The sequence below is a fragment of the Callorhinchus milii genome, unplaced genomic scaffold (assembly GCF_018977255.1).
Source record: "Callorhinchus milii isolate IMCB2004 unplaced genomic scaffold, IMCB_Cmil_1.0 Scaffold23, whole genome shotgun sequence".
In the NCBI taxonomy this organism is placed as follows: Eukaryota; Metazoa; Chordata; class Chondrichthyes; order Chimaeriformes; family Callorhinchidae; genus Callorhinchus; species Callorhinchus milii.
The window spans coordinates 5,477,589-5,549,677 of record NW_024704764.1 but is presented as its reverse complement, the minus strand read 5'-3'; the positions used below and the strand labels follow the sequence as shown (position 1 = coordinate 5,549,677).

The following is a 72,089-nucleotide window of genomic DNA, read 5'->3' as shown; positions in this document are numbered from 1 at the left end:
GAATACCTGCTGATGAACGGTTCTGAAATGGATTGTTCTAAAGCCTGTTCTTAGTCACAGATGGTAGTAATCTTGCCTCTGAGTCAGAAGGTTGTGCTCACAGACTTTGAGACCTTGAGCTCACAGTCTAGGCTGACACTCCAATGCAGTGCTTGTTGGAACACTGTATTGTCGGATGTTCTATCATTCGGGTATGAGATTAACCCAAAGTCCTGGCAGCCCGTTCGGGTGAACGTTAAAGATCCCACGGCACTATTCGTAAACAGAAGGTTTTTTATCTCTCTCTCTCGCTCTCTCTCTCTTTCCAGGTGTCCTGGCCAACAATCTCCCAAATAAAATTGGTCACTCACTCTATGGCTGTTTGTAGGATGCTGCTGTGTGCAAATTGGCTGCCATGTTTGCCTACAAAATACACACTGACTACGCTTTCCATCCCATCCAGTAAATCGTATGAAGCAGTTTGAGATCCCTCAACCCTATTTGAAATTGCAAGGTTTACTGTTCAACCGAATGTATGCAGTACATCCAACCATAGCTGCGGAAATCCTGTGTTGCCCATATGGTCCCTCCCCAGGTTACCATCCAATCCAAAATGTGAACAAAGTGCAGGAAAGCAGATGCTATAATGGCTAAAATTAATGTCAGTATTCAATGTCGTGATTCACGCTTCGCAGGAGAAGATGACATTCTTTGAAAGCATTGTTTTTCTTATCACTTAAAAGAAAGAACAGAGGTAAAGGCCCCACCTAAAACAACAATGTGAGATCGGTCAACAAAATTGGGTCAATTGCACAGGATAATATCAACAACACAGGATTAGTTGAGGTACAGATCAGCCATGATCTAATTAAATGGCGGAACAGGCTCAAATGGCCTCCTCCTGTTCCTATGTTCCTACCAACAATAACTTTATAGTATTTATATAGTGCCCTTCACACCGGATCTTGTCTCAGAGTACTTAAATACCATAGGTTTCAGGATACCAGGCATGGCTCAATGTTAATTGATGGTCACACACATCCGGCGAGTGGAAAGGAAAATTTTGACCTGAAACATTTTGTTTCTCTCTCCCTTTCCTGAACAGCTACAAACTAACGTAATCTGTGGAGCCCATTGAGGTATGTTTGAATTAAACCAGCTAAGGGCACCATGGCTTGCCATCGAGAGCACTGTCTGACGAGTTTCCATCTGCTTGCCCAGCTAAAACCACTCCGTTGCTTAGGGCTTTTTGGCTTGTTGTATAAACAGGAGCAGAGTGTGATAAATCCCTGCTCCCAATGCTATCCATCCAAGTCCTTCTTATGAGCATGGAAGGCTGACAGGTTAAATCAAGGTTCCGTCGGCCTATTCAGGTTGATGTTCAATATCCAGCGGCAATATTCAAAAAGAGAAAGGCGTTTCGCTCGGTCTCTGAGTCAAAATACCCCAAATAAAATGAGTCCTTCACTTTTGAGGCTGTTTGAGGGACATTGCTGTGTTTCCAGGGCCTTAGGACTTCCTCCCGACGTGCAAGCCGCTATACAAATGTAATCTTGTTGTTGTTGTGTTCAAATGGGCTGCCGTGTTTCACCTATGAAATATAGAGTCAATTCACTTTACAGTATATTCCGTGAAGCGCTTTGAGACGACTCGAAGACCTGTTAAGGCGCTATATCAAATGCAAGGATTATTATTGTTTTATTATAAATTGGATGCTGTATTTGCATACAAAATACGATTCACTGCATTTTTTGAAAAGGGTGAGGAGATGTCCTCCTGATATGAACGACACGCTATCAAATGCAAGGTTTATTATAATTCCCGATTTCTTCCTTCGTACACCAACAGATCCTTATTTCTCCAGCAAATCTCCAGTCCCACCGTTTTAGTTATACGATAATTCAGGGCCATGCAATCGGTTAAGTAAAATCGGTCTGACCACAATATTGCACCTGTTTGCTTCATTTAAAGGAATGTTTAACATTGACAAAAAAAACCAGCTGAAAATTAATGGCCATCATTATCAGCAGGAGATTAATTCTAATTCATTTTGGCCGACTTGTACCTGTACAGCAGGATTCAATATGATTATGAAACCACTTTAACCATTAATAACCATTAATCATTCCCTCAACCTCAGCCATTAACCTCAGAGAGACCTTATAATAGTGATTTGAATTGGGAGAGTGTTGGGGAGAGCGGGGGAGGAGGGAAATAAGACTTCAAAGCGAAGTTTCACTTTGAACTTTCTCTGATATAGAAATAGAAACATTGATTCGTTTTACGTGTAGCTACACAGATGACTGGTAGGTCGTGCAAGATGCTGAGGGATGGAAAAATAGATCCGGTCGTGGTTGAATTATCACTGAAACCAACATGATTCTGTACGAGGAAAGCAACATGAGTGTTGGCTGGTTTTAGGATGGTTAACCCTTTTCCAGGTTAACACTGGGCTGTTTCTATCCTGAGTATCTGTCAGCCTGTCAAGTCTGCTCATTGTTAGGCACGCAATGAAGCGCACCAGTTACTGACCTAGTCATATCTAATGACTGTCCGTGTGTAATCGTAGGAGAAAAGGTGCCAGCCTGGCTCAGTTGATAGCACTACCGCCTCGGAGTCAGAAGCTTATGGGTTCAAGCCCCACGTCGGGAATTGAACTCACATAATCTTGGCTGACACTCCAATACGACAGTCCTCGGGATGTGTATCATTGTTGGAGGTGCTATGACCTGATGAGACGTTAAACCAAATTCTCATCTGTCTGTTCAGCAAAACATCAAAGATCCCATGGCCTTCTCTTCGAGTTTGAAGGAACTCCCTTCTCTTTCCAATTAGTACAATGTGATCTCTGCCCCCAACTCTCTAGACCGCCTTCCTGCAGTCTCTTCGCCTCGACCCTCCCTTGTCTCCTTCAACACCCATCTCAAGACCCTCCTCTTTGACCATGCTTTCGATCACCCCCCTTCCCTCTCCTGTTGCCCCCGTCCCCGATCCCGACCCCCCAGCTCGGCTACGAAACACTGACCATCAGGGGCATCAGTTTATTGTCTCATACGGCACCTCCGACAATGCAGCAACTCCCCCAGCGCTGCGTTGTTTTGAAGCATCAGCCTAGTCTGCGAGTTTGAAGTCCTAATGCAAGTTAACAGGCAATACAAAATTACATTTGTACAACGCCTTTCATGTCAGGAGGACATCCCAAGGCTCTGAATAGTCAGGGATTAGGGATTAGGACCTAAGTGGGGGGTTGGTTGGGATCAGGGAGGGTAGAGACGTTAGGAGGGTGGCCGAAGGCACGGTTGAAGAGGAGAGTCTTGAGGCAAGGGTATATACAGATTAGTATCGGAACCCAGTGAGATACTTTCATTGATATGGAAGAACTTTAGTTGCTTTAGTTTCTGAGGAAAGCAACTCTGGGAGCAGATAATGATATAAAGCCACGTTGAGCCAGTAGTTTCAGTCTCTCATGCCGCCTGCTTCACTAGTGTAATGAGATCAATACATTTACATCAGAGCAATTAATTGCAAGTACCAATTGAGGAATCTATTAATCACAGATGGATTTCTTTGCATGCAGATATCTATTAGAGCAGCCATTTCTGCTGAGGATTTTAGTGTTTGATTTACAGAGGTCTTTTAAAACCACTGCTTACGTTTCCAAACCATTCGGTCATACCATCTTACTGTCTAAATATGCCTACTTTACCAACCTTAATCCTATAATAGAAACATAGAAAGAGGAGGAGGCTATTCAGCCCCTCGAGCCTGTTCTGCCATTCTGTAAGATCATTGCCGATATGTACCTCAAGTCCAATTACCTGCCCTTTCCCCATATCCCTTAATACCTTGACCAGTAGGATCATTGATAATATTCTCAGGTTGGGGGGATATCCCTGTATTATTTTTCACAGGCTTGGGCAGGCAGATTTCCAAGATGCATCAAAAATATTATCACAATCATAACCCTTTCATTTGATAGAGCCCCCTATCATGTCATTGCAATGTCTCAAAGCGCTTCACTGTAAAGTGTAGTGACTGTCATATGTAGTTGAACGCGGCAGCCAATTTGCACACGGCCCTATGTTAAATCCTAAGTGTGCTTGGAAGCACTTTGATAAGGTACTGCATCAAAATACAAGGATTGTTCTTTATACGTATTATGAATAGAAATAGTTCCACAACACAGGATCATTTCCCACTGAGAACGAATAACGTGTTGAAGTGAGATATTAATGTGAATGCAAAACAGTCTGTTAAAGTCTTCAATTGAAGAGCGGCGAAAAAGAGCATTAAGGCTTGACCACGGTATGGACTGACTCGATCCAACTTTTGCTGGAAAGTCATATAATCACAAATCTATGAGGTAAGATAATTACTGGGCGCTGAGCCCTGTTTTGACATATGGCATTTTAGTGAGTCCAATTAACACATAAATATCAACTGATAAAGTCATAACATAACCTTAGAAATGGAAAGGAAAAATATTTATTTAATTATGCTTCAAGGGCTCCCCTGGGAGATTAGTGTGATTACATCAATCAGAAAGATTGCTCAATAACATCAGGGCAATTTTAAGAATACCTACATTTGACATGAAAGAACAAAATTACATGTGTATAGCGCCTTTCACATCGAGAGGACATCCCAAGGTGCTGGACAGTCAGAGTTACGGACCCGAGCTGGGGGTCGGGGTGGGGGAGGACAGGGGGGAAGCAGGAAGATCGAAAGCACAGTTGAAGAAGAGGATCTTGAGATGGATCTTGAAGAAGGCAGGGGAGGGGGCGAGGTGGTGGGACTGTGGGATGGAATTCGAAAGGGTGGGGGCAGAAGACTCGCCTGCCAGTGGTGGGGCGGACAAGGCAGGGGACATGAAGCAGGCCGGAGCCTGTTGAGCGGAGGAAGCGGGCAGGATAGTAGGGGATTAGGAGGTCGGAAAGGTCAGAGGGAGCAAGACCATGGAGGGCTTTGAAGGTGAGGACCAGGATCTTGAACTGTATCCTCTGTGTGATGGGAAGCCAGTGTAGGCGGGTGAGGATGGGGTTGTGGAACCTGGTGCGGGAGAGGACGCGGGCTGCGGAGTTCTGGATGATTTACAACCTGTGGAGGGAGGAGTTGGGGAGGCCGACAAGCAAGGAGTTTGCATAATCAAGCCTCGATGTTATGAACTTTTGATATAGCACCTTATCACCTTGTTGAAACGTCTGAAAGCGCTTTCATAGGATTTTACTATGAAGTGCTGTGCCACGACTGTTTGTGGGACACTGCTGTGCGCAGTTGACGGCCGCATTTCACCCACAAAACATTCACTTTACAGTATATTCTGTGAAGCGCTTTGCGGTGTCTAGACGATGTTATAAGGCGCTATATTATATAAATATAATATATATCTACTCGACTGGCACCGGCCTCCTGTTCGTCCCTCGCACTCTCCGCCCCACCGTGCTTTCAGTCACTGCGCCCCGAAACTCTGGAACACTCTCCCTCAATCCCTCCGCCTTGACCCTCTCTCCCCTCTTTCAAGTCCCGCCTGAAAAATTTCCTATTCAACCATGCGTATGGCCCACCTTCCCCCTCTCCCCGGTTCGGAGTCAGGCTCCGCCACCGTTAAACGTTCTGTGACACCACCCTGCGTGGAGGGCGCTATATAAGTGCAAGTTGTTGCTGTTATATCAAAAGTGGATTGACTGTGTATTTTGTGGGCGGATCACGGCAGCCAATTAAGCACCGTTTGTTGAAGGATCCTGGCTCAATGAGGAGGCTTTGAAGTAACATGTTTCATTGAGGCAGAATCAGCTCAAGGCTAACAATTGCAATGTCACAGATGTTTTAAGCGTCCTGGCATTGTCAGGTTCAATAACTGTTGCTGGTCACCCAACTCTTGCTAAGTTATTCCCACGAGTTTCACATATCTTAAACGCTAGTCTCCTCCGTCCAACAAGTTGTGAAATTTTTGTTCAAGCCAGTGATAATCGTGGCATAGAACTCTAGTGTTTGTACCGCAGTTGGATTGCACTTTTAAAAGCGTAAAATAGTGGCAAGATGAAATAATTCTTTCAACAATTGCGTGACAGCACCTGATAAGTTCCCCCTGGATAAATCCACAAAATGTACTGAGTAGCAATTAGCCACAGCAATAAATGCTCTCAATGGAAGACACAGAGAGAGAGGAGCTGTGCTTTGACACATCCTCCCAATGAGATAGGCGCTATATAAATGTAAATTCTATTGTACTGTGCTGCGCTTTCAACAGCAAGCTACGTGGTTTTAGCTGGTTAGACTCCAGCAGTTACCCCAGAATGCACACTCTGGGGTTCCCCCAAGCCTTGGCTCTTGCCAACCTGTGAGTCACACTCTCTGGAAATGTGCCGTCACGGAGCTCACAGGGATGTTAAAATCAAGTTCAGGTGCGTGGCCAGGTGGACGTCAAAGATCTTGTGACATTGTTGAAAAAAGAGAAAAGAGTTTCTTTCTCCCTGTGTCCTGGTCAACAAATCCCTTCCAAACACAAGAAAAACTGTAATTCGCTCCATAGCTATTTGTGGGGCTTTTCTGTGTGCAAACTGGTTGCCACATTCGCCCACAAAGCACACACGTTCACGACACTTTGCAGTAAAATCCTACAAAGCACTTTGAGATGTCTTGACGATGCGATAAGGCTAATATCGAATACAAAGGTTCTTATTATCATTATATATGGGGTTCTGCACGTGTCAGACACCTGGCTCACCCCCCCACCCAAAATAAAACAGAGCAGTCTAACCCTTAATGGTGCCTAAAAGAAAAATCAAAGTTTAACATCAACTTCAACCCTTTCCTGACTTCTAAATTGAAATTGCTCTTGAAACTTGGTGATCAAAGCAAATTTTCCCATTCATTGCAGCCTAATTTAATTCTTGTCCAGAGTCACTTTGTATTACATTTCCAATACAGATAATTTAATTTCCATCATATTTTTGCTTCAATGGATGCAAATCCACATGAGTGGTTCAACGACCTCTGTAATGTAGGGTAGATCAGCAGTTAACTCCAGGTTGATGGAGTCATTGCAAGAACCATCACTCATCCTGCCTTACAGCAGGCTTGTTGTTCATCTAGGCAGTGCAAAATCCATTATGTCAAGCTTTTTTTCACAACATACATTGTGTTACAGCCAGTGGAGAAGCTGCTTTTCAAAATTTGACGCCAAACGTATGATAATAATAATAATTCTTAAATTTGGTACAGGGGCCTTTCACGACGAGATGACATGTCAAAATGCTTCACATGATTTACTGTTAATGTGATTTGACTGAATTTCGTGGTCGAACAAGCAGCCTATTTGCAAACAACCATGAGCCAATGAGCGATTTTATTTAGAGGATTGTCAGCCAAGACACCTGGAGAAACTCTTTTCAAGCATGTGTCATTGGGATGTATCATGAGATCATTAACATCCACTTGAACAGGTATAGAGGACCTCGGTTTAACATCTCATCCGAAGGACGGCACCTTCAACTGTGCATCACACATTGCAATGTTGGCCTAGGTCAGATGAGTTCAAAGTTCTGACTCGGAGGCAGGACTGTCAGAGGTGCTGTCCTTCGGATGACATATTAAACCAAGGTCCCATCTGTTTGTTCAGGTGGACGTTAAAGATCCCCTGGCACGATTCGAAAAGCAAAGGAACTTTTTCCCAATGTCCTGCCCAAGAATTACCCAAATAAAATTGATCGCTCACTTCCTGGCTGTTTGTGGGACGTCGCTGTGTGCAAATCGACTGTCACATCCACCTAGAAAATCATTTTATGTTTCACAGTATATTTTTTGTGATATTTTTCCAATGTGAAAGGAACAATATCAAAGCGTAAGCATTATTATTTTATTAATACTAATAATATTATATAATAATAATTAATAATAATTAATATTAATAATCAACTAATCCAAAGGCCAGCACATCTGTCAAGACTGAGCAGGGGCCATCGGTGAGACTATGAGTGAACATGGGTAAGTGATTTTGCACGACTGAAAAAATCCAGTGGAGATAATTCTGCATAATTCTTCAGGTTTTTTTATTAAAACAGATTTAGTTTCTCATACTTGGCTGTTACGTTTTGATCAGTGGATAAGATCTCCCACCGTGTCCTTAATTGCCATTGTGAGAGATAATTCTTTCTTGAGCTCTCTTTCCTGACAGAACTATTCCAGGTGTCTATTTAAATATTTTAATCTGCAGCTATTGCCAGCAGTAGAAATCTTCCAAAGAGCATTGCAGGAAGAATTTCCACAGGCAACAACCTATTAGCACAGTCCCAGAGGAATATTCAGATGGTGTGTAGAGAAACTACAGCTGTCTGGATGTGAAGTTGCAGCTCAGCCCTCATTTAATAAACAGCTCGACACTGTGGTGGGAGGGCGTTGGGGTGGGTGTTATGCAAGGACTAAATCGGATGGGCCGAAGACCCTTCTTCATCCAAACCAATCTTGTGATCCTGTGATTTATAGCAAGTCATGATCTTTGGGTGTGTATGGTATATGTCGCCCTCCAGTGAGAAAAACGTTCATTGCACTTTACGCTCTAATTCAGTCTGCGACCACATTATAAGAATAATCCTTGCATTTAATATAGTGCCTTATCACGTCTTTGTCTCAAAGCGCTTCACAGGACTCACTGTAGAGTACTGTGGACTGCATTTTGTTGGCGAAACGCAGCAGCCAAATGCGCACATCAGTGCCACAAACACACACACCTGTGGATTGAGTGACCAAATTAATATTATTTTTTTTGAAGGAATTATTAGGGAAAGTTAAGTGACAAACTGGAGAAATAAAATTAGTCACTCACATTGTGGTCATTTGTGGGACCTCGCTGTATGCAAAATTAGTTGCTGCATTCACCTACCAAAATTCAGTCACTATACTTTACAGGGAATTTTTTTGAGATATCCTGAAGTGGAAGGTGCAACATCAAATGGAAGAATTATTATTATTTTTAAGATAGTGAACTGACGAGTGACCGTGCTTGTAATTATTAGGGACAGGAAATATCTGAAGGATTAGATCTATCCTCAACACAATTACTGAATCATATAATATTCCTCGCATTCGATATAGCAGCTTATCATAATCGTCAAAACATTTCAAAGTGCTTCACAGAGTCTTTCTGTAAAGCGTAGTGACTGTAATTGCCAGCAAACGCAGCAGACAATTTGCGCACAGCAATGCCCCATAAACTTCAATGAATTGAATAAGCAATTTGTTTAATCTGGGGGATTGATTGCTGGCCAGTACACTGGAAGACACTCCCTTCTCTTTTCGAATAGAGCCCATGGGATCTTTAACATCCACAAGGAGACGGGACCTCAGTTTAATATCTTATCCAAAGGACGGCAACACCAACAATGCAGCACCGCCCAGCACCGCACTGCAGGCTTTATGCCCCAGGGAGGATTTTATCTCCCTCCAATAGACTCGTAAGGACTTGAACCCTGCACACACTCACAGAGGCAGCAAACTTCCTCCTCCTCTGACCTCACAATGACACTCCTGTGAAGTGCATCACAGACAAATCAGGCCACCCTGGGGTTGAGACTGAAACGTAAAGTTAAGGTACAAGCCAGCGAGCAGCGTGAACCCTTGGTGAGAGTAAACACCGGTGGATTTAAGGAATATTGGAAACAACACATGTCCTTGTCACATCAAGGTAGGTATAAAACGGCAAAGTATTGTTCAGCACAGTAAACCATTGCTGGTCACCATAAAGAGGCTGTTTTCACTGGTTGGGGAGTGCGAATATAGATAGCGACCAGGGAAATCCAAGAGAATTTAGGAGGAACTGCTTCCCGCAGAGGGTAGTGAGACTGTGGAGCTTGTTGCCTGAAGCGGTGGTTGGATCAGATGGTGCAGATGTATTCAAGAAGAAGCTGGATCTTCATATGAGGGAGAGAGGAATAGAAGAGTGTGGGAAGGAGTGAGGAATGGGTGAAGACTCATGTGGAGTATAAATATCTCCAAGCGCTTCACAGGGTTTTACTATACAGTGTAGCGACTGCCTCATTTGTAGGCAAATGTAGTGGCCAATTTGCACACAGCAACATCTCACAAAGAACCATGAAATAAACACGCTTTTTTTTGTTACCTGGGGAAGGGATTGTTGGCCAGGTCACCAGGAGAAACTTCATTGTATTTCATTGAGCCTCAGGATCTTTGACATCCATCTGAAAAGAAAGGATCAAAGATGTCAAAGGAAAACATCAAAGGACGGCAGCTGTGATCATGCAGCGCGACCCCCACCAGCACTGCTGTGGAGATTCAACCTAGACTAAGTTCAAAGCCTCGACATGGGTCTCAAATCCATAACTTTGTAACCCAGAGGCGGGCTTGCTACAAACAGAGCCAGGGAGATATTAAAGCTTTTATCTATCAGTGTATGAGTGTGCTTTAAGGTTCCTCTGTGATGTTCTGAGTTTTAGTGATTGAACTGAAATTTCTTTGCATAGTCGAACCATTCAACAGCCAATTGCAAGTTTACATTTAACTAGATACCTGAGTTAATCCCTCATCTCACATAGGAGGCCTTTGATCGACGCTTTCTTTGTAGCGAGATCGTCATTTGCGATTCCAATTGCTGGTTGCTTTGAACTTCTGCGTTTTCCATCCTGCAGGAGAAGCCAAGTCTTACTTTAAATTCCTCCTGTGTAGCTTTCAAGAAGATGTCATCCTACGCTAAGGTGTTACCATGATTTCCGAGATATGTTCCTCCTTTGGTGAGTCATTCAAGTGTAATAACTTAGTTAATAGTGGCTGATTGCTTGTATTTACCGGGGATGGTGTCAGGTCAATCAATCTAAGTAATGAATGAATAATCATTACTAGAATCCATCCACCAACTCGCTGCCCGCTACTCATACATAGTACATCACACACATCATCCTTCTATCCTCTATCTCCAAGTTTGTATGGGAAAAATTGTTCCAGTGCACTCAATCACTGATGCATTAAGAATAATCATTGCATTTTATATAGTGCCTGCTTATTGCATTGAAATATCTAAAAGATTTTACAGGCAATTGCTGCAAAGTGTATTCATAAGCAGGCACTGTAGCCAATTTGCACACCGCAAAATAATAATAATCCTTGCATTTGGTGGAGCCTTATCATGTTATTGAGACGTCTCAAAGTGTTTCACAGGATATGCTGTAAAGTGGTATGACTGTGTATTTTGCGGGTGAAACGCAGCAGCTAGTTGCACAGAATAGCGTCCCACAAACAGCCATGGAGCAAGTAACCAATCTTATTCGGGAGAGAAAAACTCCCTTCTCTTTTTGAATAGTGGGATCTTTAATGTCCACCTGATCAGGCAGACGAGACCTCAGTTTAACATCTCATCCGTAGGATGGCATCTCCAGCAATGCAGTATTCCCCAGCACTGCATTGGAGAATCAACTTAGACTATGATATCCAACTTGAAGTGAATGATAGATGTTAATCCTGATTGGCAGAATTTATCTGGGGGGTGGGGTGGCTGTTGGCTAGGACACTGGGAGAAACTCCCTTCTCTTTTCGATTAGTGTCAAGAGATCTTTAATGTTCATCTGGCAGTGGGAAGGTGGTGGGGGTGGGTACGCTGTTCTGTCAGAAACCACCTGTACTTTCCTCTTTGAAGAGAGTCGCGAGGCTGGGGGAAGGGGAGAGAGAGGAAGAGAGAGAGAGTAACACATTCTATCAAAGAGGAAAATGGAAATGCAGATAGAAATGAACTGCAAAGAAATGAGCACAAGAATGAATTGAGAAAACCGAAATCGCCTTTGGTATTTGTGTCTCTTATTCAGATAAGATGGGAAACAACACGTCGATGATCACTAAAGCACCGGATACCAGGAGATCAGCTACAGACAAGCCCTTTTTCTATTACAACAGACACCCTGGAGTAAGTGGGGCATTGGGTGGAAAAAAGGTCATTCAAGGATGCAGCTCAGTGGCTGAAATCCTGTGGAGTCATGGAGTATTGTAACGTAGCAGTTAACGCATTTACCTTGCAAGCGAGAGGACCAAGTATCGATTCCCGGGACGGGAAAAACTTAGGCAAGTTTCTTTACTCTGCACCACACGCCTCTGTTTATTCCAGCACCCTGGCATGTCTCCCGATGTGAAAGGCACTATTCAAATGTCATTTGTTGTTGTTGTTGTTGTTATTGTTGATGAAATGGTCTTTTTCTCGTTCCTGACCTTGGTAAAAGAGTCAATTTCAAATACCACATGGGGTTGAGTCAGGCAAAGCAAGGGAATCACCTAACTCAGAGAGATTTGTAGCCAACACACACAAACGTGCGCGCGTGTGGACAAACGCACACACACCTACAACAACAACCCCAACCTGCATTTATATTGCGCTCCTCATTTGCGCGAACCCAGAATTAATTGTTTTGAGTTAGGTGTCCTAGTTTATGCTGCGCTGTAATTTTTATACCCCTTTAAATTTAATTTAATTTGCGCTTCAAAAAGCTTCGGAGATGGTGGTGGAGGATGTGGACAATCTTTTTGCGGTGTTTATTGTGCGTTTCCGTCCACACAATATTCAGTCAATTCACTTTACAATATATTTCTGTGAAGCGCTTTGAGACGTCTCAAAGACGTGATAAGGCACTATATCAACTGCAAGGATTATTATTATTAATATCTTTGCTCTCAGGACCCTGACAATCGGTCTCTCTCTGAAAACGGCCATCGTTCAGGCAGCTCAGCTTCCGAGGTGACCCTGGGAGATCAATGGTTCAATTACCAGATGCTTGAATACTACGTGCCCGTCACCCCGAAGTCCAAACTCAGTCTCAATGCACATCACAAACGCTCGAGGACCAGGAAGCGGCATAGACGGGCGCGGGTTAAACCTCTGGAAGAGGAGACAGTGGCCCCTGTACAGCCACCAATGACCGGGCAGAAGAAGAACAAGACAGGTGTGTCCTGGTCAGCGCCATCAATTCTTGTGTCAACGGAGGAGAAGATGGGAGCTGGAGAATCGCTGCTCGACGAGCGACGTCCGGCTACTTCGAGTCCCTGTCCGGGAAGTGTAGAAGCCGAGGAGTCCTCATTTGCCAGATCTTCTCCCCCGCAAGATGTCAGTGTCCCTGGACCTTCTGCCGGAACCCGAACGCAGGAGCCAACACGCCCCAAGGTGTCGTTCTCCGCCCCGGCTATAGTCATGTCATCACCTCCTGCAGTGGTTGCTCTTGAACTGAGCCCCATGGAGGCCCCTGGAGTTTCCGATATCCCCTCGCCCAGCCTGTCGGTGAGAACCATCTCCAGAAAGATCATGGAGTCTTCGAGACTCGCCATTAAGCTCATAACCGAGAGGGCAGTTGTAGCTCCCGAACCAAACCCGAGTCCCACTGTGAGAGACAGCTCGCCCCAAGAGATCGGCAATGTGGGGTCTTCACCCACGGCAACAGATGGAGGTAACACAGGACGACTTCTGAGAACGGCGACCCAGTTTATAGCAGCTGTGAAGTCACTGCGTTGGGACTGGAAGTGATCGCTCTGAGGAGGGAACAAGAACTATTTCGCGGAAGGAGGCGAGAGCCAAGCTCTCCTTGTTATTTCGGGTCGAGGTTGCCCTCCGTTACGTACCATCTGTGTGGGGACCGCAGTCAGTGTGGGGGGATCACAGATGCTTGTGGTAAAACAATATATTCTGAGAGCGTGCAGAGGCTCAGTTTTGGCTCCTGACATCAAGAGCTCACGTTTGTAATTCAATTTTACTTCTTTCTCCACAACGAAACCAGGATAACTTAACCTCTTTCCTTTAAAGACAAGCTCCAATTTAATGGCAACGCAGTGAGATTGAAGCCTTATTAGACCTTGCTTCCTGTTTCTCTTGCGCTCACGCTCTGTAGTCTACAAAATCCCCAAAGATGGTTCCAATGCATCAAAATCAAAGAATCTGTCACCAATGATTTCAATATTCCCCAAAGCAGCTGTTTCTGTACCTTGATCAACACTGCTAGACCAGGCTCGATTCCTTTTAATCCTTAAGTTCTGACGCTGCCAACAATGAAGAGTGTCTTTTTCTTCCCCTATCTCCCTACCAGACCCTACCACCCCGCCCCTTCCCCCCCGCTCCCCCACTTCTCTCTCCCACCCACCTCCCATCTTACTCAGGAATCTCTGCTCACTCAATAACTAGCAACATACAACAACAATGAAAGAAAGCAAACATAAAGCCAATTGGCAAAATAATCCTGAGAATTCCCTCACTTCATGAGGGTGAAAGGAGATCATGGAAACATAGGATCAGGAGTAGGCCATTCAGCCCCTCCAGCCTGTTCCGCCATTCTATAAGATCTCGGCTGATCTGTACCTCAACTTCAATTACTCGCCCTGGCCGCATATCCCTTGCAATAATTTTTTTTCACACAATCTCCTGAAAACTTGACCTTGTCTTGACTTATCACTACCACTTAAGTTATCGTACTGTTAATATCACGTCCGCATTTATTTATGTATTTATTTACATGCTTAACTTGCCACACAGGATAACTCATCACACGGCTCTTTTCCCTTGGAATGATGAGTTGTAAGGAGTTTACTGTATATATAAGCTGAGGAAGCATTAAACCATGATCATATTGATATACAGATATATTCGAGCGGTTGTTTAAATCTACCTTGAACCTCAAACCAACTGCCGAGGCTTGAGTAGATTTTTCCGAGGTTTTTGCAAGGAAGGGTTTTGGGTCAGTCACTGATGTTATTTCACGCTGATCTTACAAACACGGGTTTGCAGTGTCAGGGATTGGAGTAATGAAAGATAGCTCTTTCTGTCAGCGTTCCAAACCAGCCATCATGACATGAACAACAGCAGGTAAAACACATTCGTTGGCCTTGCAAAGCATTTGTTAACGGCTATTAAGCTTAAGAAGGTGCTTCACCGGCAATTTGATAAGATGGGTCTATATTCCAAAAATAAGCAAGTATATTTAAGGACCACTGAAGTCCTTTTTTCATCCAGAAGATAAAAGCCTAGTTGGGTTTCTGTTTCCTTTCTTTTCTTTCAGAGTGTGTTGTTCTTAATAGTTCAAGCAAAATGGGACAAAAGGGCGAAAAATTTGACACAACCTTCCCCCCCCCCCCCCCCCCCCCCCCCGGCAAGTTAATTGCAATCAAAAGGATCTAATATGGCTGTGTCTTACAGTGTTCTGTCCATGTTGAAGGCAGACAACAACAACAACCAACAACAAATTACATTTGTATAGCACTTTTCACGTCGGGAGGACGTCCCAAGGCTCTGTCAGGGAAAACTTTAGCACAGCTCCAAACTGCACCGTTCCTTCACTCTCAAGAACGCAAGCGTAGAGAACTCCCCTCAGGCCTCGGCCATTGTGATTTAGAACTGAGAAGTTTAAATAACCTTTCCTGTCCCGGTTCGCTTTACCGCTAGAACTGAAGGAGTGCAACACGGAATGTGTAATAACCAGTGCAATGCAACTTGGAACTATCGGACTTCACAGCACAGAAGAAGCCACTCGGATGGTTGTGTCCATGCTGTGCTCTTTGAAAGAACAATCCGTTCAATGTCATTTACCTGCCCCCCCTCCCCATACCTCTGCAATTGACACCTTTCTAAATATCTAGTTCCCTCTTGAAATTGCTCCAAGACACACAGCTAAGAAATAACCTGTGAAGCACTGCAAGACAGTCTCAACAAAGTAATAAGGCGCTTTATTGAATGCAAAGATTATTATTAAGGATTTTGCCTCAACCACCGCTCCCGGTAGAGCATTCCACATCCTCACAACTTCTCGGTGTAAAGAAATTCCTCCTCCCTTGCTCACCATTGTAATTTGATGTCCTGTAGACACAAACCATTCCTGCTGTTAAGTGATGTATGTGGGCATCAAAAGCACGTCGTGGGAACCCCATCTACAAAAGGCAAAACACTGCAGGTGCTGGATATCTGAAATAAAAATAGAAGTGGCTGGGAACACTCAGCAGGTCAGGCAACATCTACAACAACAACAACAACTTGGATTTATAGAGCGCCCTCCACACCGGACGGCGTCTCAGAGCGCTTCTTCATCAGAACTCACGAAAGGTCACGAAACGTTAACTCACTCACTTTCCTCTTTCTGTAGGTGCTGCCTGACCTGCTGAGTGTTCCCAGCCACTTCTGTTTTTATTTCACAGGAACACCATCACAGGTGTTCAGAGGAGCGAACGATCACATTGCTACATCTCAGGGGCTGGGAAAAGAGAATGTGATTTATTTCACAGAGATTGATTGACTTTCACCCAAAATATACAATACAATTACATTTCGTAATGACTTTACATTCCCTTTCACGTCGGGAGGAAGTCCCAAATTCTGTATATTCATTGTGAAAATAAGTCAAAACCAACACTGAAAACCACTGCTTGTATCGTGTGTCTATTCAACTTTCATCAACTTTGGTGAAGTCTGATTTAGAATGATTTATGAACCGGAAACTATTAAAAACAAAGTCAATAAACAAAACCTAGATGCAATGCGCCCACCGTGCCAGCAGAGGGCACATTCTGAGTGTTTTTGCTGTTCAATCTCGAACCCTGGCAGAGCAACCCAGTTTAGCAATAATAATAATCCTCGCATTTAATACAGCGCCTTATCACGTCTTCGAGACGTTTCAAAGCGCTTCACAGAATATACTGTAAAGTGAATTGACTGTATACTGTGGGCGAAACGTGGCAGCCAATTGTACACAGCAGTGCACTACAAACTGTCGTGGATTGAAATACCAAATTATTATTTACCCCAGAAAGCGATCTGCCAATTGATTAACAACTAGATTCCTACTTACTGCTAGGTAAGTTCTGTGATGTTCTGTGAGTGCAGACTGAGGAGGAGAAAGGTGACCAAAAGATCTTAGGATGTTTTTGAAGGTGGGGAGGGAGAGAAGCAAACGCAGCAGACAATTTGCAGACAGCAAATGTCCCCACAAACTGCAATGAAGTGAACGACCAATTTTACGACACCAACAACAAGCTACATTTATATAGCGCCCCTCATGCCAGGTGCTTGAATTCTATTGGGGGGGTTATTGGCCTGGACATTGGGAGAAACTCCCTTTTCTCTTTGAATGGGGCCACAGAATCTTTTAACGTCCGCCTGAACAGGGAGACAGGACCTGTGTTTAACGTCTCATCTGAAGGCAGTATCCCTGACAATGCAGGCCCCCAGCCCAGAAAAGCACAGAAGCATCAGCCTAGATTCCCTTTAAGCACAGCGCTATCCAACCGAAATTGAACACGTGGTCACAGGTGTGGTCACAGCATTTGGTTTGATCAACTCATTGTGAACTGTACGTGGGTACATAAGCATTACTGTGACGTACTCTTCTAATTGCTTATAGCCATTGTTAATCTGAATTAATAAACCTTGATTAATTGTGCATTTGCGTCAGTCTTTACTTCACCGTAGGGTCACAAATTTAAATTATCCCTCACATCACTCAATAATAAAAAAGGGGCTCACATACAGCTCACACAGAACACAACCTACTGACTATTGTAACATCTCTATCCTATTATCTGAAAAAAATCATGATTTCTTTAAGACTTATGAGACATTGTAATGATATCATGACTTTCTGGTCGCCCTCTATATTCCTATATATTGTTTTGCACGTTTCTATGTATTTATGTATGCTCTTTTAGTGATGCAAATTAGCAGAGGCAAGGGTTTTCTGTGAATATTTTATTATTTTGCCACTTTACGGTACTGTAGATTCCATGAAGTGCTTTGAGATAGCTCGACAATGTGATAAGGCACTCTTGATATAGTGCATTATCATGTCTTTGAGATATTTCACAGAATATACTGTCAAGTGAATTGACTGTATATTTTGTGGGCGAAAAGCGGCAGCCGATTGCGCACAGCAGAGTCCCGCAAACAGTCATGGATTGAAGGATTATTTATTATTATTATTATTACTATTATTAGCCCTGGATTGCTTTGCAAAACAGGATTCAATGTTCCCAGTTTGACTGCACCATTAGAACTACCTATTCTGTCCAGGCAGAGTGGCACAAGTTTCTTGTGATGGAGGAGAGTGTTTTTTTTACAGTCTAGAGCCAATTTTAGTTTGAGAGAATAGTATAATAGGCAGAGGGCGCTGGACTTTTTGGAGAGTTTGCTTGGCTTCTAAGTACAATCCCCAGAACCAACCCATCTGCCAAAAGCTGAGTGGGCGGGAATAGCTACCCTTCACCAAACAAGAGTCTGGCAACAACACACTGATCTTTATCAGTGGAGCTGCTGGTTTCAAGGAACTTCAGAGCATGTGTCAGTGTCAGCCAGAGCAGAGGCAGAGCAGAGCCAGAACCAGAGCAGAGGCAGAGGCAGAGCAGAGCCAGAGCAGAGGCAGAGCCAGAGGCAGAGCAGAGGCAGAGGCAGAGGCAGAGGCAGAGCCAGAGGCAGAGCAGAGGCAGAGCCAGAGGCAGAGCAGAGGCAGAGCCAGAGCCAGAGCCAGAGCAGAGGCAGAGGCAGAGCCAGAGGCAGAGCCAGAGCAGAGGCAGAGCCAGAGCCAGAGCCAGAGCAGAGGCAGAGGCAGAGCCAGAGGCAGAGGCAGAGCCAGAGGCAGAGCCAGAGACAGGCTCACTGCTGATCAGCAGATCCAATGAGTAATAGTGACACCAGACAGGTATTATCTCCCTCCTCCCCACCTCTGCTCTGCTCTGCTCTGCTGCCAAGTGCAGGATTACCTTAAAGAAGGGCACCTATTGTAAGCAGCACATTTTAACCATTTAGCCAACAAGGAGGGAACTGAACACAGCATATATATATATATATATATATATAATCTTACTCTCTCCCTCCCTCCCTCCCTCCCTCCAAAAAAGCATTGGACTACTATTTGGAGGAGTGTTTCTTGAATTATATATATATATATATATATATGCAATTGTGTTCTGTGTTTCGCAGATGAAGTGACAGTCCAGACTGGGATGTGTTTGCAGAGGGAGGGAGGGGGGGAGGGGGGGAGCGAGGGTGGGGGGAGGAGATCGCAGTTGAGATAGGCTTTTGTATGTCTTATTTTTTCTTCCTCTCTTGAATTATCGTTTTCGAATTGCAAACGAAAGAAGAAAGAAAAATGGCGACAAGAGGAGCAGGAGGGGGTGGAGGCTATCTGGTGAGCCAGGGGAGCCCTGTGCACCCCAACGCTGGGGTCAACCCCATGACTGGACAGAGCCTTAGGATGTCTCCAAGTCTCCAACAAGGACCAGGATTCCGCCCCATGGCTCCAGGAGTTGGGTTCCCTGTGAGTGAACCTCCACCCAATGCCCTCTCTCTCTCTCTCTCTCTCTCTCTCACAGCATTTCTCATGTTTCATATATATATATATATAATATAATATAAATAACAACATGAGAAATTGTTTATATATTATATATTTATATATTATGTTTTATACGTATTTTATATATAGTATGTAATGTATCTGTCGATCTGCAAATTGTATCCCTGAAAGAATATTTCTTCCCATTTAAGAAAAATAGCAACAAAAGTAACTTTACTCCATTATTTCCTCGAAAAAAAATCAATGAAGTTCCGACCATCTGCAGTGCTCGAAATAACAACATTGTTACCCGTTTGTGTGTGGGTTTCCGTTCGAGTTTGTTGGGGATTAAATGATTGAATTATTTTCTCTCTCTCGTGTGTGTGTTATATAGATATGTTTTCTGTCTCTTTATCTCTTTCTATATAATGATTCTTGGTTTATTGATCGCTTTCGATGTGTTTTCTTTCTCTTTCCCCCCAATCTTACACTAAGAAAACTAAAATCTGTTGTTAGATATATGTTTTTATTATTTTTCAGAGCCGCAGCAGCACTGCTGTGACCTGTTGGCACTTTTGGGGAAGTTTCCACTGAACTTTAAACTTATTCTTTGGGCGAGAATTGCGATAAAAGTTGTATGGTTTTTAAAGTGGTGGTTTTGGAGGCAAAAAAATGTTCTTTCAATCTTTTTTTTGTGTGTGGGGGGAGTGTGTGTGTGTGGGGGGGGGGCGGGGGGGTGGGGGGGTTGTGTGTGTGGGGTGTGTGTGTGGGGGGGAGTGTGGGGGGGGAGTGTGTGTGTGTGGGGGGGGGGGGGAGTGTGTGGGTGTGGGGGGGGGTGGGGGGGTTGTGTGTGTGGGGTGTGTGTGGGGGGGGAGTGTGGGGGGAGTGGGGGTGAGTGTGGGGGGGGGGGAGTGTGTGGGTGTGGGGGGGGGGGTGGGGGGGTTGTGTGTGTGGGGTGTGTGTGTGGGGGGGGAGTGTGGGGGGGAGTGTGGGGGGGAGTGTGGGGGAGTGGGGGTGAGTGTGGGGGGGGGGAGTGTGTGTGTGTGGGTGTGTGTGTAGGGGTGTGTGTGGGGGGTGGGGGTGTGGGGGGGGTGGTGTGTGTGGGGGTGTGTGTGTGTAGGGGTGTGTGTGTGGGTGTGGGGGGTGTGGGGGGGTTGTGTGTGTGGGGGTGGGGGTGTGGGGGGAGTGGGGGTGTGTGTGTGGGTGTGTGTGTAGGGGTGTGTGTGTGGGAGGGGTGTGTGTGGGAGGGGTGGGTGGGGGGTGTGTGTGTGTGTGGGGGGGGTGTGTGGGGGGGTGGGGTGTGTGTGTGGGGGGGGTGTGGGTGTGTGTGTGGGGGTGTGGGTGTGTGTGTGTGGGGAGTGTGTGTGGGGGGGGGGTGGGGGTGTGTGTGTGGGGGGTGTGTGTGTGTGTGTGGGGGGTGTGTGTGTGTGTGGGTGGGGTGGGTGGGGGGTGTGTGTGTGTGTGGGGGGTGTGGGTGTGTGTGTGGGGGGTGTGGGTGTGTGTGTGGGGGGTGTGGGTGTGTGTGGGAGGGGTGGGTGGGGGGGGGTGTGTGTGTGTGGGGGGGGGGGGGCGGGGGTGTGGGGGAATGTATGAACTCTTACAATGTTCCCCCTTTAGATTTATATAAAAGTGGGGAGAAACGTTGTGTTTTATTGTGTTTTTAAATTCTCTGTTTTTGTATAAAACGAGTTTCCACTGACACCCACACACACACACACATGTACACCCACACACACACACACATGTACACCCACACACACACATGTACACCCACACACACACACACATGTACACCCACACACACACATGTACACCCACACACACACACACATGTACACCCACACACACACATGTACACCCACACACACACACACATGTACACCCACACACACACATGTACACCCACACCCACATGTACACCCACACACACACATGTACACCCACACACACACACACACACACACATGTACACCCACACACACACATGTACACCCACACACACACACATGTACACCCACACACACACATGTACACCCACACACACACATGTACACCCACACACACATGTACACCCACACACACATGTACACCCACACATGTACACACACACACATGTACACCCACACACACACATGTACACCCACACACACACATGTACACCCACACACACACATGTACACCCACACACACACATGTACACCCACACACACACATGTACACCCACACACACACATGTACACCCACACACACACACCCACACACATGTACACCCACACACACACATGTACACCCACACACACACATGTACACACACCCACACACATGTACACACACCCACACACATGTACACCCACACACACACATGTACACACACCCACACACATGTACACACACAATAAAATAAAAATCCCGTTGACATCAGCAAAGCCCCAGTGAGCGGCTCAGTGTAACCTCTCTCCGTTTTTATTTAAAAACAAAAAGGAATCATATTTTAGCGCCTTTTATTATTTGTCTTTGACTCTCAGTCGCTTTCTCAGAGAATATGGCCTCTCAGCCCTTCCTCATCCTCTTTAGATGTGCGTTTTCCACTCCCACACCGCGTTCCTCTCTACTTCCGCATTTACTGTCGCATGAAGGCCCTCTGCGTCTGTCTGTCTGTCTGTCTGTGTCTCTCTCTCTCTGTCTGTCTGTGTCTCTCTCTCTCTGTCTGTCTGTGTCTCTCTCTCTCTGACTGTCTGTCTCTCTCTCTGTCTGTCTGTGTCTCTCTCTCTCTCTCTCTCTCTGTCTGTCTGTGTGTGTCTCTCTCTCTCTGACTGTCTCTCTGTCTCTCTCTCTCTGTATCTCTCTCCCTGTGTCTCTCTCTCTGTCTGTCTCTGTCTGTCTCTCTCTCTCTGTCTCTTTCTCTCTTTCTACAGTATTGCACCGAAACAAGAGCACAATAACTCTCTCTCTCTCTCTCTTTCTGTCTCTATCTCTCTGTCTTTTTCTCTCTCTCGCTCTGCAGTATTCTCCGAGCCAAGAGCACAGTGACTATCCCTCTCTCTCTCTGGGGTTGCAATTGATTCTTACAATCCACAATGCTCCCCTTTACAAACAGTGTCTTGTCTTCCCGTGTGTGTGTGTAACTAACCAGAGGCCATGAGCACCATCACATGTCCCCGTCCCCCCCACCACCGCCCACTCATGTTCGGAAGTGGGTCAAAGCTGCATAACAGACAGGAGTTTGTTGTATGCAGGAGATGTGACTTGTAGGAATTATAACCATAATAATACTCGTGTTTGACCTGGCGCATTTTCACGTCGTTGAGATGTCTCAAAGCGCCTTACAGGGTGAGGCACTGTAAAGTGGAGTGACTATTATTGTTTGTGGGTGGAACGTGGCAGCCAGTTTGCACACAGCAACGTCCCACAACAGAGCCAAAGAGCGAGTGGCCCAATTTTATCTGGGGCCGACAAAGTAGCTGCTGCGTTTCGCCGACAAAACACACAGTCAAAACCCCTTTAAGGTGCGTGATTCTGTGAAACGCTTTTGAGAGGTCTGGACAACGTGAGAAGGTACGATATCAAATGCAAATATTATTATAAACTTTCTCAATCACTAGAAATACAACATATAAACTCAGAAATAGATCAAAGCAAATAATTGATTGAAATTCCATGTGATATTTTCTTTTTTTCTTCTCTTTAAAGTAAAAGGAGTTTTTATCAGATGCAAATTATATTGTAAATTGTATTGTGTTGCTCCCCCGTCTCCTCTTCCCCCTCCCTCCCCCCAACCCACCCTGTTGATCCTCAGCGGCCGCCAGGGATGCTGGCAGGAGCTCGAATGGGAATGCCGGGCATGCAGATGGGAATGCCCTCCGCCCCACAGTACATGGGGAATGCTGCTGGGAGGCTGGGAATGTCACAGCAAATGATGGACCCGTTCCGCAAGCGTCTTCACCAGCAGCCGATGCTGAATCGAGGGAGAGGGTAAGGCCGGCGCCTTAAGCCCATAACAGCACTCATCAAGAGATTCATAAATAGCCTCTGTTTACCCAGCAGTAAGTAGGAACCCGGTCGTTAAGTCGATTGGTGGATCACTTTTCGGGGGTTAATAAACCGTCCCCCCCAAAAAACATGATCACTGTCTGTGGGGCACAATTGGCTGTCGGGTTGTGCCCCCCCACCCCACCAACGACAGTTTGATAAGTACGGCCAATGGTAGATTCACAACAACTGCAGCAAATTGGATTCATACAGCGCCTCTTGCATCAGGAGGACGTCCCAAGTCGCTGGAATGAATTTACAGAAAGTCTATTTCGCCGAGCGAACTGTGAACCGGTAGAACAGGCTTCCCTGGGGGAGTCGGTTGAAGCAGGAAGCGCGCGTTAGTTCCTTCTAACACGGATTAGATAACTTTCTTTTTAGGAAATAACATTATGGGATACGGTACACAGGTAGTCTGTGACATATGTGCGCGCGATCGCTGGGAAGGTGGAAGGCGAATGAGATGGATCTTGGTCTTTTTTTTCGTCTGGCGTTTCTTACGTTGTAGGGAACCAAAATGCAGGGTTGGAACAGTTGGTGTGTCTGAGACCGAGAACAAGGTGTGCTTTTCAGAGGCAGCGTTGCTTTACTCTGAATGTAAGGTACAGTTGTACCTGACCTGGAAATGCTTGTTGGGCAGTGTAGAGGGAAGGTCACTCTACCTCTGACCTGGGCTGTATCTGACTTGGGGACAATCGAGGCTGACTAATTGCGCTCTGGGATGCAACCCTGAGGGACACTGTATAAATGCAAGTTGTTGTTGCTGTTGCTTCAACTTGCGTTCTTGGCTTTAACAAGAGAAACGATTCAATATATAATTTTTTTCAAGAGGGTTCACAGCAGATAAACTTTGTATGAATCGAACGCAATCAATTACCAAATGTCACAAAATATATGGACTTTTTAAAAATATGCATTTTTTTAATATAATATTTTAATTTTTTTATATGTTACATTTCTTTCATCTTCAATTTCTTGCTGTTACCTAAACATGCTCCTTTCACTTATCTATCTGCAGTGTGAAGAGAAGGAAGATGGCTGACAAAATTCTACCACAAAGGGCAAGTTTGTATTTTGGTATCACTTCTTGAAATGTAATTCAATAAGAATTTTCTGTACCAATCATTGTCAACCTCTGATTGCCAATAGACGATGCACTCTTGAGAAGGATGGTGTGTGTGTGTTTGTGTATGTGTTGTTTTTCTGTGTGTGTTGTGTTTGTGTGTTGTTTGTATTGTGTGTGTGTTGTGTTTGTGTGTGTTGTGTTGTTTGTATTGTGTGTGTTGTATTTCTGTGTGTTGTGTTTGTGTGCCATGTGTAACATTTTCTATCTGACCACTCGGTGGGTCCACTATGGGTGTTTTTCCACCTAAGTTGCATTGTCATAAACTTGATCACTAATTCAAGGCATGGGAGGGGAGGTGGAGAGCAGAAATCTGCAGACATAGTGGCCACTTCTCATTGCCGTATGTACCCTCACCTCATATGGAGTCCTGTAGCTCAGGGTTAGAGCACTCACCCCTCGCAAGCGGGAGACCTGGGTTCGATTGCCGGTAGGTTGGGCATTGGACGTTATCTAGGAGTAAAAAGGAACCCGGTTGTTAATCAATTGGCGGATTGCTTTTCCGGGACTAAGAATTCCTTCAAAAAAAAGTAATAATTTGGTCACTCAATCCACGACTGTTTGTGGGACATGCTGTGCTCAATTGACTGCTGCGTTTGGCCCAAAAAATATTCACTTTACCGTATATTCTGTGAAGTGCTTTGAGACATCTCAAATACTTGTTAAGGCGCTGTATCAAATGCTATTATTATTATGATTGTTATTATTATTATTATTATTATTATTATATGTGTTCTCAGGAGACATGTAGTGCGAGAAATCCGAGCCAGTGTTGATGGTAGCCCAGTCTGTCTGGGTCGTCAACGAGACTTGTAAGTGTAGAGATGTCCTCAACCCTGAAATGGGAGCCCCGATGACCAAGGAAAAGCTAGAGCCCCAATGGGTAGAGCGGTTGCAAGCCAGCCTGAACAAAGTGCTGATTCTTTGAAATGCAGATTAGATAGTTTTCTTTTAAGGAATAACATTACGGGATATAGCAAATAATTAGCTCAGGACATATTTGCAAGCGACCGCCAGGAAGATAGAAGGTGAACTAGATGGACCTTGGTCTTTTTTGGTCCAGCATTTCTTATGTTCTTATGTCATTACTTGGCTGCGTTTGGTCTGTGCAGATCCGAGAACTCGTTCCTGAATCTCAGGCTTACATGGACCTCTTGGCCTTTGAGCGCAAACTGGACCAGACGATCATGAGGAAACGTCTAGAGATTCAAGAATCCATGAAGAAGCCTTTAACGGTAAGCAAGACTTTTACCAAGTTTTTTCCAGTGCGTGATTTTCTCTGTCCCTGATCTGTAGAATTCAGAATCAAGGAGGCAACATTGAACTTGTATAAGATCTTGGGAACTGAAGTCAACAGGTCAGGCAGCATCTATGGAGAGAGGAAAGTGAGTTAACGTTTCAGGTCTAAGATTTCGGGAGGTTAACGACTTGAAATGTTAACTCACTTTATAATAATACTTTGCATTTGATATCACTCGAGCAGAGAGCCTAGAGTGAGCTACGTCCGGAGTGAGGCGAGGCCAGAGTGAGAAGGAATTGGGTGAGAGTGGGAATTATGTGCAGAGGGGGAAGTAGGTGCAGCTTATATATATAAGGGGAAGTAAGAGGAGATAGATAATGGCCTGGCAGGTGATGTGCGTGGAATGTGGTATGTGGTAGTTGATGGAGGGCAACCTGAGCCCAAGTGGCAACATTGAACTTGTATAAGACCTTGGGAACTGAAATCAGCAGGTCATTTGCAGCAAATGTCTGCAACTGAGCAAGCTCCAACTTAGAATAGTTGAGCTGGAATCTCAGGTGCAGACACTGCGCTCCATCAGGGACAGTGAGAGGTTCCTGGATAGCATGGTGGAGGAGACCCTCACTCCGCTAGGACTCAGTTATAGCAGCCCATTGCTGTATAGGAGCCATGAGAGAGGGGTACTGGAGCTATCGGGAGGTCAGAGTTCAAGAAAAGGACCACTCCCAGAGGAGCCCAACACACAGCCACCCTTCATTCATGCTAAAAGTGATTGGGTGACAGTGCGACGGGGCAAGAAGAAGGCTTGTTCAAGGCAGAGCACCCCCAACAGAGTACCAGTCTCTAATCGGTACTCAACATTAGCTATCGAGAGCGTGGAAGCCTCTCGTGAAGACAGCAGTGGACATTCTGTCCAACAGGACAAGGGCATGGTTCACAAGGGCAATACAGTTGTGATAGGGGATTCAACAGTAACAGGATCTTCTGTAATCAGAATCGTGAGGCTAGGATGGTTTGCTGCCTTCCTGCTGCAAGAGTAGTGGACGTCACAGAGCGCAAGATTCTTCGGGGGGAAGGAGAATGTCCAGAAGTCGTGGTCTATGTGGGGGACCCACGATATTAGTAAGAAGAGGGCTGAGATGCTCCAGGGCAAGTATCAAAAGCTGGGGAGCAAACTCAAGTCCAGATCATCCAAGGTGGTGATGTCTGGGTTACTCCCGGTACCTCGGGCAACAAGGCACCATAATGAAAGGATCAGGCGCATGAACGATTGGTTGGAGAAATGGTCTGGAAAAGAAGGTTTCCGTTTTCTGGACAATTGGGACCACTACTGGGGGAGGTGGGATCTTTATCTTGAGGATGGGCGGCACTTAAGCAAGGCAGGGGTGAGCTTCCTTGCCAAGAGATTATCAAATGCTGTAGGGACGGATTTAAACTAGTGTCGAGGGGGGTGGGTATCCAAGGATAAACAATGGATTAAAGATTAGAGGAAAAAGACAAGTGGGAAGTGTAGAGCAGGTACAAGTGGACAATTTCCTCAAATGCATGTACCTAAATGCACGTAGCTTAGGGAATAAGGTTGATGAGCTGCAGGTTCAACTGGCCGTAGGGGGTTACGATGTGGTGGCAGTAACCGAGACATGGCTCAAGCCAGGACAGGAATGGGAGTTAAATATTCCAGGATATAATGTGTTCAGGAAGGATAGAGAAGGAAGAAAAGGAGGAGTGGTGGCAATATTAGTTAAGGATACAATTATAGCTGTAGAAAGGGACGAGGCTCTAGAGGGCCCGACAACAGAATCCATCTGGTTAGAGATAAGAGATAAGAAAGGAGTAGTTATACTGATAGGGGTTTACTACAGACCACCAGACAGCGGGAAGGAGATAGAGGAGCAGATCTGCAACCAGATCGCGGATAGATGTAAGGCGAACAGAGTTGTGATAATGGGGGATTTCAATTATCCCAATATAGACTGGCAAAATAGCAGCGCTAAGGGCAAGGCAGGAGAAAGATTCATAGACTGTACAGGAAAATTTTCTTGAGCAGTATGTCTCCAGTCCTACGAGGAAGGAAGCATTGCTGGGTCTAGTTCTGGGGAATGAAATAGATCAGGTTGAACAGATTTCGGTAGGGGAGCATCTAGGTAACAGTGACCATAATATTATTAGATTTAGATTACTCATGAACAGGGACAAAGTACAGTCAAGGGTGAAAATGCTTGACTGGAAAAGGGCTAATTTTGATGGGCTAAAAAGGGACCTAGAGTTAGTGGACTGGCAAGTAAGACTAGCAGATAAAACAACTCATGAGCAATGGGAGATCTTCAAAGATATGATAGCTCAAGGTCTAAATAGATATATTCCCACAAAAGGGAAATGTGCTACAACCAAGCCAGCCTGGATGACCAGGATGAAAAAGAAGAAGACGGCGTACGACAATTGGAAGACGCAAGATACTGAGGATAGCAAATCGCATTATAAAGAATGCAGGAGTGATCTTAAAAGAGTGATAAGATGGATTATTTTTCACTCAGCGAGTTGTTCGAATTTGGAATGATCTGCCTGAAAGGGTAGTGAAGTCCGATTCGATAACAGCTTTTAAGAGAAAACTGGATAGGTATCTGGGGAAGACGGGTTTGCAGGGTTATGGGGAGAAAGCTGGTGAGTGGGGTTAGTGAAAGTGACTTGCTCTGTCAAAGAGCCGGCACAGACTCGACGGGCCGAATGGCCTCCTTCTGTGTCGTAACATTCTATGAATTCTATGAAAAAATATAGCGCTTTTCACATCTTCTAGACGTCTCAAAGTGCTTAATGGAATAGGCTGTACAGTGAATTGACTATATATGTGGGCAGCCAATTGCACACAGCAGTGTCCCACAAACAGTCGTGGATTGAAATGACCAATTTATTATTATTTTTTTGAGGGATTATTATCAGGCGTATGGAGTAAGGAAACTTGCCCAAGATTTCACCCTACCAGGAATCAAACCCAGGTCTCTCGCTTGCAAAGCGAGTGCTCTAATCACTGAGCTACAGGACTCCATTCCTCTCTCCATAGATGCTGCCTGACCTGCTGAGGAATCCCAGCGACTTCTGTTTAAGTTTCAGATTTCCAGCATCTGCAGTATTTTGCCTTTTGTTTGAAGGCACATCTCAAGACCCTCCTCTTCGACTGCGCCTTCAGACACCCTCCTAACCCTTCCTGCTCTCCACCCCTCCTTATCCCAATCCCCTGCTCGGGTCCAAATCCCTGACTATCTCGGGCCTTGGGACGTCCTTCCGAAGTGGAAGGCGCTACACAAATGTAATTTGTTGTTGTATTAGACCTTAGTTTGTAAGGGAGTAATAATAATAATAATAACTCTTGCATTTGATATAGAGCCTCATCACATCTTCTAGATGTCTCAAAGGGCTTCACAGAATATACTGCAAAATTAATTGCAGTTTATTCTGTGAAGAATATTCTGTGAGACCTGGGTTTGATTCCTGGCTGGGCGAAACTTTGGGCAAGTTACCTTACTCCACACACACACTCCTGATAATAATGCCTCAAGAAAAAAGACAATAATAACTTAGTCACTGTTTATGGGACACTGCTGTCCTCAATTGGCTGCTGCGTTTCGCCCACAAATACATAAGTAAATTCACTTTACAGTATATTCTGTGAAGCGCTTTGAGACGTCTCGAAGATGTGAAAAGCGCTATAACAAATGCAAGGATTATTATTAATTGACTGTATATTTTGTGAGCGAAACGCGGCAGCCAATTGCGCACATTAAACGGTTAACCTCTTTCAGAAACGCGACAGTGTCACGAGGAGTCATACGGCCTGCTGCGTTGTAAAATTCGGTGGTTCTCACTGAGAGTATCATAATCCCAAATGTTTGCCATTTGTCTTTTCCTCCTCAGCAAAAGCGTAAGCTGAGGATCTACATCTCCAACACTTACATGCCAGCCAAGCCTGAGGGCGAGGGGGAGGGCGAGTCTGTCGCCTCCTGGGAGCTTCGGGTGGAAGGAAAACTCCTCGATGATGTGAGTTAGATTGTTCCCGCTCCCTCCCCCCTTCGCAGCTTCCTGCCCTGTACCCAGCGCCTCCCGTTAACCCTTACGCTCCCCTCATCTTGCTTACCCTCACACACTCTTCTTCTCTGCCCTCCAACGCCCCTCTCTGCAGCCTGGAAAAGTGAAGAGAAAGTTTTCGTCATTCTTCAAGAGTTTGGTCATTGAGTTGGACAAAGACCTTTACGGGCCAGACAATCACCTAGTGGAGGTGAGAGCTCAGAGCCAGGAGTGGTGATAGGTTGATAAGATTCTGAAGGGATTAATGATAATAACAATAATAATCATAATAATAATAATACTTCTTGCATTTGATTTAGCGCTTCATCAAGTCTTCTTGTCCAGAACTGTAGAACCAGAGGACATGGCTTGCGATTAAAGGGGGTGTAGATTCAAATCATTTGTGGAAAAACTATTTCAGTGAGCGAGTCGAAAATGTATGGAACAGGCTCTCTAGGGAGACGGTGGAAGCAGAAAGTGTTGATTCTTTCAAAAGCAAATTGGATGGATTTCTTTTGGGAAATAATATCTTGGGATACACTGTACATGAAGCGTGCAAGCGACTGCCAGGATGGTGGAAGTCAAACTGGATGGACCTCGGTCTTCTTTCGTCCAGCAACTCTTACATGCTTATGTTTAGATCACGAGGCAATAAAGTAGTTCATTATATTCTGCGCGGTTTTCCTTCTGCCTAAATGAGTGAAGAGAGGTCCGTTCTCACGAATCCTATGACACGTTTCGTGAAGCATGTGCAACAGCAGCCTCAGAAAGCACTTCACAGGAAACTACCGTCAAGTGCAGTGACCGTGTATTTTATACACAAACACAACAACAAGTTACATTTGTGTAGCGCATTTCACGTCGGGAGGACGTCCCAAGGCGCTGGACAGTCAGAGATTTATTTGGACTGAGCAGGGGGTTGGGATCAGGGAGGGGTGGAAGTCAGGGAGGGTAGGGGTAGGAGGGTGACCGAAGGCCTGGTCAAAGAGGATGTGCCTTGAAGGAGGCAAGGGAGGGAGCGAGGCTGGAGAGACTGTGGAATGGAGACCCAAAGGGTGGGAGGCGGAGAGGCTGAAGGCCTGATTCCCTTCTGCCTCGCATGTGCATCGCGTTTCCTTGTATGAACATTAATGGCGGTTGTTGTTATGATGTGATAGTGGCACCGGATGCCCACCACCCAGGAGACAGATGGCTTCCAGGTGAAACGGCCGGGAGACGTCAATGTGAAGTGCACTCTGCTCCTGATGCTGGATCATCAGGTGGGAGGAATTTACCGTTTGAGCAGCCAAACAACAACAACACATTACATTTACACACGTCTTTCATGTCGGGAGGACATCCCAAGGCGCTGGACAATGAATAATAATAATAACAATAATAATATTAATAATCCTTGCGTCTCAAAGCACTTCACAGAATATACTGTAAAGTGAATTGACTGTATGTTTTATGGGTGAAACGTGGACAAGGATTTGGACCCGAGCTGGTGGGGCTGGGTTGGGAGGGGACGGGGTGTTGGGATCAGAGTGAACTGAAGGCGCAGTCAAATTAGGAGGGTCTTGAGATGGGCCTTGAACTTAAATGAGGCAACGGGAGCGGGGGAGGGTAGGGTGGGGAGAGAAGTGGGTGCGAGGCAAAGGGGCTGTGGGGTGGAGATCCAAAGGGTGGGGTCTCAAGCAGAGAGGCTGAAGGGCCTGATCACGTGGGGTGAAAAAAATCACTCCCTCCCACCTCTTTCCTCCTCCCCCCAACATAGGCGCAATGAGGTGCTTATATATAAAAAAAATTACGTGTGGGTGGACTGGAGGCGATTGCTGAAGTTGTCCCCTTGGCTCTCTCAGCCCCCACAGTATAAGCTGGATGCCAGGCTGGCCCGTTTGCTGGGCGTCCACACCCAGACTCGGGCTAACATCATGCAGGCCCTGTGGCTGTACATCAAAAAGAACAAGATGCAGGACAGCCACGAGAAGGAGTACATCAACTGCAACCGCTACTTCAAGCAGGTGAGGATTGCGCCTAACAATCAGGACCTTTACTGTGTGTTTGTTTGCCTCCCCCCGTCACCCAACCAACCCCACGTTTAAAGTCAATGACCGATTTTATCTGTCAGTAGCTACGATACAGTGCCATGGGATCTTTTAACGTCCACCTGAACAAGCAGACAGGGCCTCAGTTTAACATCTCATCCAAAAGGCGGGCAGCAACACTTGACAATGCAGAGTTCCTCCCAGCACTATGTTACAGTGTCATCCTAGACTGCGCTGTGAGGCTGCACTGTGAGGTCCAAGGTGCTGACGTGGGCTTGGAACTCATAAACAATTAAAATAATAATAATAATACTTGCGCCTTATCACGTCTTCAAGACATCTTAAAGTGCTTCACAGAACACAATGTAAAGCAAATTGGCTGTGCATTTTGTGGGTGAATCGGGGCGGCCAATTGCGCACAGCAGCGTCTCGCAAACGGTCGTGGATTGAAGTCACCGAATTATTTTGTATTCATTTAACATCTCATTTGAAAGGCACAACTCTTGATAATGTAGTGCTTCTCCCCAACACTGTAATGCAGCGTCAGCCTAGACTGTGCTGTGAGCTCCATGGCTTTGATCCCATAAGCTGTTGACTCGGAGGCTGTCTGTCTGATGCTTCTCCCCGCTAATACCTCCGAGTGTCTTTCCTGTAGATCTTTAACTGCTTGAGGATGAAATTCTCCGCGATTCCAGTCAAACTGGCCACGCTCCTACAGCATCCCGACCCCATCATCATCAACCACATGATCAGGTAAGAGCTATGTCCAAACCAAACATTTAGCTTGAGGTTTCTTGTCCTTTGGAAGTTTGAGGGAAATTTCGCTTCTGTTCTGAACTTAAAACTTGCTAACCTGACCTCGCGGGCCGAGGCAGTAAATCCTGAAGCAGCTAAATACTCTTCAGGATTAGGTAATAGTAATAATAATATTAAGGCTTGCATTTGATGTAGCGCCTTATCACTTCGTTGAGACGTCTCAAAGCGCTTCACAGGATATACTGTAAAGGGTAGTGACTGTATTCTGTGGGCGAAATGCGTTAGCCAATTGCACACAGCAGTGTCCCTCAAACAGTCATGGATTGAGAGATCAAGTTTTGATTGATTGATTGATTGATTGGTTGGTTGGTTGGTTGATTGTTGGTGGGTGGGTGGATGGATGGATGGATGGGAGAAGGGGGTAACGACCCCCAGAAAGGTAAAAAGAGTATGGCGAGAGAGTGTGTTTACTTGATCCATGGTCCTCGTTCATTATACAGTCATCGGTGACTGGGTTTATGGGAACAGGATATTAATTACTGGGTTCAATACTTGTACAAGTTGTGGTATAACATACAGTAATGACCAATGTTAGTGCTCGCTACTGTCCACGGTGTTAGTGTCAATATTGAGGGCAGATTTTGTTGACGTATTTTATAAGCTGGCTTTCGCAATCTCTGTTTGTGTCAGTAAGGACCAGTGACATGTGTATCGTTAGAGCCCCTGAGAGCAGTAATGTAATGCTGGACTCTCCTTCTATTCGGCTTGTAGCGTTGACCCCAGTGACCAGAAGAAAACGGCTTGCTATGACATCGATGTGGAGGTTGACGACCCTCTGAAAAGTCAAATGAGTAACTTTCTTCTTTCGACGACCAACCAGCAGGAAATCGCGGTCCTGGATGTTAAGGTGAGTCCTGGCTCTCGGCCACAGTGATGCGATTGATAAAACCCACCTCGTTTCTTCTTTGTTTTGCATCTGTTTGTCGTTTGAAGGGAAGTGGCTGGAAATGCGTGGCAGGTTAGGCAGCATCTATAGAGAGCTGAGACACTACACTGCATGGAGGGGTGCTGTATAAGTTCAAGTTGTTGCTGTTGAGAGGCAAAAATGAATTAACATTTCAGGTCGATGACCTTTCGTCAGAACCCGAAATGTTAACTAACTCACTTTCCTCTCTCCTAGATGCTGCCTGACCTGCCTGCCTGTTTCTGTCTTTATTTCAGATATCCAGCATCTGCAGTATTTTGCCTTTTGTTGTTTGAAGGGATTGGCACTCTCGCTCTCTCTCTCCTTGATGAGTCCTCACTGATTCCCATTCTTTCAAATACGATACAATTACCAGAGGAGGGATTGAGGCAGCGAGTTCCAAATTCTTGTGTATCGGCACGTCACCCAGTGGAAAAGTGGAAGTGACCAGGGACATGCAGGAAGCTACTTTGATAGCTTATGGTTTCTTTACAGATGCAGTATTACAAAAAACAATAATTCTTGCATTTAGTGTTATTCAATATTATGCTGAAGAACACAAGACTTTTAAAAGCTTTTTTTCTCTTGATTGAAAGAATATAAATGGATGATATTCAGCTAAATGTTCTCCTTGTATTATTCTCCTAGATTCACGACACAATTGAATCGATTAACCAGCTGAAGACCCAGCGAGACTTCATGCTAAGTTTCAGTAACCACCCCCAGGAGTTTATCCAGGACTGGATCAAGTCACAGTGGAGAGATTACAAGGTAAAGAGAGATACAGGCAACATAGGCTGATAGTCCAGTTCAGCGCTGGTGAAGAAGCTGTATTGTTGGAGATACTGTACTTTGGATTAGCTGTTGAATTGGGCTCCCATCTTCCTGTTCAGGCAGTTGGTCTGAACCTTTTTGAACCTCACCCGCTGTGAAGTTCAAAAAGAGAAGGTAGTTTCTCCCAAGACACTGGCTGTTTGCGGGACCTTCACTTGCTGCATTCGGCTGAATAACACACTAAGTCACTGGACTTAGAATTATAGAATATTACAGCAGAGAAGGAGGCCATTCGGCCCATCGTGCCTGTGCCAGCTGTTTGGAAAAGCTACCTAATCAGTCCCAGTCCCCCACTCTTTCCCCATATCCCTGCAAGATTTTCCTCTTCAAGTACCTATCCAATTCCCTTTTGAAAGTTGTTATTGAATCTATTTCCACTGACCCCTTTTCAGGCAGTGCATTCATAGTAAAAAAANTCCTGTCAGTGAGTCCGTGTAGCGAATCAGAAGAAAACACCCAAGTCTCAATTGCTGAGCAGGTGTGTCAGCTTTTGATGCTGCGTGTCACGTTTAGAGTGTGCGTGTCACTTCTAGCTGTCAGCTTCCTGAGTGTCTTGTTCCGTTCTCACAACACTTGCCTGCAAAACACAAGAGGTGTGCTCGCTCTGCATTATTTTATTTTCTGCACCCTGACGTCATTTCAATGGGAGAAAAAAAGCCTTCGGTCTGAAAGATGGGAGGTGAGTGACTTGCCCGCTCAGTGTTGCTTTTTTGCTCCACTTCCAAGTCCCAACCCACTGCTGGAATTTTCACGCTAGTTAGTGATAACTGGATTGGTGCCGGGAGCAGTTAATGTAATGACCTTTTTTGTCTCGAAGCTGGGCTCTTAAACCAGCCCCAGTCTTGTCTGTTGACGGCTAGTGTCCTACCTGTTCAAGATGGATTCAGGCAGTTTGTCCTGGGCACAAGATCCCAGCACAAACACCGCCCACAAAGCAATGTTATATTGGCAGCCTCAATCGGAGATTATCGTGCCAAATAAAATGGTGCAGTAGCAATGCTCTTCTGAGGTTGGGGGGGGCGAGAAGAGGGGCTTTATTTTGTATCAAATGTTGTATCAACCTGTTATAATAATAATAATCCTCGAGTTTGATATAATACCTTATCACGTCTTCTAGACATCTCAAAGCACTTCATAGAATATACCGGAAACTGAATTGACTGTATATTTTGTGATCGAAATACGGCAGCCAATTGCGCACAAACAGTCGTGGATAAAGTGACCAAGTTATTATTGTTACTTATCTATTTCGAAGGGATTATCAGTTGTTGGGACTTTTGTTTCTGGGTCAGAAGGTTGTGGGTTTCCAACCTCAAGTCAGACTGATGCAGTCTTAACAACTGAGTTTGTTGTCGTCTCAGCTGACACTCCATTGAAGCGCTGCAAAGACATGTCTTTCAGATCAGACACGTCTACACATTTAGGTAGATGTTAAAGATCCTCTGGCACAATTCAAAAAGAGAGGAGAGTTTCTCCTGGGGTCCAGGCTAACAATTCCCCAGATAAAAGAGAGTAGCAGATAAGTGAACAGTGCGTGGTTGACACTGACAAATACTTGAGCTGTGATACTTGACAAAGTTGCATGTGAAATGTTTTAGGAACAGGCAGGAAGCCTTACAAGTTGTCTTCAAGCCTCATCCTTGTCTTCAAATCCCTCTACTCCTCTGCACTCCCCTACCTCTCTGACCTTCTCTCTCCTCAAAACAGTGCCCATTGCCTTCGTTCCTCTGCGTCTGGCCTCCTCCTCATCCCCCGAGTCCTCCACTCCACCCTCGGCGGCTGTGCCTTCAGCCACTATGCCCTGAGGCTCTGGAACTGCCTTCCTCACTCTTCGCCTCGCCCTCTCTGCTGAAGACACAGCGCCTTTGATCGCCTTCCCCCCCGCCCCTCCCCCTGGCTCGGCCCTGGGATCCGTTACTGTGAAGCGCTCTGAGACGCCGTCCAGCGTGGAGGGTGCTATATAAATCCAAGTTGTTGTTGTTACACATGAAGGGTATAGTAACAGACATCTTCAGATCGCTTTTCAGAAAAGTATAACTTTTGTGCCCTTATGAGGAAGTGAACAAGATTGAAGAACCATTGCGGCTTTTTGAAACAGACCCTCCTGCCCAAACCGCAACACATAAATATTTATGCAAGGAATGCAGGTGTAGTCTTCTAATGACTTTTCACTATTGTACTCCTACCCATTACAGTATATCCTGTGCAGTGCTTTGAGATGCCCTCCTGATATTTAAAGACATGTAAATCCTCACATTTGATAATAGTGCCTCATCACGTTAGTAAGATGTCTCAAAGCGTTTCATAGAATATATTGTAAAGTGTAGTGACTGTATTTTGTGGGTGAAACATGGTAGCTAATTGCACACAGCACTGTCCCACAAACCGTCATGGATTGAGTGATTATGTTATTTTTTTGGAGGGATTATTACCCCCCCCCCGAAAGTAATCCGCCAATCGACTAACAAATGGGTTTCTACTTATGCTGGGTAAATAGAGGCGTGTTGAGTAAAGAAACTTGTGTGTGTATATAAGTAAATCTAAAAGGATATTAAAAACAGGTTATACCTTACTGTGGCTGTGTCTTCGAGGATAGGAATTTTTATTTTTGCTAAGAAGTTTCCTTTGCTCCAAAAGTTTTAATAATAAGAAAAAATCCTTGCATTTGACATAGTGCCTTATCACATCATTGAGACATCTCAAAGCACTTCACAGGATTGAAGTGAAGTGAATTGACTGTGTATTTTGTGGGCGAAACTGACTGCATATTTTATGTAAGTGATTAAAAAAATACTCTTGTTGGTTCAGGTGATGACAGATATCATTGGAAACCCAGAGGAGGAGAGAAGGGCTGAGTTTTACCATGAGCCTTGGACCCAAGAAGGTGTTGGACGATTCATCTTTTCAAAGGTATTGGGATAACAGACGCTTTATGTAAGCTTTTCGGCTGAAAAGATTGCAAGATAATTCAAATTGGGGGAGGGAGAAAATTAAACACTGGTACTTTTCCGAAGGTGGGGGTGTGTGAGGGGATGTGGGGGTGGAAAACTGATCAATTGCCACAATTTTGTAGTCCGAACAGCTTCAAAGATTTTTAACATCTTTGCAACTGGAAAAGCTAAAAGGGGAGGTTAGGAGAAACATCTCATATGCAGAGGACTTTTAGAACATGGAGTTCTTTGCCATAAATAGTGTTTGAGGTTGAGATCACAATACAAGATTACATTCGTACAGTGCCTTTCATGTTGGGTGGATGTCCCAAGGTGCTGGGCAGTCAGGGATTTGGACCCGAGCAAGTGGGGGCGGGGGGAATCAGGAGGGAGGGTGGAGGGCAGGGAGGGTAGGAAGGTGGCTGAAGGTGCAGATGAAAAGAGTCTTGAGATGTGTCTTGAAGGAAGCAAGGGATGGGGTGAAGCGAAGGGACTGTGGGGTGGAGTTCCAAAGGGTGGGGGCAGAGGCTGAAGGCCCGACGCTAATGGAGGGATGGGACGGGCGGTGGGGGAGGTATATTCAGAAGGGGATTGGGTGAAGATTTGAATGAGGAACTTGTGCAGTGAGTTCACACACATCTAGGATGAGAAACGCGTCCACACGTGTACCTAGAGATGAACAGTGTGAGGCGTGTAAAGGGGAAAATGTAAGAGAATGCTTGGGAATTGGCATCCAACGGAAATGTGTGTGTAGCATATGGAAACCCTCGGCAAATTCCTTCTTTGCTGCAGATTCAGCAACGCAGGCAGGAACTGGAACAAGTCCTTGGAATCCGCATCACATAGACCCAACGGTGACTTCTTTCCGAAAAAACTGGAGCTTGATGACCCCCAATGGTTGCTTGCACTGCTTTCTCTCCACTTCAGAACACGCCTGGTAAAAACGATCGATCGATTCATCTGTATTTGGGAGTAGTTTGTAATAATAATATATTATTAATATTAATAGATTATTATTATAATTTAACTCAATTTGTACAAAATTCTTGTTTTGTTGGGTGGGGGAGATGCAATAATATACCAGGATCTCCCCCAAATACCCCACCACCAAATATTCTGCTCCTTGGCTCATTGTTGACAATAGCAGAGGCACATTATCTCAATTAATTGCTTGACATTTGAAGATATCGAACTTTGGGTGTTTCGAAGACCAGCCACTAGTTTGACCAAAGGTCACTGGGCACGGCCCAAAAATGGCATTATTTGTGTGTATTTGAAGTCCAAACGAGCGTGCAACTGAATGACTTATCAGGGAACACATCTTGATGACACTTAGTAAACAAAAGGCACTCTTAATTTAATCCCACAAAAGATGACACTTATTAAAATGTCCAAAGGTGCAGATAAACTCACGGTGGGCACTGTTAAGGCTTCCTGGTAATGAGAAAAAGCTTTAGAAAACGAAATTAAAATTTCCCAAACAAAATAACGTTTAGTTGTTTTAGTGACATTCACCACTGAAACGTCGTTGAAATCTCTTACTGGGGATTTTTGAGGTCGCTGCAGAAGATTATTGCAGATACCCAGGACCATGTCAAACCGTCCTGATTTCTCCATCTTTCAAGTCCAACAGCATCGGTTCATTAATCCATACTTAATTGACTATTGATTAATAACAATAATAATCCTTGCTCTTGATATAGCACCTTATCATGTCTTCTGGATGTCTCGAAGAGTTCACAGAATATACTGTAAAGTGAATCGACCGTGCCTTCAGCTCCCCTCTCGACTCTCTTCCTCCTCCTCGCTCCCTCCCTTCCCTCCCCTCACCCTGACCATTTCCCCCCTGCTCGGGTCATGACCCAACTGTGCAGCGCCTTGGGACGTCCTCCTGACGTGAAAGGCGCTCTATAAATGGAATCTTGTTGTTGTTGTTGTATATTTTGTGGGTGAGATGCAGCAACCAATTGCGCACAGCAGTGTCCCAGTGTCGTGAGATTGAGCTCTACATCAAATGCAAGGATTATTATTATTATTGGATTGAAGTGCTGTGATTGTAACCCAACCTCAATTAAGAGTAGGAAACTGAAATTGAACTGGAGGTCGTGATGTGGATGCCTTAGGAGGGAAATGTCACATCACTGAAGAGTTGTTTAATTTGTAGGAATTGTATATCTATCTCTTCCCTCTAAAATGCGCTAGTTGTATTATCTAAAGGAATAATTGTACGCAGTCTGTCCTTTTAGCTGAACCAACCTTGGTTACATTAGCTGTGAGGACTCAATCTGTCCCTTTGCACTAAATCACAGCCTAGGACTCATCTCCAGAGTAGATTCTCCTGGACTTTTGCATACACTCAACTTTCATAAGTTTGTGATTGCTCAGTTTGGTTGCCAGTTGCCTTTTCATTGATCAAATATCCTTCCATTGCTTTTTGTAAGACACAGATCCAAGCCTTAAAGGGCTGTTAGCCAACCCCATAATTCCTAAAACAAAAACAGAGAGAGCTGGGAAAACTCATTAGGTCAGGCAGCATCTATGGAGAAAGTGAGTCAACGTTTCGAGTCCACAACCCTTCATCGTTCTTACTAAGGGTCGTGGACCCGAAATGTTGACTCACTTTCCTTTCTCCATAGATACTGCCTGACCTGCTGAGTTTTCCCAGCTCTCTGTTTTTGTTTCAGATTTCCGGCATCTGCAGTATTTTGTGTTTTGCCCACAATTCCTCTCAGATTTGAACCAAAACAGTTGTCAAAATTTGGACAAAGATTGCTCAGGTTATTAGATTTAAAGCACCGTTTTGCCTTAGTTGACATGTGCAGAAAGTTATTTTGCATCATGGTCTGGCGAGTGAGCAACTGGATTTGCCATGGATTACCCGCCAAACCGCACAAATTACCTGGAAATATATTGAGCGACGCTGTAGAAAATCTGGATTCAGCATGGAGTGGGACTTTAACTTGTTAATGTAGAGGATACAGACAGTCAAGCTGGCATAAACACACAAGCACAGAATGGGCAATATTCTTGAAGACATTCAGTCGTTTTTTCTGTCTTGGTCAGCTGGGTGTCTTGACATATGCGGAAACCCATCACCGGGTTTAAAAGCATCCAAAACAAGCTGAGATTTCCATGCATCCCACCTACATATGTCAGAAATCCCAGAGATAAGACTGTTGGAATGGAATGCGCACTCTATCCCTGGAGTTCTGCATCCTGCATACTTAATTCCGGAAAGTATTAGGCGCAGATTGGCAAGAGCCAAGTCTTGGGGACCCTAGAATGCATTGGTTAGACTGGTTAGAGTCTAACTAGATAAAAAACACATAGCTCGCCATGGACTTTGCTGACCGGCAAGCTTTCCCACTGTTTGTCCAGCTAGGACCACCCTACCCCGTTAGGGATTTGGCTTGCAGGCATTCAATCGTATTGAATAGCACGACTATGTAAAAATTCCCAGCTACGTGAGCAGTGACTCACTCCCCAAAAGCAATCTAATGCACTGTACATTGGTGAATCAGATTGAAATGAGTGGGTTCAAAATGGTGAGTTAATTTGGAAATAATTGGAAAGATGCTATTGATTTGCAGTTTGCCTTGTAACCGTCCCCCTACCACCACACACACGCACCGATTTGATTTCAAGGCAAGCTTTGCATTTGGATGGATTAATAAAGTAGCAAAAATAAAGTCTTAACCACTGGTGTGGTTCAACCACAAAATTGCCAGAGCAAATGTAATCTGAAAGCACCCGTTGAGTTAAGTTATCATCAGCAGGCGGAAGCAATCCTAATGTAAACACTCTAAATTGAAGATATATTAAGGATTCTGTCAAATGGCAAACTGGAGACAGAAGTACAAAAGTTTAGTTGAATTACACACCACTCTTAGAAAGAGCCAGCAGATACAATGAGTCAAATGGCCTTCTTCTGTGCTGAATGTTTATATGGCTGTGGTTTGAGCCAAAGCAATGAATCGAGCACTTATTTTGATGAGGAATCCATCTAAAACGCAGTCCTGGCTCCTGAATGGGAAACGGCTCTGCAATATTAAGAGCAGCACTGATGTTTGTTCAGAATAAACGCATGCTTGCGAATAATTTCCTATCAAACATAGAGTACAATCAAATTTTTTATATTGAGAGTTCAGGGAAAAAATGTTTAAAGTTTTTTTTAAAATGGTACATGTTTGTTGGAATATTTTCAGGTAGATTTTGTGTGTTTTTTTTAAAAATGTTAAAATTGTAAAATCTGTGAATTACAGATTTTGCAGAAAGCTTCAGCTTGTTCTTGTTTACAGTAATTACTGATTACAATCAGAGTGCCGAATAGAGTAGTGGGGGGTTTGAAAATACGCAGGGAGCTTTGCTATATATGTAATGGTGGTCGGTAGTCAGATGGAGGATTGATACAACAGGAAAAATGTCTCATGCTCAGTGAAACATCAGCACAGCTCAGAGAGAAACAAAACAGCACAGCCCCACCTTGTACACAAAACAGCAGATTTGTGCCGCACGCAGTAGGTTTAGTAATGAGTCAGCTTTCTATTGTTGGGTGGGTGTACAGATGCACGTTCCACAAACCCTGCCTGGATTACTGGTTAATCTGAGTCTAGTGTGCGTGTGTGTGCGCGCGCGACCTTTTGTTAAACTTACATCTAATCGTTTCTGAGTCTCTCAACTGCGTAAAACTGCCCTGGGGAGATGATTTGCATAAGATCGAACATTCATTGCAACAGAAGTATAGATAAACATAGAACCACCAGCACACCTGGGAATATAAATCGCTCCACCACTGTGAACAGTTTGTCAGATACCTCAAAAAAAATGCTGTGTTCAATCATCCATCCATTCAAATGTCTGGCATTTCCATGGCTCCTATCCTTCTCTCCCCTGCAACCTAAGAAATATTGCCTGCAGTGAGGCTCAGCTGCTCATTACTAAGCAAAGAGCGGGCTCCTCTCCCTCCGAGAAAATTTTGCAACACGCAACCCATCGTCAACTGAGTGTACAGCTGTTGAATATGTGTTGATTCAGCTCGACTGCACTGGGTCACTTTTCCACTTGTGCGTTAAACACAACAGTACTAGCCAGAGGCTTAATGCAACCCAGGCATTGAGGCATAACGTGGTGTTCCTTCCAACGTTCTGTACTTTGCACTCGAATAGTTTGCTCGCTTCACTTCCACACCAGGATCTTTGTATGACGAGATACACACCATAGTAACGAGTACACAATGCAGTTTACAGTGGGGAGTTAGGTCACAAGCTTATGGACCATGTGTGTAATAATACTTTTGATGCATCATTCTAGATGATAAAATCGATCAATAATTCCATAAGGGGTTCACTTACTCCTGTAAACTTCCCAGCAACTAGCCAGAGACATTCTTCCTATTTGTAGCCAATATTGTGTCTTGATTGATGCTTTCTTACAGATTTATATCTACAGTTACCTGTTTTTGTTTTGGAGCTATTATAATGCAATGCAGCAAATGTTAAATGGGACCACGAATGTAGGTTGAGGATATTTATACAGAATACACTGATTGTAGTAGCTAGGTAATTACTGGGTTTAGTTTTTAAAAGGACATTGTTCAAAGGTTGCATTTTCAGCCTGCATGAATTTAGCTAATTTTGATACTGTTTGAAAGTACGAAGCCTTATAACTAAAGATTATTCATCCTCTCCAAATCTAAAGGGCTCAAAATGCCTCACGTTTTTTTTCAGGGTCTAAGACATATTATGCTGATTTTAAAGTCATATTAAAAAAACCTATTAATTATGGAGACCTATTAATTGTGGAGTTGCAGGCCACACACTATCCTCTGGAAAATCAAGAGCCCTTAGAGGGAAAGGTCGAAATCAAAACATGGAATGTGTTCCTGGCTAATACTAAAGACAAAGGAAATGTTGGGTTTTTCAACACAAAATTAAGACATCCATTTTGCAGGTACAGAAATTCCTATTGTTACCCATGTTGTAATTAATGGTGCTTCTGTTCTATCTGGAACCACATTTTGTCAGGTTTTATATCAGCCCTCCTGTACACAAATCTTTTTTTGGTTTGAAAATAAAAGCAAAACAAAGCAGGCGTCTCTTGTGCTTATTCAACTTTTTTTTTTTGGGGGGGGGAGGAGGGGTAAAAACAGAGAAAAGACGAGTATTGGTTGATACCAAGCTATGATGGAAAATATCACATTTAATCCGTTCTTTGCAAAACCGTATTGCTAAGTAAATGCGTCTACGTTATATTACTGGTACAGTTCAAAAGCCGAACGGTTTAGAGTTTCACCAACATGTAGTAGTGATGGGAAAGCTTACAATGGCTTGACGTTTCCTGACAAAATCTCCCTAGCAACGCAGCATTCGTTATCTCACTTGATAGCAGCTGCACTGTACTACATGCATTTACTTCCAAAGCTTCTTGATGGACATATTCTTTTCGCTGTCCTTCTGCATAACCTGTAATGGAAGAAAGGAATTTGCTGGTGAGGTGTTGGTTGGCAAGCCTACCCCCACCCACAATTGTAAATCGTAACAGAGAAGGTTCGTGCAAGCTCAAAGCTTAAACCCTTAGCATTCCGAGGATGGGTTTATAAATCCAAACACGTTCTTCTGAAAGCCACCAACAAAGACACACATCGCAAGATAACCCCTGACTGCCGGATTCAAAACGAGAAGCATCCACTGATGCTAAACAGGATACCTGGATGAAATTTCTTCTGTCCTTGGTGCAAAAAATTCAAATACTCTTATTTCAGGATTAAAACTTGTATCACAAAGAACTAGATTATTGGGCCCGATCAGTCCAAATGTATAAGCTAAGATTTTAAGAACATAAGAATTTGCTGGTGAAAGAAGGCCAAGGTCCATCTAATTCGCCTTCCACCATCCTGGCAGTCGCTTGACATGTTGTGTCCTAAACTATACACTGTATCCCCAGATATTGTTTTCTAGCAGAAATCCATCTAATTTGTTCTTGAGACAAATGACATTTTCTGCTTCCACTGTCTCCCTAGGGAGCTTGTTCCATAAATTTAATCTTCACTCACTGAAGTAGTGTTTCCGCAGATTTGTTCTGAATTTGGAGTCCTGTAGCTCAGTGGTTAGAGCACTCGCCTTGCAAACGAATCACCTGGGTTCAATTCCAGGCAGAGGGCGAAACCTTGGGCAAGTTTCCTTACTCCACACAGAGCCTAATAATAATCCCTCCAAAACCAAACAATTATAAATTGGTCATTTTCAATCCACGACTGTTTGTGGGACACTGCTGTGCGCAATTGGCTGCTGCGTTTCGCCCACAAATGTACAGTCAATTCACTTTAGAGGATATTCTGTGAAGCGCTTTGAGAGGTCTAGAAGACGTGAAAAGCACTATATCAAATGCAAGGATTATTATTATTATTATTTTACCTCCCAATCACAGGCCATGTCTTCTGGTTCTACTGTTCAGTACAAGATAAAACAGCTTATAATAATAATTATTATTATTAAATGTCTACAATCTTACCTTAGCTACCGCCATTTCAAAGTCTTCTTGCGTAACGTGAACTCTCCTTTCTCTCAGGGCATACATTCCAGCTTCTGTGCACACTCCCTTCGCAGAAAGATAAAAATCACATCAATAAGAGGGTCCTGGTTAAAACAGACATCAACTCTACAGTTACTTGGCCATCAACAACAACAACAAAATTACATTTATAGAGTGCCCTTCACATCAGGAGGACGTATCAAAGCGCTGAACAATTAGGTGAAGGCAGAGAGGTGGGAGGGAGACTAAAGGCACGGTCGAAGAGAAGGGTCTTGAGACCGGCCTTGAAGGAGGCAAGGGAGGAAGTGAGGCGAATGGACAGAGGGATGGAGTTCCAGAGTATAGGGGCAGAGAGGCTGAAAGCCCGGCCACCGGGGCGGGAGACATGGAGCAGGCCGGAACCCGCTGAACAGAGGGAGCGGGCAGGTTGGTAGGGAGTCAGCAGGTCAGAGAGGTAGGAGGGGGCAAGGCCATGGATGGTCTTAAAGGTGAGGACGAGGATCTTGAACTGGATCCTCTAGGGGATGGGGAGCCAGTGGAGTCGGGCGAGGATGGGAGTGATGGGGTCGCGGAGCCTGGTGCGTGAGGCAGTGGCGGAGTCTGGCAATGTTGCGGAGGTGGTGGTAGGCAGTAGCAAAGAGCGGATGTGGGGGAGAAAGGACAGTTCAGGGTCAAACAAGACACCCAGGTTCCTGACTGGCTTAGTGAGGTTGAGTGTGCAGCTGTGAAGGCTAATGCTGCCAGCGCTTGAGGTGCGGAGACGCTGGCGTGAACCAATCAGGAGGGCCTCGGTCTTGTTGACGTTGAGGTGGAGAAAGCTGGCCCTCGTCCAGGACTTGATGTCGGATAGGCAGTCGGTCAGGACGCCAGTAGTCCTGGAGTTCAGGATGGAGGCAGAGAGGTAGAGTTGGGTGTCATCCGCATACACGTGGAAATTTATCACATGTCTGCGGATGACATCACCAAGGGGAAGCATATAGAAGATGAAGAGGAGGGGACCGAGGGCAGAGCCCTGAGGAACACGGCTGGGGGTGGAGAAGAAGCCGTTTGCCGCGACGAAGTGGAGGCGGTGTGAAAGGTAGGACCTGAACCAGTCATAGACGGAATCTTCAAGGCTGAGGTGGGGAGGAGAGGCAGTGGAGGAGGATTGAGTGGTCCACGGTGTCAAAGGTGGCAGAGAGATCAAGGAGGACGAGGAAGCAGAGGGAGCCCTGGTCACACATGGTCAGGATGTTGTTTGTGACCTTGACCAGAGCAGTTTCCGTGCTGTGGGCAGCACAGAAACCCAATTGGAGGGGTTCATGGAGGGAGTGAAAGGAAAGAGCGAAGCTGGGAGGCATCGGCTCTCTCAAGGATCTTGGATAGGAAGGGGAGATTTGAGATGGGCCGGTAGCTAGATAGCTGTGACGGGTCAAGGGAAGGTTTCTTCAAGGTGGGGGTGATAGTGGCTGTTTTGAGGGGGGAAAGAACAGTGCCAGATGACAGGGAGAGGTTAATGATGTCGGCGAGTAGTGGGGCAAGAAGGTGGAGCTGGGATTTAAGGAGCGGGGTAGGGATGGGGTCGAGGGAGCAGGTGGTGGACTTCATGGAGGTTACCGTGTTGAAGACAGAGGAGGGGGTGTCAGGTTCAAAGATGTGGAAGAAGGGATGGGTAATTGTGTGGAGTGGGGGTAGGAGGGGTTGGAAGTTGGGAGGGCAGTGGCAGCTGAGCGGATTCCCTCAATTTTGGACTTGAGGAAATCAAGCATTTTCTAGCAGTGAGAGTCAGAGGAAAGTATCTGCGAGGCATGTCAGGGAGGGCGGAGGAGCCGGTTAGTGGTGGAGAACAGAAGCATGGGGTTGCCTTTCGCCTCCAGTATTAACCTGGAATAGAAGGCTGATTTGGCTGAGGCGAGAGCGCAGCGGTAGTTCTTGATGAGTCCAGCCAGATGTAGTGGTGGACCGTTAGGCCGGATTTGAGCCAAGTGCGTTCGGCAGCCCGCACCTGGCCCTTAAGCAAGCGGAGGTGGCTGGTGAACCAAGGTGAGGATCAGGAATAGGAGGCAGTTCGGGAGGTGAGGGGGGCAAAGGCGTCGAGTGTGGTGGAGAGGGTGGAGAAGAGTGAGTGCAGCGAGTGGGTTGTTGCGAGAGGTGGGCCAGAGGGGAAGGAGATCAGAGGACTCCAGGGCAGTGGAGAGGGATTGCGGGGCGATCTTCTTCCACGGGCGGTAGAAGATGGTGGTAGGTTTGGAGGCAGTGGATTTTGGGGGGGCGGTAAAGTAGAAGAATTTTCAGAGAGATGGGAGGGATGGCAGAGGGTTCGAAAGAAGGGAACGAGCCAGTGGAGAAGGGGGATAGGACAAGTGACACCCTGGATATAAGGGCCACACCACCGCTACAATGGTTGGGGCGTGGGGCATGTTGGTAGGTGTAGCCGGGTGGCGTGGCCTCAGTGAGGGGGAAGGTGTCACCTGGGGTGATCCAGGTTTCTGTGAGTGCCATAATATCATCGTTCTCATCGAGGATGAGACAAATCATTGATGGCCAAGTCTTGTTGGAGATGGAGGACATTTTGAAGGCCAATGAGGAGTGGACAGTTGGCAGGGGGATGTGTGGGATGGGAGGGGGTAGTGGAATGGTTGAGAGGGAGGGGATGCAGATGAGGGAGGAGAGGTTAGCCCCCGGGGTCAGGGTCTGGGGTGGCTTGTGGCGGTAGTGGGGAATGGGGCAGTCGGTGTGGCTGCCACAGTGCCGAGTGCTGCGATGCGCCTGGCGGAGGATTCCCAGGCTGGGCAGAGGGAGGCAGTGGGGGGGTCAAGCAGAGATAGGAGCCGGGGAGGGCGGAGGGAGAGCAGGACAGAGCGGGAGTTGCAGGGAGGGGGGCATTTTGAGGGAGGGCCAGCTCGGGTCGGAGGCGGCAGCCAAGATGCGCACACTGGGATAGAAGTATCTCCACTACACAAGAGTGTCAAACTGAGCTGCATCAGAGTTTTATCATCAGCTTTAAGTAGAAATAGGCTTTTCATGTAAGCAAACAGGATTTGAATTAATCAAACTACCTTCCAAGTGCAAAATGCAATTACCCAAATTGCCTTCATCACAATTAGTCATGTTAATAAATGCGCTCACAGCATTTACTGCACTCATCGTTAATGCCTAGAATTAATTCACTGCTGAAATACAGAACAAACCATGCATCTGCATAACATTTCCCTTGGCCAGAGATGGTTTGCTTGATGGGTCAGGTATGGTTACCCTTTGCAGAGCTAAAATAAGATGAGGCTGACAGTCTCACCTTAACCTCAGCACCTGACGCCCCTGGCATCAGCTCAGCGATTTTACGCAGATTGATGCCGCGAGTCAGATTCATCTTGCGGGAATGAATCTTCAGAATGTCGAGACGAGCCTGCATGGGAGGGGAGGGAGGAAGAAGGCAAGCAAGTCAACACATTTTCAGTGAGGTCTCCTTAAATCTGGATCCGCAGTCACCTCCTGAGATGTGGATGGTGTGTCTGGGAATGCTTAGATCCACAGGAAAATGCTCTGATCTATCAACTGAACCACGTTTCACCAGTCACTGTGGATTAAAATCCCCAACCTCTGGTGCAGAAAAAAAAAAGCACCAACACCGTGGAAAACCAAGTCTGTATTGAAGAATTTAATTGTCAACAAGCCCGACAGCTCTCTTAACAAGCCCTACCGCTCAACAATACGGATAGAAATGATGTTCAGCGTTTCTAAAAAATGCTCTCCTTGGTCCAATTTGGCACTTTCACAATCTGGACTGCTTTGCATCTATCAATTTACCAAACCTGCGGCTCGCGAATCTTGAATCCCGAGTCGGCAAAGCTCTCTGGATGGATTGCTTCGGTTTGGGATTCTTGATTATCCAGAATTTTTTGGGATTCCAGCAAAATTATTTTGCAATATATGTGCAGCTTATTTGGATCCATATATGGATCCCAAACTTCCATTTCGCTGAGTTTATTAAAACTCCTCTCTCCTCTGCACCCTATTGACCAAAAGCACTGAAGGTTCAGTCCTTCATCACAAGCCCCAATGGGTGATTTAAAGGCAAGCATTACACCAATACACAGAAAAGGACAGACATCCTTCCAGTCTGAAATACACTGCTGGTAATAATTTCCCATCCCTCACACGCACTATGTGTCGCGCCAATACCATTTTGAATGGCCTCAAGCTCACCTCTTCATTCGGAGGAGGAAACTCGATCTTCCTGTCAATTCGGCCTGGGCGCAGCAACGCAGGATCCAGGATGTCGATCCTGTTTGTGGCCATGATCACCTGAGGCAGCAAGCATGAAGAGGTGAAAAAAACTGAACCAACATATTTAATTTGTCCATAAAATATACAGTCAATTCACTTTATAGTATATTCTGTGAAGCGCTTTGAGATGTCTCGATTATTATTACTGTCAGAAAGGCTGCTGAATCTGAATATTTGATTTTTTTAAGCATTTACTCAGATATAGTTACTTACATTCACAAGTCATGCAAACAATTCCTCTCTCCTGGCCAGACATGTCTATATCCCCATCAAGTCTTCTTCACACCCCAAATCTTCTGTTCAGTCCATCCAGCAAAGTGCAATACTAACAATAAATCAGAAGGCTGTCCTATCCCAGGAATAATGCCTACACACTAACATTTTAGGATCAAAGAAATGCTTCACCACCTTCAGCCCCAATTTAAAAAAAGTATTTTGTACAGCGCATGCTGTTTTTAATGAGGTCCTATCAACAATAACTAAACCAATAGAAGTTTTTACAATTCACTTACAACCTAAGCGTTTGTCCACAAAATACAGTTGATTCGCTTGACAGTATATTCTGTGAAGCTCTTTGAGATGTCTCGAAGACATGATAAGGTGCTGTATCAAATGCAAGGTTTATTATAAACTCAGAGACGTACTTTAATATTCTTAGTGGCTTCAAACCCATCGAGCTGGTTGAGAAGCTCCAACATTGTGCGTTGCACTTCGCTATCTCCCCCAGAGCCGCCCTCTAATCGTGAGGACCCAATAGAATCGATTTCATCCATGAAGATGATGGATGGGGCATGCTCTCTCGCCATTACAAATAGCTCCCGCACCATACGTGCACCTGCATCGCAGCAAAAGAGTATGAAAGACATTGGGGCAAAAAATGTTAAGCTCTCTGAGACACTATGCTGCATGGAGGGCGCTATATAAGTACAAGTCGTTGTTGTACAAGGAAATGCACTTTTTTTTAAACAAAAAATGACCCGAAATCATTAACTTGTTAACATTTCTCATGATCTTATTTTTAAGCAGCATCACAGAACTGAGATTAGTTGGCTTTAGCACACACCAAAGGCAACTACAGCTAGTAATGGAACTTCCCCCATTATATATAGTCACCAAAGGCACCACTGAGCAGAATTTCTATTCCAAACTATTGCATCTTCTTGAACAAGTGGACTGCATCCAACTGAGGTGTGCAGTGGATATTGTATGGCTGTTTGTCGGATATTCCTGTGAGTAAATTTGTTGCTGCATTTGTCCACGAAACACAGAGTCACTACACTTCACAGTAAATCCTGGGAAGCGTTTTTGGATGTCCTCCCGACTTGAAAGGCGCTGTATCAAATGCAAGGATAGTTATAATTATTTTTACTCATAGGTTCAAAAGATTACATCTTGTTTCTCAGAAATCCTTTAATAGGTTACCGTTTGCTACAACTGAACTGATGGTGTCAGGTTTCTACTCTTCTGACTTCAGCAACCTTTGCAGATGCCCACCGTTTTGACAGAATAACTTAAATTAACTTGCACCATCTCCGAAAAAACCACCAGGGAAATTATCTTAACACAGACTTTTCTGATGATCTTAATTTTCCAATCAGACATATAATATAACCGAGAGCAGATGGCTTCAGCACGTACCCTCGCCAATGAATTTCTGCACAAGCTCGGAGCCAGATACTCGGATGAAAGTACAGTCTGTGTGGTGGGCCACAGCTCTGGCTAGCAGTGTCTTGCCTGTTCCTGGAGGTCCGTATAGCAGCACACCCTGCAGTGATGACACACAATAAACACAAAAAAATCAATAGTGTTCAGTATAAGAGGTCTGTAAACACAACCTTCTCACCAAACCCTTCAATCAACCATGGTAATTAATTGCAAGATGTAAGCTTTGCTCAACACAGATATCCTGCGTAACAATCTACCAGATTAATTAATTGGATCTTCACAAATTTACGATTTCAAATAGGATTGAAAAAGTCAACCCAGAACAATACTTCAGGATAATAATAATAATCTTTGCATTTGATATAGCGCTCTCAAAGGGCTTCACAGGATATAGTGTAAAGTGAATTGACTATATTTTGTGGGCGAAATGCCAAGGTTTGCACCAAGAGGACATTAGGTTTAGATTTGCGAAAACAGATTCAAGACAGACATCAGAAAGGGGGTAAATAATGACTGGAACAGGTTGCCAAGATATGTGGTTGAGGCCAGGACATTGGATACATTTAAAAAAAATACGAGCTTCATATTGTGAGTGAAGGATGAGATCAAATGGGCTGAAGGACCTTCTTCGTCTAAACCAATCTTGTGACTGCACCTCCTCCCAATTTTGCAAAGTCCTGACCCACAGGCGAGTGTGCCATTCGTCAAGCTGATGTTTCATGAGGGTCTGGCTTCCTCCTCATCCCCCAAGTCCTCCACTCCACCCTCGGCGGCTGTGCCTTCAGTCACTATGCCTCGAGGGCTCTGGAACTGCCTTCCTCTCTTCCTTCGTTTCACTCCCTCCCTTCCCATTTTCAGGTCTCTGCTGAAGACCTTTCTTTTCAACCGCGCCTTTGGTTACCTTCCCCCCACCTCCCCCTGACTTGGTCCCGAGATCCATTACTGTAAAGCGCTCTGAGATGCCATCCAGTGTGGAGGGCGCTATATAAATCCAAGAAGTTGTTGTTTCAACGAGAGAGTCTCTCTTCCGGGTTCGAAGGGTATGATGAGAGTGCTCCAATTACTTTTCAGCACAAGTAAAATGAGAACTTGAGACCTAAAGAATGTTCAGAAAAGCCACTCGGAATACAAAACTGAATTCAACACTAGATGGGGTCCTTTTGACGACTTAGTTGGTAAAGCATCTGCTTGGAGTGAACAGAACTTTTCATAGCAGATTCGTTCCCTGGGCTGTGCCAAGGTAGCTGATCGCTGTTGGCAGCAGTAACAGTGCTACATAATTTGGTGCGAGTGTCTTGAGCTAGGGAGAGAAGATTAAGATGAGACTTCTCATCACTCACCAGTAGACAGAATTGGGTCTAGATATGATAATTAAATATAATAATGATGTTTCCTTGAAGGACAGAGGAAGGAGGGAAGGGACAGAATTCAATCCCCCAAAAAACAAGATTAGAAGATAAAAGGGCAGATCTGATAGTGCAGTGGGGGGGGGGGGGTGGTTGGAAAAACTATGGCTGACAGACCAGGAGATTGTTAGTTCAAGTCAGCCTGCACGGAATTTGCTTGTATATGTGGATCCACCATCCGAAGAGGAGGCTGGATACCAACAACAACAATTTGTTATATGGGCTTCCTTCAGGTGGGGCAGCGTCTCGGTGCACTGTCGCTGAATACAAAATATATAGTCACTACACTTTACAGTATATTCTGTGAAGCCCTTTGAGATGTCTCGAGGATGTGATAAGGCGTTCTACGGTCTTGGTACCCCCTACCGCTTAGACCTCCTAAACCCCCTTAAGAAATCTTTCCGTTCAGCAGGCTCCGGCCTGCTTCACATCCTCTGCCTCACCCACTCCACCATTGGCGGGTGGGCCTTCAGCCACTCTGCCCCCACTCTCTGGAACTCCATTCCGCAGTCCCACCGCCTCGCCCTCTCCCTTGCCTCCTTCAAGACCCGCCTCAAGACCCTCCTCTTCGACCATACCTTTGAACAAACTCCTTCCCCCCTCTGCCCTCCACTCTCCCTGATCCGGACCCCCAGCTTGGGTCACAAAACCCGATTGTCCAGCGCTTTGGGACGTCCTCCTGATGTGAAAAGTGCTGTATAATGTAATTTTGTTGTTGTTGATATCAAATGCAGATTATTATACCAACAGAGATGCACATGACAATGGGGGAGAGAAAAAACAGAAAAACTAGAAAAAGTTATGTAAACTTTTTAAGCCTCGATTGTCACATCAAGGCTCGATTACGGGAACTCCCTCCTCATCGGCCTTCCCAACTCTTCCCTTCACAAGCTGCCGATCATCCAAAACTGCAGCTCGTGTACTCTCGCGCACCAGGCTCCGTGACCCCATCACTCCCACCCTCGCCCGACTCCACTGGCTCCCCATCCCTCATAGGATCAAGTTCAAGATCCTCGGCCTCTGCCCGCTCCCTCCGTTCAGCGGGCTCCAGCCTGCTCCATGTCTCCCGCCCGACCATCAGTAGCCGGGCTTTCAGCCTCTCTGCCCCACACTCTGGAACTCCATCCCACGTCCCTTTGCCTCGCTTCCTCCCTTGCCTCCTTCAAGGTCGGTCTCAAGACCCTTCTCTTCAATCATGCTTTTGGCCGCCCTCCCACCTCTCTGCCTTCCCTCACCCCTACACCACCCCTCCCCCATGCTCAGGCCCCGACACCTGACTGTTCAGCGTCTTGGGACGTCCTCCCGACATGAAAGGCGCTCTATAAATATAATTTTGTTTTTTTGTTGTAAACAACCCACTGCAAAGCTGAAATTAAATGCTGGAAATTATTATTTGCTGTCAAATATTATTCTATGAAACAGACACACAAAGAGTCAGCTTTACAGAAAGGCTCCATTTAGCATTATTCTCCTTAGACTGAACATGTTATTTGGGGATGCGTCAGGGAAAGGACAAGGCTTGGCTCAAAGCAACTGGTCCAGGTGACCCTTTCTGTCTGAAATCAGAGATCAAGTGTGATTAAAGAATCTGTATTCATTAGGAATTTGGACAATATCAAAGTAGCTTTGGCATGACTAAATTCTGATTAATGAAGCTGTCTTGTTGGTTCAAAGAACCCAGGGGAAAAAAAAACTGCTTAATTTGGTGAAAAGTCCAAACCCCAAATCACATTTGTTTGTGAAGAATTAAAACCACATGCAGTTAAGTTAGCGCAAGAGAGATTGCAATCTTGCTGCTAACTCAATCTTGACAAAGTTCCAATATGGGAGAGAATGAATGCCTCAGCAAAATGACCTTCAGACTAAAGAACAACTAGCATTCATACAGCACCCTTCACATAAGACAACGTCTCAGTGCGCTTCATAAGAAAGGTTAGACACCGAGCAAGGGAGAGGGTCGGAAAGGTGGCCAGAGGCACATTCAAAGAGATAGGTTTTTAGGGTAGACTTGGGACAGAAAGGGAAGGGGGGGACAAGGCAGAAGATTTAATCGTCAGGAACAGTTTCGGGTAAGCCACGTCATCATGCATTGGCATACAACATCAAAAAAACAAACCCTTCCATCACATTTTCCAAAACACATGTTTTTCAGTTAAAAAAAGGAATTACAAAGGCCACCATTTTCTGAGACTGGGACGAAAACATGACATTTCATGGCTGTCCCAGTTCAGAGCGGTAGGTACCCTGAGAGCAATAAGCCAAGAGTCACGAGGCCCAATGCCAAACAGCACATCTCTGAAAGCCAAACCTTGAAAGCAGCAGAAAATGGCCAGCCCAACTGGGAGGCCAGCCAGCACACAGCAGTGAATTTTAACTTGAAAAAAACAGACACACACTTTGATTTGGAGTTTATTGCTTCCATGAATACACAAAGGTAAGAAGGCCCTACAGCATAGCTTCCAATTAAGTCTTCTGTAGGTCCCTATGTTCAAGTATCAAATTCCTTTACATCTAACCACATTAAAAAGGGAAACATTTGAGGAAAGATAATACTGAAGCATTTATGGGGGAAGCACATCACATTCCAGCAGATTCCAGTGAGGGGGGGAGGGTAGTCAGAGGAAGTGGGGCTAAGAATCTAGTACTTGAACAATGGGCCAAATTACCTCTTCTGTGCTCTACGTAAATTCTCTATAATTTCTTAAGAAATCCTTACATTTGACATAGTGAAACATCTCAAAAGTAATTGGGAGTTTTTGGTAAAGTGCATCAACTGTGTATTTCGCTCACAAAACATAGTCAATTCACTTTACAGTATATCCTGTGAAGCACTTGGAGACATCTCGAAGACGTGATAAGGCACTATATCAAATGCAAGGATTATTATTATTTGTGGGGCAATGTGGCAGCCAATTTGCACATGACAATGTCCCACAAATAGCCAGAAAGTGAATCACTGGCTTTTTTTAATAATATAAATCTGGGGATCATTGGTCAGGACACTAGGAGAAACGTCCTTTTTCAAATAGTTCCACTGCATTTTTAATAGCTTAATGCCCGAAACAGGCAGACAAGATCTTGGTTTAACTTCTCAATCAAAGGACAGCACCACTGACAATGCAGCATCCCCCTCAACACTGTACTTTGGTGGCAGCCTAGACAAGGAGTCATTAGCGCGGGGAGTGAACCCACACCCAGTACAGCAATTCACCAACACCTTTGAAGAAATATTACAAAAGATTAAATATATATTACCTTAGGTTGAGCAATGCCGAGGGCTTCAAACAGTTCAGGATGCTTCACAGGTAATTCGATAACCTCTTTGATCTCTTTGATTTGTTTGTCCAAACCTCCGATCATTTCATAGGTGGAATCTGGAACCTTTTCAACCATCATGAGAGATACCAGAGGGTCCACTTTATTGGGTAGGATTTTGTGAAGAGTGTAGCTGTCGTTTCGTAAAGCTACACGACAGTTTGGAGTTACCTTTGTATACAAAAATTAAACTGTTAGATAGAGGGCCAAGAGAATCAATCTGTAAAGTTCCTGACTGCGTCCCCAAGAAAAAGAGGCAATCTAGTATTTGATGCAGCCTGCTACTAACACCCATCCCCTCCACAAACCATGTGTATGTGCTAACTTATCCTAGACTCGATTTGACTCAATTTCCCAACCACGTTTCAAAAACTCCAGGTGACAAAGCTTTATGAATCCTCTCAATTTCCAAGCCAAACTCAAGAATATTAAATCCACCTCAATCAGTGAAATCCTTCAGATGCCTCACCCAAACTGGAAATAGGATGTCAACTAGTGATTCCATAGAACATCTCATAACCCACAGATAAGGTGTCTTCATTTGTTTCAGCTGTTTATGCCTGCAAACAAGAGGCCATAAACAAAACTTTCCTACCTTAAGACCCAGCTTTGTGACGCCTCAAAGACATGATAAGGCGTTATATTAAATGCAAGGATTATTATTTTTCCAGACTAGCTTTTGGCCACTTCCCTACCCCCCTCCCCTCCCAATTAGCTATGTGAAGTGTTTCGAGATGTCCTCCCGACATGAATTATGCTGAATAATTGTAATTGGTTCCACATGTCCTGAGATGTGTTCTAGTACTTGATCCATCCTGCTAATAACAGATTCACATGAATTAATACTTGGGCTTATGGGCCTCAATCACACTGAATTCCTCTTGATCCTCACAACGAAACACAAACCAAGTTTAAAAGGACCACAATGAAATACTGACTCACAGACAAATCACATTCCTCACAGCACAAGTAGTTTATTGTGACATCTAGGATGAGGCGCGGATATTCCTGACAAACCCCTCATGCTCTATTTTTTTTAAAATTTGTATAATAGATATAATACTCACATCATTAATATCAATGTTCTTATCAACATCCACAACAAATTTTCCTTCTGGGTGAACCTATAAAAAACACGGGGGTGTGGAGAGAGAAAAGTTATACAAGACTTTCTTAGTAATTTAATTTTACAAAATTGTGCATTTTATTAGGATAAATGAAAGACGATGGAGGGAAGGTGGGAGGAGTGAAGTGGGGAAGAGAAAGAGAATCATTCGACCACTAGATGCAAATACTCCCAACATACAACCAGAATTATTGAGAGCCTTTGAATGAGGTAGAAAATATGCTTGTGCATTGATGCTGGTGGTACCACTTCCCTTTAAGTCGTTTCCTCAGCTAAGATCTTTAATATATCCCCACTACAGTGTACACTATAAACAAGCAGCACCAAAAACAAAAAGAGGACCTGAAATGCTGTATACAAAGCAGGTGCGATGAGAAAGCAGATCGCCGATAGCAAGGACAGAAACCCAGACCTAATTGTTTGTTTCAACATCAGTATTAACTGCCCCCCACCATATCAAATTTGAGTTAACACTTTAGATTGTGTTCCTGTCTTTATTCCAGGTTCCTGGAGAAGCAGCCACTGGGGTAATCCACCAAATTAACCAATTCTTCTCGACACACTAGAGAATTCACTGAGGAGTCATTATTTGCATCGGTGCCAAGGACACTCTGTTCTACTCCCCAGCACACACTCATCCCTCCTCAACCACAATGAACGTAAAGGACCAAAAAGAGGCACGACAGGAAGACTGGTTTAGAATAGTCGTTGCTGGTCACTGCTTCAGACACTGCCAGTGGAAACCGTGGGCAATGTGGTCAGGCAGATTGGCGAATTGACCTCAATGTGCAATCAGTATGGAATAAATGGTTCAACCTTAACCAGCGCTATCGCTCAACTGGTAAGACACATGTGGTTTGAAGTGATTATTGTGAAAACTGCTGGTATTTGAACATTAAACACTGTGGCTACCATTAAATATACTACTTATAGCATAAAAGCTAGATATCACAATCAATGACATTTAAACTCAAGGTCTCATTTACAGAAAAGATATCATCCTGGATCGACATGTCCGTGGATGCAAGCAGAATTTATACACCCACAGCAACCAAGACATCTACTCCATCGATTCGGTTGCTCCACCCTCCCATCCCCATTGCCCTCCACCCTGCCCTCAACTCAGGTCCAAAAAACCCCGACTGCCCAGCGCCCTGGGATACCTTTCCAACGTGAAAGGCGCTAGACAAGTGTAATTTGTTGCTGTTCGGCAAAACATTTTGGATGTTTTTATGCGATAGGATTGCTCATTTAATTAGAATTAAATGTAGTATAATAGAAACCTTTACAATATTCTTCTGAATTCCTCATTCGTACAGAAGCATCAGATGTTACCTTGACGAGGACTTTCTTTTTGTCCATCGCTCTGACCACCTCTCCTACGTAGGATCCCTGCTCCTGAAGAAGTTGCAGTTCCTCTCGTAACATGCGCACTGTCAAAAAATAATTAAAATCATGCAATAAATTGCGTCATTTTTCCAAACCCCCACTGTAGGTTAAACTCAATGAGTCTTTAGAGCGATACCATACCAAAGAATAATATTATAATAATCCTGGCATTTGACACAGTGCCTTATCACGTCATTGAGATGTCTCAAATTGTTTCACAGAATATATTGTAAAATGGATTGACTTTGTATTTTGTGGGCAAAAAGCAGCAGCCAATTGCGCACAGCAGTGGCCCACAATCAGTCATGGATTGAGTGACTACATGATTATTATTTTTTGGAGGGATTATTACCGACAGAAAGCGATGAAATGCTTTCTCTGGGCAATAATTCCGTGGGTAAATAAATCCACGAATGTTTGTTGGGACACTGCTGTACGTATTTGACTGCCGAGTTTCACCCACAAAATATACAGTTACTTTACAGTCTATTCTGTGAAGCTTTGAGACATCTTGAAGATGTGATCAGGCACTGTGTCAAATTCAAAGATCACTGTATTATTATAAATGCAAAATGCAATCTTTCAGTAGAATGGCTGTGATGCAGAAGGTGAATAGTCAACATCAGCCAGGATACTGGTAGTTGAACAGCCTTGCATATGGCAAAAGATTACAATGAAAATACACTTTGTTTGAAAACCCTGCTGGAGCTTTGTTCACATAGTTTTACTTAGTTTAGAGATGAAATGAACTCCCTCAATGTAATTTTCTTCACTCATTTTGTTTTCGCTTTTCAAAATTGCTCCTTCAAAAACCTAGGTTTATTCATTAAATTGTCTCTTTATGAAACAATATCTTTTCTTTGTAGTTTATTGGTCGATTAATTATAGAAATGGAATGCGCCCAATTTTATGGCAAACAATCTTTGACAGATCAATGAGCTCAAACCATACATCTATGAGACCACGAAACATCTAGGAGACTAATTTAGTCAAATCCTCAGACTGCTCTTTCATGTTTGATGTCACAAATAATTAACAGAAGGATGTTATTGAAGAGGAGGGGGAAGAGAACTCAGCGATTCCAAATTTTATTAGACGAGAAGCTGTGTCATATTAGCAGCCACATGAACTCATAGGTTGCACTCAAAATTCATCAATACACTGAATATGAGACAAGAAATTAAAATGTATGCAGTAAACAAAAATCCCGATCTGAAGATTCAGCGCAGTCATTTTTCAAATGGGGGGGAAATATCCTCACGAAAGGCCCAACAGGTCAACATAGAAATCCTACAAAATCCTACAGTGTGTGGAAATCCTTAGGGTTGAAAGTACAACAGAGACAAGCACAGGATCAGACTTGCAAACAACACCTACTCTCACTGCACATGGAACTTAGTATCTGGGGTTATGTTTCATGCATTAGAATTCTAATGGAGTGTCTTTATTGACCTCGTCACCCAACAAAGATTAAACTTGATAAGACTAGACTTTATCATTTGTGTTTAAGCGAATATGAAGACGTAACATGTTAATAAGCTTACCATTCACATCATTCTCTCACACACACAAACAGTTGATGTCCCTAATGTATCTTTATACAGAAACAGATGGTACAGAACACTACAAGACACTGGGTGCAGATAAATTGGAGGATAATAATAACCCTTGCATTTGATATAGCGCCTCATCACATCGTCTCAAAGTGCTTCACAGGATATCCTGTAAAGTGAAGGGACAGTGCACTTTGTGATTGAAACCAATCTGAATGAAACAAAGTGGCATCACACAGTATAATGTACATGTCTGAGTTACCTTTGGCGTTGAGTTCATTTCGTTGAGCCTGTAGACGGCGAAGATTTTGACTCTTGTCGTTAACAGTAAGCTTTGAGAAAGAAGGGGAATAAAAAATATTAGATTCAATAAGTTAGCAATTCATTTCAAAAAGTCACTCAATCAAGCTTTGTTAAAAGTTTATAGATTCAGATCAGCAAATGAGGACTGCCTAGTCAGTTAACATAAATATAACCATTATGAAGGCACATTTATTACTATAGGAAGCTGCTCTATTTTACTGAGCAAATAAAATTTGGGTTAATAAAATTTAACCAAAGGTTTTACTTTGCTTTTTTTTTGAAAAACAAAAAGTATTACGCAAGGTCAAGACTAACTTGACTAATTAGCAATACTAATATGTTCTCTATTATAATAACATAATATTCCTTGCATTTGATATAGCGCTTTTCACTTCTTCTAGACATCTCAAAGTGCTTTGCAGAATATATGTGAATTGATTGTATATTTGTGGGCGAAATGACGCTGCCAATTTGGCACAGCAGTGTCCCCGTCATTTGTGCTGAATAATTGCTGAAACACAGCAGTTTCTCACATTCAACTATTTGCAAGGTGTCACGTCACAGTAAATAGAGATTCTACATTCACGCTATGATTTAACAAGCAACGAATTTGTGAGCAGACCATAAGCGAAAGATTGATCTACCAAGTAATACTGTACTGGGGAAGTCTGTACATATGGAAGGTAATATTCTGCATTAGACTCTTGCTTCTGTAGATCTCTTACAAGGTGCAAAGGCAATCGCTCAGAAAACCTTTTACAAAAGGTCTAGGAAAAGGAGAGGCGGGGGTAGGGATAGGAGAGAAAGACACAGGGAGAGATGAAAGATGGCAACAATGGGTTAGCACAATGACTTCCCACCTCTGGGACCTGGCCCATATTAATGAAAAAGCCTGTCAGCTATGATGTTTCCTCCATTAAATTATTTAGGTCAATCTAAAGAGGCTACAGGGTAGCTGGTATTGGGGGAAAATGCCACAGTAAAGGAAGAAAGAAACAGTGAGAGATGTTCTCCTGAGATGAAAGCACATTTTTTGAGTCAAAGGGATTTTAATCTACACCTAATAAGAAGTTATATTACTTAGTGCTGTACTTGGGGACATGAAGCACTTCACTATTTATGGTATCAACAACCCTATGTTGAAGAGTTCAAATTAATTTTAAACCCCACACTAAATCTCCTTAAGCTTGGTTCTGTAACTCACTTGCAATTCTTCAATCTTCGATAAGTAATATTGTCGGAGGCCAGTTCCTCCCTTCCCCTCCTCCACTTCCATCTGTGATCACATGAAAAGTAAACACAAAATTAGAAAGAGCTGCTGAAACTACAGGGGTACAAGACACAGGAAGACGCCAAAATTAATCAGCTGTTTTGCAGATGCTACGAGCCATTTCTTTTACAGCGTGTTCAGGCATGTTCTCTCCATCACACTTTAGGTTAAACACAATGACACTGTTCAAAGCAACTAACCAAGTTGCTTTATTGCTTGAAGCAACTGGATTTCGAAACAAAATTTATTCCTGAGGGATGTTTTGCAGGATATAGTACACATTCTTCACGGAGTGTACTCTGATATACTGTAATTTTATTATTACCAGAAGCCAAATCTAGGAGAATAATCTACTTGCATTTGATATAGCACCTGATTATGTTGTTGAGACGTCTCAAAGCGCATCACAGAATATATTATAAAGTGGATTGAATGTGTATTTTGTGGGAGTAAACGCGGCAGCCAATTGCGCACAGCAGCGTCCCACAAACAGTTGTGGATTGAGTGACCTTTTTTTGTAAAAGGGCTGTTAACCAACTCCACAATTCCACTCAGATTCTAACCAAAACAATTGTTAAAAATTTAAGATTGCTCAGGTTATTAGATTTAAAACATCTGGTCTTACTTAATATGTGCAGAAAGTTATTTTGCATCACGGTCTATCAAACAAGTGAGCAACTATGAATTAGGCATGAATTAGTCGCATTCTGAAGCGACTGTAGGTTCAATAGAGCAATTCCAAAAATCCTGATTCAGCGTGGAGTGGGACTTTAGCTTATTTTTTGAGAAAGCAAGTATTTTACATAACTGCCAGAGGACTTTGCTAAAATAAATGTCTCGGGATTCATAAAATTCAGTTAGCAAACATGAAAACTGTTAAAAACAATTTCTGATCATGTCAGCATCTCAACTACAATGTATTATCAATAAAAATCCTTACACTGGTTGTAACGCCTTCCACATAGAGAGTGCATGAGCACTTCACGGTATATAGTGTAAAGGACAATGTCTAAAGGCAAAACTTACATTTAAAACGAGCCTTTCATATCAGGAGGACGCCTCAAAACACTTTGAACATCATCTTACTAATACAACAATTCAGTGGGAAACTACATTGAAATGTCCCACTCCCTATCAAATTGGCTGGGTGGAAGGGCACAGCTCCTCAGCATTTTTTTTTAAAAGTCATTAAAATACCAGTGTCTGACTGACCCTTTAACAGCATGAAAAATAGCCTCTTAATTGTCGGTGTACTAGCAGATCATCCAAGAACCATTAAGGGAACATTTTTCAGCAGACAATTCATTTGCTACACCTGCATTTTTTTNCTCATCTGCTTCACAATACTGGTCAAATTGTCCTGAATGCCACAGACTTCTCTGAACTACAATTGAAGAGTAAATATCGTAGACGGTAATTTTCAAAAACCATGGCATCAGCTGCCCGCATTGAAGTCTCAGCCTTTGCAAATGATCTGGAGTCAGTCAGAAACAGAGCCCTAAATTACTATCTGCTGGCAAAAGACATGTTAGCGATCATTTAAACGCATGACAGCACCAGCTTCCTGGCCTCTAATTGCTACTATAAAAGTCATCGGATTTAATTAAAGCAAACAATTTGCAATTCTCCAGCTGGATTTTCTACCACCCTCGACTCTCAAAACTGGCGTAGAAATGACAGAGGAGTATTGGATGTGAAAGGCGCTATACAAATGCAATTTTTTGTTGTTGATTTCAAGATCCTCACACTCACTTTCAAATCCCTTCATGCCCTGGCACCTCCCCAACTGATGACTGGCTCCGACCTTCTGCATGTCCCTTGTGCCCTCCATTCCACCACTGGTGGCTGTGCTTTCAGCCACTACGAAACTCTGGAACACTCTTCCTCTATCTCTCCACCTTGCCCTCTTCCTTCCTCATTTTCAGGTCATGCCTGAAGACCTTCCTGTTCGAACGAGCCTACGGTCACCTCCCCCCTCTCTCCCAGCTGGGTGTCGTGTTCCGCCATTGTCAAGCGCTCTGGGACGCTGGCCTGCATGAAGGGCGCATTATAAATGCAAGTTGTTGTTGATTGCAGTTGATTAGAGGAAGTGGCAAACTGCTCAGTGGTTCATTGGCCACTATGTGGCAAAGGCAAAATAAATGGAATTCTCAATCTGTTTGACATACTCTTAAGTAGGATAATAGATTTCTGCACGTGTCAAACACCGGGCTAATCAAACAATATTTGCCTCCTGTACATTGGTTGTAGGATCTCCACAGCTCCTACATTGGAACTGCATTTCCATTCAAAACCGGCAAACCACCAAAATAAGTTCATTTTTTTTTACAATTTGTATCTGGAGATTTGAAACAGTTTTCAGTTAGATGCAAACAAAGCTGCAACAAGGATGCTTGGATCATATTTGTGTATTGAGGAGTTCTGTAGACTACTGACCTCTACTGGAAATTAATTCTACTAACCAGATGTATAAATAACCTCCAAACAGTAGTTTTAAAGACTGCCCGACTCGCTCAGCAAATAAACTATTCGACTCGTCGCACAAAGCAGAGCAAAATTACGTTCTCTTCTCTCCAGGACGTTTGCAAACTTTGTAAACTGCTTGCGGGAAATTAGGAAATTCAGGGCATGAATTCCTTCCCTTTATGGGGAATTACTGACACCCCCAATACGGATCCCAATTGGGAATTCATTCTCTCAAAAGATTTGTTCTCTCAAAAAGTGGATAATTTTAATCGGAGGTTGCCAGAGTCTGGGACTACAGCACACAGCAGCGAACAGCAAAAATTGACAGCAAGTTTTGTGTAATGGAGGAAGAGTTTACCCACACTGCTCAGCACGGTGAAATTACTCTAATAACTTCTGTGTTTACTAAGGAGTACGGGTAAACTCCAACTGCAGGAAACGGGGGAAGAGATGGGTATGGCAGAAAAGTGAAATACAACAAAGAATATAAAAGGAAAACAAAATATTTGCTTCGTAAGTCCTGTGCAAGGATCATAAATATTTTAACTCCAAATCCCATGACAATCCCGATTTAAAAAGGAGCCTTTTATTGCTGAGCATTTAGAAGGCACCCTTCATATCACAATATTATACAATAATACAATATACAGGGTGGCCAAAGAGACATGATACCATTACAATGTCTATCTAATAAGTCTTAAAGAAATGATGGTATTTTTATTTGTTGTTATAGGGTAGATTTCACAACGTTTTGGTCACCCTGTCCGTATAAGCGCTCCAAGGCGCTGCCCTGCGTGAAGGGCGCTATATAAACCCAAGTTGTTGTTCTATGGAGACGTTTGAAATGTCGCAATGACGTGATACATCGAATGCAAGTATTATTATTGTATTATTTTTTGTTATTATTATTGTATTATTGTTAGTAGTATAGTTATTATTGTTGTATCATTATTATTGCATTAGTTATTATCGTATTAGTTATCATTGTTTCATTTTTGTATTATTGTTGTTTTATTATTGTATTATTATAGTATTGTTATAATAATAAAAACAAAAATAAAGTACAAACCATTCGAATGAGCTGAGCCACAAGTGAATTACTTCACCCCCAGAGATCATCAGCTTTATTTCCCCAACACAAGCAGTTGGGCTCAGACTTTAGTTCCAAGTCACATAGTGATTGTATATTTCGCCCACAGCAACAGTCACTACACTTTACAGTGTATCCTGTGAAGCGCCTTGAGACATCTCGAAGGACGTGACGAAGCGCTGGGTCAAATGTCAGGATTACTATTAGTCACTTGGCCTCGGGCCCAGGCTCTACGGCAGACCGAGGCTTGGGCCTACAGTCGGGGCCTAGTAAAGCAGCTGTGGGGGGGCGGTGTGCCGTTGGCAGCCCCTCCCCCGCCGGGCCCGGCTCCAGCCCCGAACTCCAGGCCGCGGCTTCCCTCAGGCCTCGGGCGGGTGAAGTGCAAGTCACGGCCGCCTCCGACCCCAGGCCTCACCCGGCAAACAATGACTGGGGTGAGGGTGAGGCCAGTGCTTCCCCCACTCCGCGCGCGCCTTCACCCCCTCAACTCCCCTCAGCCCTCGGCCGCGCGACAAAGCTCTCACCTGAGCCCGAGAGTCCGCCACCATCCCGCCGCCCGCTTAAAGCGACGTCACACTGCGCTCTCTTCCCCGCCACCGCCGCGCGTCTTAAAGCGACACTGCCCACCGCTGTACGTCTTAAAGCGACTCTGCCCACTGACCCTGTACATCTTAAAGCGACACTGCCCCCCACCCCGCCGCCATGCGTCTTAAAGCGACACTACCCACTGCGGCCATCGCCGTGCGTCTTAAAGAAACATTGCTTGACCCCTCACTTTATAATAATAATCATAATCCTCACCTTTGATACAGTGCTTTATCACATCTTCGAGACATCTCAAAGCGCTTCACAGAATATACTGTAAAGTATGGTGACTGTATATTTTGTGGGCGAATCTTTACATCATAAAGTGGAGTCCTGTCTCAGTGGTTAGAGCACTCGCTTTGCAAGTGAGAGACCTGAGTTCAATTCCAGGCAGAGGGCGAAACCTTGGGCAAGTTTCCTTACTCCACACGACTAATAATAATAATCCCTCCAAAAAAAACAAAAACAATAATAAATTGGTCATTTTCAATCTATGACTGTTTGTGGGACATTGCTGTGTACAATTGGCTGCCGCGTTCGTCCACAAATATACAGTCAATTCACTTTACAGTGTGTTCTGTGAAGCGCTTTGGGACGTCCTTCCAACGTGAAAAGCGCTATATCAAATGCAAGGATAAAGTGACTCTGCCAGTCCGGCCATACATTTCAAATTAAACACTATCACCATCACATAATGCTCTTGACAATTTACAAAAGTAGTCACTATCCTTGGCAGTAATACTCTGCTGAGTAATTCAAAACATTTCAATATTACAAATGCAAGGATTATAGTCATATTATCATATCTTCCTTGTATTTCATATAGAGCCTTATCAACTCATCAATGCTTACTGTGAAGTGTAGTAACAGTGTATTTGTAAGATAACGCAGCATAAGTCAGAATGCAATCAGTCAGAAGGTTCTGCAAGCTGCAACTCAGAACATTGAGCTCATAATCTAGGCTGACAGTGCAACAAAGTGTTGGGAGGAGCACAGTATAACTGTAGGTGCCATCTTCGGATGAGAGATTAAACCAATGTCCTGTCTGCTTGCTCACATGGATGTAGAGATTCTGGCATCCTGGCCAACAATCCCCCAGATAAAATTATTTATTTACTACTTGGCTGTTTGTGGGACATTGCTGTGTGCAAATCAGTCATAAATACACAGTCACTGGACTTTACTGTCAAATCCTATGAAGTGTTTTGAGACGTTTCAAGGAAAGTGATAAGGCGCTAGATCAAACACAAGGGTGAAGTCTTTATTTTAAAAGATTTTGGTATCATGTTGGAGAGGCTTGACAGTAGGTGGCAATGTTTTCACATTTTAAAATAATAAACTTTACAGTTGAAGTGTTAGAGCTTGAATGTGTTTGCCTTGAATTGTGAGTATAGGCAACAGTGTATTTTGTAGGAAAGCTTGGCTGCCAATGTGTTCATAACAATGTCCCACAAACAGCCAGGTGGTGAATGACCAATTTATCTGGAGGATTGTTTGTAAGGACATCAGGAGATGAAAATGTATCGGTTTGGTTTAGTTGGTATCACACTCTCTCCTCAGGGTCGGAAAGTTTGTGGGGCATTTGTTTATAATTTAGGTTGATGCTCCAGTGCAGACAATATGCTATAGGTCCCAATATTTGGAATGAGATATTCGGCCAAGAACCAAAAGGAAGAGAAGATTTTTTTTGTGTAGCAAGTTGTTACGATGTGGAATGCACTGCCTGAAAGTGTGGTGGAAGCAGATTCAATAATACTACTACTAATTTTTTTGAAAGGATTATTACTGCTGAACACGATCCACTGATATAATAACTTTCAAAAAGGAATTGGATAGATTCTTGAAAAGAAAAAAATTGCAAGGCTATGGGGAAAAGGGAAAGGAACTAATTGGATAGCTCTTTCAATGAGCCGGCACAGGCATGATGGCCAAATGGCCGCCTCCTGCACTGTAAGATATTAAGATTCTAACCTGGCTGATGGACATTAAATATTCCTCTTTCGCTCTATATGAAATGCAAGGAAGATATGATAATATGACTATAATCCTTGCATTTGTAATGTTGAAATGTTTTGAATTATTCAGCAGAGTATTACTGCCAAGGATAGTGACTACTTTTGTAAATTGTCAAGAGCATTATGTGATGGTGATAGTGTTTAATTTGAAATGTATGGCCGGACTGGCAGAGTCGCTTTATGATTTAAAGATTCGCCCACAAAATATACAGTCACGACACTTTACAGTATTTAAAAGAATAGTGAGTTTTCCCAGTATCCTGAGCAACATTCTTCCAGCAAAAAAATTCTAACAGTCTCCTGAATCCTAATTCTCCCAGAGAGAAAATAAATCTTAATTGGTCAAATCAGCTGCCATATTTTCTACATACAAATGCACAAGGTAACACAACAAGGGAACACAGGTTTAAAGTAGCAAGAGACAATTTCACAAGACTCTAGTAACCTTTTCTTTACCCAGTGGGTAATTAACAACTGGAACCGATTGCCAGGAAGGGTGGCTGAAGCCAGGGCAATGGGACACTTCAAAGACTGAACAAGAACCAAACTGGGGAGGCAGACAAAAGGGATCAGAGGGAGGTGACCGATAAGGAAAGAGATAGGTTTTCAGCCGAGTTTTGAAAACTGAGAGGGATGGTGCGGGGCGGGACGGAAGGGTTTGGCTAGAAGACGAAGGGTACAACTTTGAAGAACTGCAAAACGTTTTTCCATTCCCACAAAGTCCTCAGTGCAGAGTTCAATAAAGAGTTTGTTCTTTAATACGGTGGCATTGTATTACATCAGTTGTGAATGGAAAAACTTTACATTGGAATCAAACAGGCTGGCGCAACAACTGCACTGGAAGCTGTTGGAGGATCTCATTTCAATGGGTACTTCACGGGTATGGTTATAAATTATACAGCTGATCCAAGCAGTTTCCTAGAGGTAAGAAATATGATATCCTCCCCCAAGCAGATGAATGTCAGAGAGTACAATGTTGTGTCACAATATTACCAGAGCCTCAATGGCACCAGACAATTGCACTTTGATCAGGTGTCAAACTTAATACTCGAGGGCAGCATAGGCGTTTAAGGCAAAGAGTTGGGCCAAATAGTTCCTTTGGACCTAGTTACATGGCAGCAAATGTTGTGCAAGAATTTTGCTTTATGGAGAATGGTAACAGGCCTAATGTGAACCAGTTCATCTATTAACATCTGTCAGCTCAAAACTACACAGGGGAGGATAGGGTTACGCTGGCTCAATTGGGCCAGCTCTAGCCCAGCTCCACTGACTCCCCATCACCGAACAGGCCAATTTCAAGATCCTCACACTCAAATCCCTTCATGCCCTGGCACTTTCCTACCTCTCCGACCTGCTTAACCCCAAACCCACAACCCAATGCTTGACTGGCTCTGGCCTTCTGCATGTCCTCTGTGCTCTCCGTTCCACCATTGGCGGCCGACGCTTTCAGCCACTACGCCCTGAAACTCTGGAACACTTCCTCTATCCCCCCGCCTTGCCCCTTCCTTCCCCATTTTCAGGTCCTGCCTAAAGACCTTCCTATTTGTCAGTGCCTACGGTCACCTCCCCCCGAATCATTCTCTGTCACCGTCAAGCGCTCTGGGACGCTACTTGTGTGAGGGGTGCTATATAAATGCAAGTTGTTGTTGATGATCAGAAAGATGTGGGTTAAAGCCCCACATCAGGACTTTGAGCTCAGTCTAGGCTCCTACATGTCCCTCATTCCCTCCGCTCCACTATCTGCCATTCCTTTAGCTACTACACCTCAAAACTATGGAATTCTCTTCCTCAGTCCCTCCACCTTGTCTCCTCCTCCCTGATATTCAGATGACATCTGAAGACCTTCCTCTTCAACCATGCCTAGTCACCTCTCCACTCTCCATGGCTCAGTGTCAACCTCTGTGACTGTTAAACACTCTGAGACTCTATTTAAATGCAAGTTATTGCTATGGTTTGTTGCTGATGCTCCAAATGTAGTGCTGGAGGTGCACTACATTGGCAGAGGTGTCGTCCCTTCGGATGAGACATTAAACAGAGGTCCCGTTTGCCTCTCTGGGTGTACGTTAAAGATCCTATGGCGCAATTCAAAAAGTGAAGAGAGTTTCTCCTGGTGTTCTGGCCCCCAATAAAAAATGGCCACTCAGACCTTGGCTGTTATGACCCATTGCTATGCACAAATTGGCTGCCATGTTCATTCACAAAAACAGTCACTGCACTATACAGTATATATCCTTTGAAGTGCTTCAAGATGTCCTCCTGATGTGAAAAGTGCTGTATCAGATGCAAGGATCATTTCAACAACAACAGGAACAACAAAATTACATTTATAGAGAGCCTTTCACGTCGGGGAAACGTGCCAAGGCGCTGGACAGTCAGGGGTCAGGACCCGAGCATGGGGGAAGGAGGGGGTAGGGGTGAGGGAAGGCAGAGAGGTGGGAGGACGACCAAAGGCATGATCGATGAGGAGGGTCTTGAGACTGGCCTTGAAGGAGGCAAGGGAGGAAGCGAGGTGAAGGGACTGTGGGATGGAGTTCCAGAGTGTGGGGGCAGAGATGCTAAAATCTCAGCCACCGATGATAGGGCGGGTCGGGCGGGAGACATGGAGCAGGCTGGAGTCCCCTGAACTGAGGGAGCCAGTAGATTGGTAGGGAAACAGCAGGTCAGAGAGACAGGAGGGGGCAAGGCCATGGATGGCCTTAAAGGTGAGGACGAGGATCTTGAACTTGATTCTTTGGGGGATGGGGTCATGGAGCCTGGTGCGTGAGAGTACACGAGCTGCAGAGTTTGGGATGATCTGCAGTTTGTGAAGGGAAGAGTTGGGAAGGCCGATGAGGACGGAATTTCCATAATCGAGCCTTGATGTGACGAATGCGTGGGTGAGTTTCGGCAGCCTGAGGGGTGAGGCAGTGGCAGAGTCTGGCAATATTGCGGAGGTGGAGGCAGGCAGTGCCGGTCACGGCGCGGATGTGGGGGAGAAAGGACAGTTCAGGGTCAAACAAGATACCCAGGTTCCTGACTGGCTTAGTGAGGTTGAGTGTGCAGCCATGGAGGCTGATGCTGACAGTGCCCGAGGTGCGGAGACGCTGGCATGAGCCAATCAGGAGGGCCTCAGTCTTGCTGACGTTCAGCTGGAGAAAGTTGTCCTTCGTCCAGGACTTGATGTCGGACAGGCAGTCGGACACGATACCAGTACTCCTGGAATTTGGGTGTCATCCGCATACATGTGGAAATTCACCAAGGGGGAGCATGTAGAGGGTGAAGAGGGGACCGAAGACAGAGCCCTGAGGAACACCGCACGAGACGGTGCGGGGGTTGGAGGAGAAGCCGTTAGCTGCGACAAGGTGGAGGTAGTGTGAAAGGACCTGAACCTGTCAAGGACAGAACCTTGGAGGTTGAGATGGGAGGAGAGACAGAAACCCGATTGGAGGTGCTCATGGAGGGAGTGGGAGGAGAGGAAAGAGTGAAGCTGGGAGGCAACGGCTCTCTCAAGGTCCTTGGACAGAAAAGGAAGTTTGGAGATGGGCCGGTAGCTGGATAGCTGTGCTGGGTCAAGGGAAGGTTTCTTCAAGGTGGCGATGATAGTGGTTGTTTTGAGGGGGTTATGAACAGTCCCAGATGACAGGGAGAGGTTGATGATGTGGCGAGTAGTGGGGCAAGGAGGTGGAGCTGTGATTTCAACTGGTTCATACAATTATTGAACCAGTCTCTTATGGGCCAGCAAAGTTATCAGTTTAATAACAGTTAGGATCCAAATCACTGATTGTCCAGTACCTTGGGACATCCTCCAGACATGAAAGGCACAATACAAATATAATTTTGTATTGTAATAAACCTACCTGAAGAATTATATTTGTCCTGGTCGGACAATGAAGCTGGCAATAATTCAAACCTCGCCTAATCACTCAAGATACAAAACCACCTTTGGACTTAATGAAGTTCAACTTAATAAGATGGTAGATCAAACACAAGGGACCATAAATCCTTTACACAAGCGAAAAGTGCTTTTTTTGGACTTGGGGGCTGTTTAAAACGTTAGGAGAACCATCATCCAAAATTTACATTCTGTTGCAGTCAGTGGGCAACACAGTTTCTGGCTGGAATTGTTCAAACAATTTCAAATCCCCAAAACATTCGAATTTAACATTCAGCAGTGAGCTTGATATTTGGAAGCAGAAAATACAATATACAGCATTAGGAGGCAAATAGTACCTGGGAATGGGATGGATAGAAATATTGATGGAAGTGTACTAGGTTGGAAACAAGGAAGATAATTTCCTCTACCCGTAGGTATAAATTATTCAGTACATGAGGTACAGCCCTACCTACCTAGCCAATGAATAGTTCATCAGAAACTAATGCTCAGTGAGGGAAAACAAGGCAATGTAGAATTCTGCCTTGGTACATTTTAAGGACGCACATAAACATGACCCCTTTCACTTGCCCAATTGTTCCAACGTTCCTTCAAGGGAAATGGTACAAAGCAGCTTCTGGACTTTGAGCTCAGTCTAGGCTAATGCACCACCACCAACTTGGATTTATATAGTGCCCTCCACGCCGGATGGAGTCTCAGAGCGCTTCACAGTAACAGATCCCAGGGCTGAGCCAGGGGGAGGGGGAGGAAGGTGACCAAAGGCACGGTCGAAAAGAAAGGTCTTCAGCAGAGACTTGAAAGTAAGAGAGGGAGCGAGACGAAGGGAGTGAGGAAGGGAATTCCAGAGCCTCGGGGCATAGAGGCTGAAGGCACGGCCGCCGAGGGTGGAGCGGTGGACTCGGGAGACAAGGAGGAGGCCAGACCCGGAGGAACGAAGATAATGGGCACTGTTTTGAGGAGAGAGGTCAGAGAGGTAGGAGGTGCAGAGGAGTGGAGGGATTTGAAGACA

General features: G+C 44.5%; 2 protein-coding genes across 6 annotated transcripts; one reads left to right on the top strand and one right to left on the bottom strand.

Moving 5' to 3' along the window:
• Nucleotides 1-18,547: 18,547 nt before the first annotated feature.
• LOC103183838 (SWI/SNF-related matrix-associated actin-dependent regulator of chromatin subfamily D member 2) lies at nucleotides 18,548-57,191 on the top strand. Of its 5 annotated transcripts, none has more exons than XM_042343286.1 (14): nucleotides 18,548-18,632; nucleotides 19,072-19,250; nucleotides 23,065-23,240; nucleotides 24,316-24,358; nucleotides 25,533-25,655; nucleotides 29,570-29,692; nucleotides 29,835-29,930; nucleotides 30,877-30,978; nucleotides 31,561-31,722; nucleotides 32,402-32,499; nucleotides 33,274-33,409; nucleotides 34,115-34,237; nucleotides 37,109-37,210; nucleotides 38,023-38,950. In XM_042343286.1, exons 2-14 carry the CDS (start codon nucleotides 19,083-19,085, stop codon nucleotides 38,074-38,076), a joined length of 1,506 nt encoding a protein of 501 aa, XP_042199220.1. In that variant the 5' UTR covers nucleotides 18,548-18,632; nucleotides 19,072-19,082; the 3' UTR covers nucleotides 38,077-38,950. The 5 variants fall into 5 exon arrangements, 4 of the variants coding, with proteins under 4 accessions (XP_042199220.1, XP_042199218.1, XP_007899731.1 ...); XM_042343284.1 differs by lacking the exon at nucleotides 18,548-18,632 and adding an exon at nucleotides 18,649-18,713; XR_006085694.1 differs by lacking the exon at nucleotides 18,548-18,632 and adding an exon at nucleotides 57,042-57,191 and having other exon boundaries at nucleotides 18,964-19,250; nucleotides 38,023-38,167.
• Nucleotides 43,412-65,273, bottom strand: psmc5 (proteasome 26S subunit, ATPase 5). Its single transcript, NM_001292922.1, is given in 12 exon segments — nucleotides 43,412-43,691; nucleotides 44,740-44,826; nucleotides 48,035-48,145; nucleotides 48,946-49,044; nucleotides 49,671-49,861; nucleotides 50,665-50,791; nucleotides 55,353-55,583; nucleotides 56,480-56,536; nucleotides 57,874-57,971; nucleotides 59,743-59,812; nucleotides 60,988-61,059; nucleotides 65,134-65,273. Coding segments are annotated over 12 exon segments (1,221 nt in total). The 5' UTR covers nucleotides 65,158-65,273; the 3' UTR covers nucleotides 43,412-43,637.
• Nucleotides 65,274-72,089: the final 6,816 nt, after the last annotated feature.

What these genes read in the sequence shown, in the direction of transcription:
- LOC103183838 (XM_042343286.1), top strand. Translation starts at nt 19,083, where the DNA reads ATGGCGACAAGAGGAGCAGGAGGGGGTGGAGGCTATCTGGTGAGCCAG. An exon ending in CTCCAGGAGTTGGGTTCCCT is followed by an intron (nt 19,251 to 23,064) that starts GTGAGTGAACCT and finishes GTTGATCCTCAG; the next exon opens with CGGCCGCCAGGGATGCTGGC. An exon ending in TCGCGGTCCTGGATGTTAAG is followed by an intron (nt 33,410 to 34,114) that starts GTGAGTCCTGGC and finishes TTATTCTCCTAG; the next exon opens with ATTCACGACACAATTGAATC.